This window comes from Nycticebus coucang, chromosome 3 (assembly GCF_027406575.1).
Source record: "Nycticebus coucang isolate mNycCou1 chromosome 3, mNycCou1.pri, whole genome shotgun sequence".
NCBI lineage: Eukaryota > Metazoa > Chordata > Mammalia > Primates > Lorisidae > Nycticebus > Nycticebus coucang.
In genome coordinates, this window is record NC_069782.1 from 105,176,045 (window position 1) to 105,248,133 (window position 72,089).

Genomic DNA, 72,089 nt, shown 5'->3' on the forward strand with positions numbered 1-72,089 from the left:
AGCGGTCCTGTGTGATCTCATTCTCCCCACAATCTCATTCTCCCTGTGCAACAGGTGGGTAGACTCTCTCAGCTCTCCCTGGGGCGTGGCCGGGCAACCTAACTGCACTTCCCAGTAGGACTGGCTGGAGTATGGGAGAAGGTAAAGCATTTGGCTTAGTTAAGTTTTCTTTAGGCCAAGAGCTGGAAGAGCTTTCAGAGATTCTCAAACCCGGCTGCATTTTTAGAATCCCCTGGAAGCATTCTAAAAATACCGATGTTGGGGTTACTGTCCAGATCACTTATATTAGAATAGTTAAGGATGTGGCCAGGACTCTCTTTTTAGTTTGTTTTAAACTCTCTGATGATTTTAATGAGCAGCAATAGCTAAGAACCACTGCTTTGGACTCTACTTTTGACCTTTTCTATTGGGCAAGTCGTTTACCTGGACTTGCCTTAATGTAAAAGGGACCACATAGTGGTGGCAGCCCATCCCCCAGAAATGGGAGCAAGAACTCCAGAAGTATATCAGAGAAATCAGGTGTAAGAGTACCAACTCCATCAGTTACTAGACATTTGCCTGCGGGCAAGCTATCCAACCTTTCTTAATTTCAGGCAGCAACTCAACTTACATGACTTGTGGAATTAAATGAAGGTAAATCAAATAGAGCACTTATACCCACCATATGGTATAAAATGCTCAGCGCATGTTATTATTATGTAATATGACTCTTGTCGAAGAGTTCCTTGAGTTCTTTGGAAGAACCGTCCACCCAAGATCGCGGTTGTCTTGTAATGATCTGGCACTGTTACAGTGAATTGTGGTTCTCAAGTTCTCAGAAATGGGAAATAGAGCCTAAGTTGGGGGAGGGAGGTGAAATGATGAACGGAGGGGGCCCCCAAACCAAGAGGTATTTTCCAGTAGGAGAGAAAGCATGGTCTGATTGATTTTTTTTAGAGAAGACGAGAGCTTCCTTCAGAAAGCTGTCTAGTGAGGGGCTAAGTTTCCTTAGCAGTTAAGTGGGCTAAGATGCTCTCCCTACTCGCAACTGGCCTCAACTGGAGGCCACCGGCTGGAATGGACAGGGCACCTTGGGCTTTCTTTTTACTTTTTAACAACTTGGGCTTTTGTGTAGGCTGCAAGGCAAGGAAGGTCCAGCAGCTCGGGAATGAAGACTGAAATCACTCTGTGCTCCCCATGCGTGCGAAGCATCTTCTTTAGCTGCCAGCGCATTACTAAGACTCTGTAAGGGGAAAGCTAACCCTTTGCCCTGGCTGCTTAGAGTCCTGGCAATGCAATGATCTGGCTCCATAGTAGAGACCGCCAGACCCTGCCTACTTGGAAAATGAAGTCTATTTAAATAACTCCTAGAAGGAATTAAAAAAAAAAAACCTTTTACAAGTTGGAACACAGGAAAGATATACTCAGAGATCTCATCCCGTTGTCTCTGTGTGGCTGACACTCCATTTTTTCCAGCACAGAACTTTATTTAGCCATGCTGGGAAAGCTGAGTGTCTTTCCCAGGGGGTTATTCTCCTTACTGCAGGGTTATCTCATGCAGAAGCATTTGCAGCATGGCAGCCAAGCACCGCCAGCTCAGGGTCTGCTCAGCCTGGGAAAACTACTCAGTGCATTGCAGATAAGGACACGCCACGCTCACAGGAACCAGTGAAAGCTGAGGCCATGTGTGTGTCTGTGTGTGTGTATACAGGAATAGTAGAACCTATAGTCCAGATTATCTATTAATTCAGTATTTGCTTCTTTTTAAATCAAACTTGAACTAGTCCACTCAGTAATGGACTGCTTCGGGGTGCACAGACATACTTCAGGGTACACTGATGGATCTTTAGGTGTCCTTTCCAACAGGTTTGGAAGGCCCACCTTCTTATTGGGCCTAGACTGGTTAACTCCCCTAGGACTTTGCTGCAAAACATACACTTTTAGGGCTTTAAGAGGGAAGAGTTACCATGGCCTATGATGGGAATTCAGGTTCCAAGTGGACCCCAATCAAGAAGGGACTTTTTGTGCCAAAACGGGATGCTACAATGATCCAGTCATTGTAGGATGCAGGCCACAGCCAGCAAGAAAATACAGGGTGCTCATCTTAGAGAGAAGCCATGTTTAAGATGAGTAATAGACTAGCAGCCAGAATCTTTCAAAATACACAGAGGGTGCCAAAAAATGTATATGCATTTTAAGAAAGGAAAAAATTGTATTAAAATTGTGATACTCAATATATACCAATAAAAGAGACGAATACTTAGTACAAGCCACATTTAAGCACCTCTTGTAATTGCAGGAGTCAAACATGACTTGAGTATTTCAATTTTAATACAGTTGTTTCCTTTCTTAAGGTTGCAAAGCAAAGTGTGTGTGTGGGGGGGTCAGGAACATGTAAAAACAAACCGTCCCTGATGCCCCCCATCAGCATGTGACTATTTAAATGTATATACTTTTTTTTTTTTGGTACCTTCTATATTTGAGAACCACCTAAGCTTTAAATCCAATTGATGAACACTTGGCACCTGAGAGCAATCACATTAGCAGAGGCTGAATCTAATGACTTCAAATAGGACTAAAGCAAGGACGACACCACGCTGGTCCAACAGTACCAGTCAAGAGCAGAGTGGGACACAGGGAGGAATTTGCAAGGAGGGTCACATTGCACTGTGGCAGGGTCTTTCCATAAACAATGCCTGGTGGTCCCTGGCAGGCCTTGGGAGAGTGCCCATGGGTTTATATCAGAACCTACAAGCTTTCAGCTGCCTGCCATCCTCTCTGAGCTCTGCCTTCCACCAATTAAGACTCACCTTGCCCAAAAGTATTAAGGAATAGTTAGGAGTTATCAATGGTCTTAGAGTTGAATGAGGAAGTTCATACACATAATACTTGAAAATGTGGTCAAATCTGTTAGACACATTCTTCTTAGGAGCTCCTCGAATGCCCTCAGTAAGGCCTTCTTATCCTGGGATCCTTCCCCAAAGTAGTTCTGAGCCTCACTTTCACCTTTTCCTGTCTTCTTCCTTCCTCCTGGATGAGTTCTTCCTGTGACATCCAAATCCTCCCCCTCTTCATCGGAATGGTCATTTCCTACCCTACTGTGGAACTGGGGCATCAGCCTGGCACACAGCCCCAAGGCTCCCTCCTGCCCCAGCAGCAGGACCAACGAAACGTCTCAGTCCAAGCAGCTTTTTGCCTGTGAAGGGCTAATTTGGGCCCTCAAGATTCATTCATTCAGGGCATGCTCGTCAAGGGCCTGCTTTGTGCTAAGATCCTCTTCTGATGAACAAAACACATAAAAATCTCTACTCTTTGTGCTTCCATTCTAATGGGAGGAAATAGAAGTTTTGTCTAATACACACAGGCATACACACATTGGTGACTGTGTGTGTGTGTAAATCAATTGGCAAGTGCGTTGACTCATTCTCAATCAATCCTTCTGGCATTTTCTTGATCAAATTGCTCTTCCGCTGTGAAGTAATGGGTGGGTAACTCTCACTAGGGTTCTAGGGAACACACCATCTCAGGGCCTCAATTACAGATGCATTTCTTAGAACAAGAGTATGGCCTGGGAGGGATGGCAGACTGGAGCTGAGATGGATAGATAAGGGGCTGGGGTGGGGTTGGGGGACAGGGCAAAGGGAGCCAAGAAATCAGAACAAAGAATGTAAGAAGTGTGTGTGGGGGGCGGAAGGGAAGCCTGTGGGACATGGTTCAAGACAACACTGCAGGCAGAAAGACCATGACTTTGCAGGTGCTTGAAGTCGAGCCAGATTCCCTTAAGGGAATGAGCCCAGGTAAGCACTTCACATCTGGAATGCCATTTCCCTTCTTCCTCTCCACTAAGCTCTTGAAATCCTCCTCTACAAGTTCCACAAAGACAGATTTCTTGTCTGTCTTGATCAGAACAATTCTTTGCAAAGAGTAGGTGCTTAATAATGATTGGTGGAGTCAGAGATGGGTTCAGATGAAGTACCATTGCCTCCTGTGACGCTTCCCAGCCCACCTCAGCATCCTGGTTTCTCCCTTTTCTGAACAGAAGCCCTCCCGGCAGGCAGCTACTGCAGTATGAAAAGCATGCAGAATCAGATCCTGGCTCTGCCTCTTACTAAATGTTTCCAAATGTCTAAATTAAATGTTTCCACGTAAACTCTCCATCCTCAGTTTTCTTATCTGCAGATTGGGTTATTCCTCACAGGTTTATACTGAGAACTACAGGAAAGACACGTAGGCAGGGAAGTCCCTGACACTTTAAACCACAAATTCAACAAGTATCTTGCACTGCCATTCAATATTTAATGCCTCTTTTATAATTGCTTTGAATTCTTTTCTTATTTTTATTTTTTGAAGTAGGTTTCTGCTGTGTTGCCTGGGCAGTGGCATGATCAAAACTCTTTGCAACCTTAAACTCTCTGGCTCAAGCAATCTGTCAGCCTTAGCTTCCCAAGTAGCTGGGACTATAGGCATGTGCCACCAGGCTTGGCTCATTTTTTTTTGTTTTTTTTGTAGATACTGGGTCTCATTATGTTGTCCGGGCTCGTCTTAAACTCCTGTTCTCAAGCAATTCTTCCACTTTGGCCTTCCAAAGTGCTGAGATTATAGGCATGAGGAAACACTCCCCACCTTGCTTTGAATTCTTTATCTTTCTTACTTAACAATAAGATAGGCTTCATTTATTGAACAATTACCATACACTGTAGCTGTTGCTTACATATGTTATCTCTAAGTCCCACATCCTCCATGGAAGGCAGATGCTATTACTGGCTATTTTGTGGATAAGTGCACTAAAATGGAAAAAGATTAAGGGAATTAATCCATGTTGTAGCTCTTGTCAGTGCCAGAGCCTGGGTTCAAATCTTGGTCTGTCTGCCAAGTGGTTTTGCTGACCGCCTAAGGTCAGGCTAAGCTCAAGGCCAACAATCACCTCTGTGTTATCGGTATCTTCTATAGCATCTAGCCCTTCACTTCCTTGTAGCTAACATATCTATATATTTGTTGGTCTTTTTCTGTGAAAAAAATGGTATTGAGGCTGGTGATCTAAATTAGAAGCTCATTTATGACTCTAAAACGTTATGATATTCTCTATAGATACTGTCTTTTGGCTCTAAGAGGTTAAGTAAACTATAAGTATGCATAATCTCAAGAATGTGTCATGTTCCTGGATGAAAGAAATAAGGGACACTGGTGCGATATGTCCACACCAGTGGGCACTGTCCAGAGAGGAAAACACTTTCCCTGGCTCAGATAGACAGTGGGTCTGAATGGGACTGCATGTGATGCCCTTCCTGGCAAGACAGAATAAGAAATGAATCAAGGGCCCAGCGCGATGATATGTGCTATTTCCAAGCTGCCTAGCTCATGAGTACTGCACAATCCAGCAGCCCACTCTAATTTGTCACACCAAAGGCTGCCTTCTTAGTAAACAGTTGTCCACACTTCTGTTGGTTCTGAGTCACCACTTAGCGTTCAAACTGAAATGCCAGCACAGTCCTTGGAATACACCAGGCAGTGTGAAACTAAGGGAGGTGGGCTGGGTAGAACTGTACTTCCTGTGGAAACTTCCGTGTCCTGTAAAGGAGCTAGATCCTCTGGCCAGGGTTCCACAAGGGATCACTGCAGGGAGGCCCTCTGTTCTTACCTGCCCTCTCCTCTTGGTGAATCCTCTCTCCTTACAGCTGAGGTATTTGGAGAAGAACTGGCTTGGAGACTTGCCCAAGATCTTATAAGCCTTTTATGACCTGACTCCTCCCGTCTCCTGTGTCCTCCCCCACCTCACCTTCATCCTCTTCCCATCAAATGAAGCCACTTCAGGCCCTTGAAGTGTGCCACATTATTTCACTCCTCTTGTCTCTGCACATGTGTCCTGCCAACCTGATGCCATTTCTGTTCGTCCATGGTTGGTGAATGATTCATCCTCCCAGACCCAACTCAAGCCTTCTTTCCTTTCAGAAATCCTCCCCCCTACCCCACCAAAGCAGCACTGTCCACTCTGTTCTCTCTGCTACATGTGCTATGTTCACATAGTGGTCCATCACCCTGGATGATGCTATTGGTTAGAAATCTGGTTTCTCTCCTGGGCCATGGAGTCAAGTGGCAGGATTGTGTTCAGCTGCAAGTAAAGAAAGCCCAGTTAATTAATATCCCAGACAAATTAGAGGACTAATTTTTTTTTTTTTTTTTTTAGGTAGCCAGGCTTACCAGGATAACTCTATGATTAATCTTTTGGGCCCAGTTTCTGACTACATCTCTACTCAGCTATCTTTACCATGTGGTTTGATCTTCATGCTTATCACTCAGTATCACAAAACGGCTGCTTCATCACCACATCCAACCTCCAGGGTGGAAAGAAGGTAGGAGCAGTGAGGTATTCACTAACTGTGTCTGTTCTTTTATAGAGCTTTCCTTGAAGCTGTACTTAGTGACTCCGGCTTGCCTCTCCTTGGTCAGAATGGGTCTATTCGGATATTCCTAGTAGCAAAGAGATGGGAGATAACATTGGTTCAACTGGACACATTAAACTTTCAAAAACAATCAGGCTTTGATTAATAAGGCAGAGGGGGTAGAATTGATATTGGGTAGGCAAGTATCCATGCCCGCCTTATGCAGGAATTATGTCTCATTTCTCATTCTCCCTCTGGGGCTTAGCATAGGACATGGCACATAGTTGGTACTCAATAAATAGAATTCCAAGAAAGAAAGGAACTGGGGTTTTGTGACTCTTTATCTCACTGCTATTGTGCAGTGTGACTCAGTACATATTTGAGTTTTCAGACCTGAAGCAAAGCCTTCTTGAGGTGGGAGAGAACACAGGAAGGGGAGATGTCTGAAAGAGTATCCAGCTAGAGCTGACTTGCTGAAGCTGGGAACACTCAGTTTAGCAATGCCTGGAAGCTAGGAGAAAGGGGAAAGTCCGTCCTTTCTGGAGGTACATGGCTGCAGGGGTTGCCCCAATTCCAAGTTCAAAAAGAACATGTTGGCCCCTACAAGACCTCGGGAGCCTCACATCTCTTTCCCATCTGCCATCTCTGTTGTAGAGCCAGGCCCAGCCTTGGGTTGAAGGCTAGGCACAACTTCTGTGTGTCATGGTTATTTCCAGCTTTTCACAATTATAAACAACTTTGCAATGAGCATGTCTGAAATAAATCTTTAGGTTCATCCTTGTACATCTTAATTTTTTTTTCCTTACTTTAAATTCCAAAGAGGAGAAATTCTGGGCAAAAGTATATGCTCACTGCTGAGGCTTCTGGGGAGCATTGTTTAGCTGCCAGAACGTCTTAATGCTTTATCCTCCCATCTGTCATGAATGATAAAACCTGCCATCATCCTGCCAGTAGTGGTCACCCTCCTGTGCTGAAGCCTCCAGTTGTCAAGCAGTCATTCCAAAGTGTAGTCATTGCTCTCATTTGAAATGATAGAGGAATGATTATAAGTCAGAAGCAAAGAAGAAAGACCCACAATGGCAACAAATCTTGATTCCTCTAGTTGATTGTAAGTTTCACTCTGAAAAGAATGAGGATTGTAGATTCTGTATGCATAAAGGACGTGTTTATTAGATACTTGGTGAGGGGGCTCTGAGATAGTCCCAGGGGGCCAGTTAGGATCCTGGGGACTATTGTTAACTTCTTTCTATTGTTCCCCATTAAGTCACCAAGTCCAGTTGATTCTACCTCTTAACCCACTTTTGCAGGTGTCCTCCTCTTCTAAATCACCTTTCTAGTCACCTCTGACCCTGAATTAGTCACATCTTTACTCTGCTGACTGCCTTACCAGCCATTTTGTTGCTTCTACCCCTTAAATCCATACTCCACATAGCTCCAGGACTTGAAAATACCCATGACCACGTCACAATTGAGCCTTAACCCTCGTTTTAGATCCTGTCCATATAACATAGCAACTCACCCAAGTGCTCGTGCATGTCTACAGTGGGGGTTCCACAAGCAAGATTTCTTCCAGGAGGCCCCTTATCTCTCCTCCCCACTCCTCTCTCTCTCTAGAAAACCACCTTAGAAGCCATCTAGTCGAACTCTCTCCTTTTATACCGGAGAAACTTGGAGAACTCATGCCAAAAATATCCTTCTTACATTCCCTGGAAAACTTTATTTCCACAAATTCAGCTCATCATCTCTTCTAGAAAGGCTTGGAACACCCCCTCCTTACAGCCCAAGTTAGGGGTCCCTTCTGTGTATTCTCATGGCCCCCTGTGCTTACCCTCTCTCTCTATTTATTTATTACTTTGTTTTTCAATCTCTTAAACTAGACTGTTAACCCTTGAGGGCAGGGATTGGGCTCAATTCATCTTTCTATATAGACTATAATGTCACACAAATTACTCATTGCTTCCTGACTGTTCGTTGAATGAATAAATAAATAATTAGTTACAGACTGGAGGCAGGATTAGTGCTGGCCTCCTTGATAGTGACCCTCTCCAAGATGTATAGTTTATGGACTGGGTATAAGCTTCTCCCTTTCAAATCCACATGGCCTGGGTGGGTGCTTATGTTCAATGAAGCAGGTTATGTCTAAGCAATATGTTTTCATTTGGATAGGAAACACAAGTCTTCCCTAATGGAAGATGCTTTCACTTTTGTGGAAGAACCAACCCAGGAAACAGATAAAGCATGTCCTTTGTGTATAAATGACAGGGTTTGAAAACATTTTTGCTGTAATAACTATATACATAAAAAGGCTACCATGAGCAGTGCCTGTGGCTCAAGGAGTAGGGTGCCAGCCCCATATACCGGGGGTGGTGGGTTTAAGCCTGGCCCCAGCCAAAACTGCAAAACAAACAAGCAAACGACAAACAAACAAACAAAAAAACCCTACTATTTATTAACCATTTACTAGCCCTATTTAAAACCTACTGCATGCTTTTTTCATCTATTTCTTACGATTCTACAGGTAAAGTGCAATTCCTTTTCCAAAACTATAAACAAAAACCTAAGAGATGGAGAGGCGAGGAATGTGGCCAAGGCCATGTGATGAACAATCAGCTCAAAACTGATCCTCCAGTGACTAGACTGGTCTCTAGAGCTCACACCCTTGATTAGGACATGAATCCCTGGCCAACCACAATCTTCTTAACCACCCAGTGAAACAGAATGGACTTGTGTCCCTGTCTTCACTGTACAGATAAGGACGACGAGCCGGAGTAGTAACAGAACTGGCCAAAAGACAACTGGTCAGGAGCATTAGGCAACTGGGCAAGAATCCAGGTCTCCTTTTAGCGATCTACTAGATCTGCTGGAAGTCAAATCACTTTAGTGAACACATTTTTTTTTTTTAGAAGATGAGAAAACTGCAATTCAGGTTTGTTCTGAAGTTTATGTACAGCCAGGTGCACAAGCCCGCAGTGCTGCAATCCCGTCCCCAGGCTGGCTGGGCAGCACCTCTCACTCAGACAGTCTAAGGAAACAGCTCCCTCTTTAGGCCGATTGGAGGAAGAGCAGGGACTCCGGGCACGGAGTGCTGCACTGAGCACCTGTCGGCTTGTTAGACCTCTCCCAGGTGCCCTGCAGGTGACTTCAAACAGCTTGATTCACGGTGTCATCGTTGTGGTCGTGTGTCCTCCAAGAAGTCATATTTTATCCAGGTCTGTGCAACTGAAAAATGATTGTGGTAGCTAGCATCAAGATACACATTATTTCAGCTCTTCGACTTTGTAATTTCCATGCATGAGGGAATCTAATTTCCACTTGCTGTCTCCAACATAATGGAGAATAACAGAGAGGACTGTAAGTTGGAGGTGACAGCAGAGCTTGCAGAGGGAGAAGAGGTGGTCTGTCTGGGTCCCATCCTGCAAGTGTTGCGTCCCTTCACCCATGGACTGGCTGAAGGTGGAAGAGAAGGAGCTGGGGGGGGGGCTCAGTGGTGCCCACCCTCCACTGAGGAAGGAGCAGGACAGGAAGAGGAGGGGTTGGAGGGTGGCAGAACAAACAGGGTGTGACCTGAGCAAATATGGAAGTCCAAGGGGAAAAGCACAGGTTGAGATTCCCTTGCCTTACTTAGCACTGATTAATGTCATTGGCTGGATGCTCATAAAATCTAGCGTTACCATATCCAGCTCCAAATTCAGCTCCTAAATTCTCATCCACTGGCCTGAGACAAGTGGTCCCCAAAGGCTCCATATTCATTTTCTTTTAAAGACAATTTTAAGATTTCTAAATGGAGAAACAATTTTCTGTATAGACAACTGGAAGGTCACAAAGTTATAGCCAAAACATAGAGACTTGCTGTCAGAGAGCCCTCAGTGACACAGCTTGAAGCCCTTAATTACACCATAGAATGTGTTGCATTTCTAAAAATCAGATAAGCAGTTGATACCAGCTCCACTCTGGGGCCACCTGGATGGCTCCAGGGCATACACATGGTATCCTGGTGATGCAAACAGCTGGTGGAATGTGCCCTTTTACCAAATGGCAATGGGACTGTCAAGGTCAAGAGTGAAATTTTATGCCCCACTATGTGGCATTGAGCAAGTCCTGTTCCCTTCTGGGCCTTACTGTTCCCATCTCTGCAATGAGAGTGTTGAAAGATTGGGGGTTTCCAGGTGCTGCGCTCTGCAGAATCTAGGGGACCCTGGGATGCAGGCCTCTCAGTCTCATCTGAACCGCGTAAGTTTCCATGCCATATTGGGTGTCTACTGGACATTTTGTTTGAGCAAAGACCTCACCGGGGTTTTTGTTTGTTTGTGACACAGTCTCCCTCTGTTGCCCTGGGTACAGTGCTGTGGCATCATAGCTCACAGCAACTTCAAACTCTTGGACTCAAATGATTCTCTTGTCTCAGCCTCCCAAGTAGCTGGGACTACAGGTGTGCATCACTACGCCTGGCTAGTTTTCTACTTTTTTAGGGGATATGGGGTCTTGCTCTTGCTCAGACTGGTCTTGAACTCTTGAGCTCAGGCAAGTCCACCTGCCTCAACCTCCCAGAGTGCTAGGATTACAGGTATGAGCCACCACACCCAGTTTTGAGCCCACAGTTTTAAAAAGTTTGAAAACTACTGGACCAGATCATACCAGATCTGAATCAGATCACTCATTTGTTCATTCATTCAACAAGTATTCATTGAGAACTTACTGTGTTCCAGGTACTGTTATAATGTCAACAAAAGAATTGTGAACTAAATCCAGATTTCTTGTGCAATATAGACTATAATTTCAAATCAGGGGCATTTGGCCTTCCATTTTAGACTTGACCTTGGACACAAAGACCACATCCTCATCCTCAGATGGGCAACCAGGATACATTCTTTTGCACATAATTAAGTTCCTATTTTCTGGTTGTCTCTTAAGTAATGAGACCCTGAAGCTTGATTGTTGAATATATGGTATTCACAGAGTCATGAAGTGTTAAAGGAATGTGATTTTCCTAACCAGGAATCAAGACAATTCAGCTGATAAAAGAGGGTATTTTTTTAATGATCTGTTTATTTATAGGAACATTATTCTGAAAGATAAAACATCATCATGTTTAGTGAATCTTATTTGATGAATATTCTTTATTAAAGCCAATAAGATTTCATGGAAAGAAATGTCAAATTTATCATAATAATTCAGTTAACATATTTGTGTGGTCTTTTTCATCATTTGTCTACTTGTAGGTATTGGAGGAAAATGTACTGAGATTGATGGAGGCCCTACTCTGTTTCAGCCATTTTTCTAGGCATGTTCATATGCATCTCTTGGGTCACCTAATCACTTAATCTTCAGAGTGATCCTGCAAGAGCTATTTACCAATTTCTAGAGATAACAAAACTGACACTTAATATCTGTCTGAAGTTCAGAAATCCAGTAAGAAGTCCGTGTTTAAAATTCATGGCCATCTGATTGTAAAATCTATCTGTATTCTTCCTAGCAGGTAGTACAGCCTCCCAGCTTGCTTAATATTATTTGTTCCAAGTTGTTTGCAATCACTTTTTGGCACATCTCTGAGGAATCATTAGGAAAATCAAGTGATATTTCACCATTTCAAAGGTCACCTGTGGCTTCTCTCAGCCTCTATTCAGCCACAAAAGCATGTGCAATCTCTGATTAAGCACTTGAGAGTTTAGAAATACCAGTATTCTAGGATATTCTAGGAAGCAGTATTTTCTGCTCTATAGATATTTCACCTCATTCCAATTGACTATCAAGTTGACCTTTTATTAAGGACAAAAGCTCTTCTAAAAGGATTTTGTAACAAAAAAGTTAAAGGTTTGCAAAGAGAAAAATAAATTTTCCTTGGATTACCCCCACTCAGGGCTTTTTCTCTCCAAATACTTTAGAGTACTGATGAAGACTATTGAGTTTTGTATCTCAAAGTTTTCATCATTATAACTACTCATATATAAGTTTCTTTAAAATGCTATAAATTTCGTACTATGGTGATTATTATTGATAACAATTTCTTCGAGAATTTTTACCCTATAAAGCAAAAGTAAGTTTGTCCCTTCAAAATTCTTATATCAGTACACATAGTCATATTTGGCTTTAACTTCATACCATATAAAAATTATCTCCAAATGGATCACATACCTACATGTAAAAGGAAAATGATAAAACTTTTAGAAAACAGTCTTTATGAGCTTGGGTTAGCCAAAAAGATTTTAAATACAACACCAAAAGCATGCGCCATACAAGAAAAAAACTGGTAGATGAGACTTCATTGAAATTAAAAGATTTTGTACTTTAAAAGACACCATTAAGAAAATGGGAAAGACTGGAATATTATGCAGCCTTAAAGAAAGATGGAGACTTACCTCTTTCATGCTTACATGGATAGAGCTGGAACATATTCTTCTTAGCAAAGTATCTCAAGAATGGAAGAAAAAGTATACAATGTACTCAGCCCTACTATGAAAATCCTTGAAAATGCCAAGTGCTGTTGAGGACACAGAACAATTAAACTCTCAACTATTACTGGTACACCCAATTTGGAAAAGAGTTTAGCAGATTTTTAAACAAGGTTAAATCTATGCTTATGATTAGCCCAAATAATCCTGTTTTGAGAAATTCACTCAAAAGAACTGAAAACTTATGTTTGAACAAAATCTGTATATAATGATTTATATCACTCAAAACTGGAAATAACCCCCAATGCCCTCGAGATCTAATCAACTCCAAAAGCCTCACCTCTTACTTAACATCAACATAATGGGAATTGAATTTCAACTTGAGTTTTAGAGGGGACATATTCAAGCCATAGCAACGGTTGAGTTGTAAAACTACTTGACAGAATCTAGATAATAGTCTCTTATTAAGTCTCTTGATTTGTCAACATTTTCTTCTGTTCTTTGGTTGTTTTAATTTTGACGAATTTCTATTTATTGATTTATGTACTTATTTATTTATCTCTGTATCCCTTGGGATTTTAGAGACCACTATGTAATACAAGATTACAATAACTTCCTCTTATGTTTTCTTAAAAGATTTCTATCATTTTAGCTGTTACATTTAGGTCTATGATACATTTTGAGTTAATTTTTATATATCGTACAAGGTAGGGGTTCCAACTCCATTTATTTGCATGTGGGTATTTCAGTACTTTGCTAAGAAGAATATGTTCCAGCTCCATCCACGTAAACACGAAAGAGGTAAAGTCTCCATATTTCTTTAAGGCTGCATAATATTCCAGTCTTTCCCATTTTCTTAATGGTGTCTTTTAAAGTACAAAAGCTTTTAATTTCAATGAAGTCTCATCTACCAGGTTTTTTCTTGTATGGCGCGTGCTTTTGGTGTTGTATTTAAAACCTTCTGGGCTAACCCAAGCTCATAAAGATCATTTTCCTTTTACATGTAGGTATGTGATCCATTTGGAGATAATTTTTATATGGTATGAAGTTAAAGTCTAAAATCATCCTTGTGCATGAAGATACCCAGTTGTCCTCCACCATTTGTTGATAAGACAATTTTCCCTATTAAATGAGGTTGGCACCTTCTTTGAAAATATATTGATCATAAATAGAAAGATCTGTCACTTGGTTCCCAATTCTATTCTATTGATCTATGTGCCCATCCCTATGCCAGTGCTTGAGTGGTAACTTTTAGGACATAACTTACCTTTTTATATTAACAGTAAGTTAAATCTAATGTAATTGTGAAGTCTAAATATTTTGCCCAATACCTTGAGCTTCTAGAATAGTTTTTTTTTTATTATTCATACCGATAAAAAATTAAGTTTGAGCAAGGTGGAAATGAGAGGTACAGTTGGAGCTATAACTGAGTCTTATAGAATGACATGTAATTTCCTACAAACTATTTTTAAAAACATATTCATAATAAATTTCTCCAATTTCACCCTGGAAGCTATAGGGCTGACAGCCAGCTTATGTTTATCTAATACAATAAGTATTATCACATTTTCCACTTTAAGCAACATTTACTTCCCTATTACTGTATATTATTGAATCTAAGGTGCCATTAATTATAAAATACGCCCTTCACTTATATATTACTGAGGAAGAAAAAAAGCTTTCAATTAGAATATCCAATGTGACCAGTCGAAAAGATGCTTCTTCATTTCAGAGATGTAAAATTCTAAATAACTGTGCTTCTGAAATGTAGCAGGCCCAAAATGTTACTTATATGTTTCTCATAAAAGGGATATTTCTATTGAAGGACCTCGCTAAGACTATATTTTTTTCTCTTGTGCTTTTTATTCCCCTAGTAAAATAAAATTCTATATTAATTTCACTGATTTTGAATGTGTTTCAAATTATTTTAAGTGGAAGATTACATTTAGACAGTTTTAGACACATGTCTCTGTCTCAATGAATCATTAACATTTCTTCAGCCAGTGGGAATCCCATTTTTCTATTTCATTATCATTGGAATGCCCACTATTTTGAATTATTTGGAAACTGTTTACCAAACATTGGAACTTCTGGGATAAACGAATGATTTATAATAACCTTGGGATGGCATATTTGAAATCTGGACAATCCCAGGAAATTCAGGATGTAGACTCCCTATACCATGGGCGTTAGTCACTGGCGAGACTGCTGAGAAGCCACAAACTCAGCCCTCTGTGGAATGTACATTCCAAAGTAGAAGTGCCAGATGTGAAGAGATCCCTGTCATTGTGTCCGGGATGTAATTCCTACTATTGAGCTGGACATGCACACAGGTCGACTGCACAGCTGGGTTGTCCAAGGGGAACTGAAACCATCCTTACTACCCCAAATCTCTTACTTGTTGGCCCGCCCCAGCTCCCTGGTTTCAGCCACTTTGAGGTGAGGTATTGATTCCAGAGGAGTGACACCTGTCAGCATGTCACTGCTTATTACGGGTCTGGAGGAAAACAGGGTCTTGAGGTGAGAAGATAGGGGATTTGGGCACCAAGGCCTCCAGCTTTTTCTGGTTATAAGCAAGCTCAGAGACCCACTTAGTCCACATTAAAAAGGAAGAAGGGCTTTGGGGAACAGTTATTCTAAGGACACCTGGACTGAACTAGGATTTTCAAAGCTGTTCAGAGCCTGCTGTTGTCTGGAGAACACCTCTCAGGTCTACGCTCCTGGCCTCCCGCTCACATTGAATCTGCTGCTTTCTGTGTATCTGCTCTGCCCCACTCTCACCATTTACTAACCAATCTCTAATATATGTTCAAGTCCAACTTCTGAATACACCAGAGTGCTGACTAGAGCTAACAATATCAACCCAGCTGGGTAAAGCCTTTCTCACCTGGCCACCTGACAGGTCACCTGATGGCCTGTAACCAGTCTATGTGTGGGCTACACTTGTGCCAGACAATGCCTTGGCCTGATCAGCAGCCATAAGAAGATTGTAAAGTGTGGGCTCAGAACCACCTGCATGGGGAACAAATGGAAGAAGCATTTATCCATTTTATCCCAACCTGTCTTGGTCAAAGGAGGCTCCACACTTCCACCTGTGTATGAGCGCAGGAGTGGACCTCCCACCTATAGGACAATGAGAAATATCACGACAGAGCTGTATGATTGTGCCTCGGGAAGCTCCTCCAAGCCTTCTTCAAGAAACTGGTTTCTACTGCAGTGTCTGGAGTGAGAGGTGGGGCCTCTCACCTCAACAGAGATGTTGAAGTACAAAAGCGGCCTCCAACACACCAAGGCATGATCACCTGTGTACATAAACCTCTGTCTTGGGAAGGAAACTATTTTTATCTGGTCCCGTGTGTTTGATTGCATTTGTCAGCTTATTCCTCAGGGAAATTGATCGTTTTCTTAGGAAGTGACACACACACACACACTTCAGAGAACCCTCTCCCTGGGTTACCACTGTGTTGCTCAACTCCAAAAAGTGCCACTTACATCCTCACAGAGCCACAGGGCTATCCACTGTGGCCCTACTCATACAGTAGACCCTCCATAGTTGACCGCCTCCCTGCATTGACCACCTCCTTAAGTTGACCTAATTTTCATAGACTGGACATGCACCACACGTACATACCAGTACAGCAGGCCTAGTTCCTTATGTTGACCACCTCCGGTGTTGACAGCTTGCTGGTACAGTCACCTGGAGGGTCAACTTACAGAGGTTCCACTGTATGTCCTGGATTTTCCTACTGACTATGGTTAAAGTAGAATCTACCTTCAGGTAAAACATTACCACAAGGAGGTGTAATACCCCCTTATTATTTCTGTCTCTCTTTCTTAAAAATTTCCCAATATGTGAAAATGTGAATATCCCTCAACAGGAAGGATTTTAATCTATCTTTAGTCATTTTCATTGTGGTAAAGTGAAAAACCAAGTTCTCAGTGGGAATGAGAATAGGGAAGGGCTGAGGGCACACTATCCTCCACCCAGGGCATGCCGGAGGAGGTCATCAGGGGAGGGGTGGCTGGAACAGTCTAAAGACTAAGTTCAGTCATATCACGATTTGAGCTGGGTCTGACCTCAAGTTGGCTGGGATCTGGCTCACCGTAGCCAGATAATTCCCCCTGGACTTCATTCTGTGACTTGGCCTCACATTGCTTTGTCTAAGCCTTTGTGGAATCTTCAGATGCTACAGTGTCATGAGACCTTCAAAGCTAAGGGCCTTCTCTGTGAATACTCCCTAGAAGGTCCCTGAAGTTGATCAGATAGGAATATTTATGGTGCTGGAAGCATTCTAAAGGCTCTTAGATTTCCCCCAAAAGTTTATAGAGTGAGATCATATGGTCAATATAGATTCAGAGAGATAGTCATGTACCAACAGAATGGTATTGGATCAAAGAGGAGGCAGGAAAAAGCAAGGCTGGAGAAGTCAGAAAGATTATCTTGGAACTCAAACCGTAGAGTGTTAGCAAACTATGGGCCAAATCTGACCTGCTGTCTGTTTTTGAAAATAAAGTTTTATTGGTGCAGGGCCCAGCCACCATTTACATATTGTCACTGGATGCTTTTGCATTGCAGTGACAGGATGAAGTGGTTGTAACAGAGACTGTGTGGTCTGCTAAGCCTAAAATCCTTTTAGCCCTTTACATAATGAATTTGTTGTTTTCTGGATAACCTTACCTCTGTGTGCACTGATATTTCTGCCTTCCTTCTTGGCCAGGAAAGGATTTCCCATTGACTGGGAATCCTACTGAGGCAACACTTTGTGAATTTTCAGCTAAGTTATCCCAGAACAACAGGATGGAACATTCAGACACACACTACCTCAGCCTCCCGACTTGAGGACAGCTCCCAGAGGGGCAGCAGCATGCATCCCACCATCGAGACACCCAGAGCCTCAGCCTGGCACCAGGCACCGCCCTAGGTGCTGGGAACACAGATGAGTAAGATGGCTGGACTGCTGGGAAGTACTAAGTTAGGCTGTTGTTCTGTGTCAGGGGTAACCAGAGAGGCTGTTGCTGGTGGCCTAGGCTTCCTTTTCTCACTCTCTTTCCCTCTTCTCTCTCCCTCTTTTTCTCCCTCCCTTGTCTATCTCCCCTTCCTCCTTGACTCCCTCCTTCTTTTCTTCCTACTCTTGCCCACATCTCAGGCCTGCCAGTGCCACCCAGTGGCTCTGGTGGACATTACTCTGACTTGCTGATTGCCCTCAAGGCTGGGAAGGACCAGGGGAAGTCAGTGTGTCCCTGTCATCTGGGCTGCCAAAACAACCAGAAGCTCCAATGACCCTTGGAATCCCCCCACCCCTCCCATTCAAGATTGCTCAAAGCATTGATGATAATAACTTTTGAAGTCATTTACACCTAAGTATAAATGAAGGCAGAGAGGGTTTAAGGGGTTAAAGGGAAAGAGATCAGGATGGCCCTATATAGTTTCAAAAGGTTACTGCATATCTTGCTGAGCAGAAATTGCACTTGATACGTGTATAGTTAGCAATATTGTATTGTAACCATAAACATTTTTTAAGAGGATAGATCTCATGTTAGGTGGGTTTTTTAAAAAATCATAATAAAAAATAAGAAATTGCATTTGAATTATTTCAAGGTTGTTATTTAGATGGTATATGATATGGATATACGTGAAGTATAATAAAATGTGAAATGATGGATTTATGACTGTAATAAATTTATTAGGTCATCTTAATCTTACAATGAATTAACATAAAACAATAATATTTTCTCCCGTTGCTGTAATTAATTGTGCTCTCTTTAATTCCATTTCCTGTCTGTTAATGACACTTCCAGTGAATTCAGTGTAGTCAAGGGAATTGCCTCTCACACATGCTGCCCTGGCAATGCCAGGGTAGCAAATCCCTCAGATTTTTGCAAAGCTGAGTTGAGAACCTTGTTGATTCTTTTCTCTGTCCCCAGAATTCCTCTTAAATGAATGGACTGCAGATCTGAGATGTGCATGACTACAGTTGATGGTGGGAGGCCTAGTTCTATGAACATTTAATAACCGTGTATGTGTTGGAGGTGAGCATGTTCTGGCTTCCATTTCTGGCCACTGTTTCTAAAAGGAGAAGTCTGGGTGCTTGCTGCATAGGACAATTCTGGGACAACAGGACAATCCCATCCTAGCCTTGCATTGAACCCAGGGGAATTTGGATGAGTGTGAGGGACGCTGAGCATCAAGCTGCTGCCTATTCAAGTCATCCCAGGATCTACTCTGGATACTGGCCATTGTGAAGGGATGCTCAACCTGTAGCTATAATTTTCTCACCTATCAAGATTATTTTCTCTAGAAGGAATCTAGGTCTCAGATTCTGTTTCAGGTCAGGAGCGGTGGCTCATCCCTGTAATCCTAGCACTCTGAGAGGCTGAGGTGGGAGGATCCCTGGAGCTCAGAAGTTCAAGACCAGCCCAAGCAAGAGCGAGACCCCCATCTCTACTAAAAATAGAAAAATTATCCCAACATTATGGTAATCCCAGTTACTCAGAAGACTGAGGCAGGAGGATCACTTGAGCCCAGGAGGTGCAAGGTTGCTGTGAGCTAGGCTGATGTCATAGCACTCGCCTGGGCAACAGAGTGAGATTCTGTCTCAAAAAAAAAAAAGAAAGAAAGAAAGAAAGAACTCTATTTTATTGGGCCATCAAATCTGTCCAAGGTCTAGTGGAGGTTCTGAACAGCACCATCCATCTAAATGTGACAAGGCAGGAGAAGAGGACACTGTTATTGTCACTGGTGAGGTCAACATTACTTCTAGGCAGAAAAGCAGTTATTCTGACTGCAGTGGTAATTGAAAGACTCCTAAACTCTCTCTAGTAATTAGGTGTTCCAGGGCCTAACATTCTACCACAGGAAATTGTCTTTTGGTAGGGCATTGTCCTCGCCTCCTTTGGAACTGGAACATATTCTTCTTAGTAAAGTATCTCAAGAATGGAAGAAAAAGTATCCAATGTACTCAGCCCTACTATGAAACTAATTTTTGGCTTTCGTATGAAAGCTATAACTCAGTTATAACCTAAGAATAGGGGGAAGGAGGAGAGGGAGGAGAGGGAGGGGGGAGGATGGGCAGAGGGAGGGGGATTGGTGGGATTACACCTGCGGTGCATCTTACAAGGGTACATGTGAATCTTAGTAAATATAGAATATAAATGTCTTAACATAATAACTAAGAAAATGCCAGGAAGGCTATATTAACCAGTGTGATGAAAATGTGTCAAACTGTTTATAAAACCAATGTATGGTGCCCCATACATCGCATGTACATCGCATTAATGTACACAGCTATGATTTAATATTAATAAAAAAAATTTAAATGCAAAAAAAAAAAGATAAAAATATCCTTGCGGGCCTTCTCCACAAAGTCACCAACCACCAAGGGCTACCACCGCTTCTGAGTTGAACAGCGAAGTGATAAGGGGGCTTAGTCCTTTGGAGCCTTCTCTGAAATTATCAGTAGCTTGCATTTAAAAGCTTACTATTCAATTTGGTAAATTGTTTAAATTAAATTGACAGTTAAATTTAAAACTCTTAGCTGTTAAAAGTTAAACTCACCCTTGCATTTATCAATTATGAATGCAGCCTTTAAAATGCTTAAAAATCTAGTATTTTTAAAAGGTGATAGAACCAAGAAAGTTGGTTGCGGCTTCTGCTTTTCAACTTGGAATTACTGACAGAAATATTGAGGTGATGTAAATTAAATACCAACCACCCAGCCCCAGCTGCAAGAGAGAGTGAGGAGGTGAGAGCAGAGGATGTCAGAAGAGAGGGGGAAAGGAAGATTTGCTATCCTCTGCATTTGTGGCTTTTTATATTGATTAACAATAGAGGTGCCCATTCTTTACATTTGCCTCCCTCATGATAGAGTGAACCTGACTGCTGCGTAATCCTTAATAGACGCAGTTACTCACGAGTTCCACAGACTACCCTGGCACCACATAGTTGATCTTGATCTTGTAGTTTCTCACATAGGCTGTCTTGTCTCTGGTTTCCTCCTCTCTAAATGCTACTCTTTTTCAAATCCTGCTTAAATTCTAGACTTCTCTAGTCCCGGAACTAAATTCCTACATTCAAAGCACTATCTGCACAAATCTCTTGGCATTGGAGCCTTTACGACACTGTGACTTCTCAAATGCATTGCTTTTCTCCTGAAGTTTCAACTCATGTAAGTTTAGCATATAAACATGTGTATCTTGTTTGTCCACCTGCAAGAAAATCAAATAGTTTTGCAACCCCTGCAGGGCTGGGTACAGTGCTGGGCCATGATAGCTTGTCAATTATATATTAAATTAATCAGTTAAAGTGAATGCATAGATTTCTTGCTTAGATAGAAGGTCACATATGCTTCGGCTGCCTCTAAAGGATATATCTTAATGAACAAACTGAAAATACTTAAGCAACTAAAAAAGCATACTTTGGTCTCTTTAAAGAAGATCAGTTTAGATGAGTTGCTAATTCCAAGTGTCATTCAGGCTGTTCTTTTGCTGTCAGTAGTGGAAGTGGATGATGAGGATGGTTGAGAGGAGAGGCAGCCAGTGTAGCAGGAAGGGGTCACTTATAATTGGGACCACCAGGAAGGGCTCAAGTCAGGAATATGAGTACCTCAGTATATTATAGCAAGAAACTGATCACTAGGATTGAACCATATAAAATGGTAATTGTAAAACTAAAAAATAGTTTCTATATGATTTATTACAATATTAACCCCTACAATGTTGAGTGCATAGTTCTCATTTTCTTCCTGGGTGTCTTAACATTATGGTTTTAGTTCTGTGTGATCTGAAAATTCACTTTCACATGGCAAACCATAATAATTTTAATGATGATAGAATATCAGCTATGCCCTACCTTCAGTTTAATCTTCTTAGGCGTCTGTTTAGAAAGTCTTTACTCTTACAAGAGTATATCTTTTTAGCAATCCCTTCTGAGTAACCCCTTCCTCTCTAAAGGATTTTAAAGCCATACTCCGTCATTGATGAATTAAAAGGCCATTTTAGATGGGAAAAAACATTTATAATAAATTTTCTTCCCAACTCAGCCTTTCTCCATGTTATAATTGCTTTTTTACATGCAGGAGTTTGCTATATTTTCTCCTTCCTACTTTATTGTCTTGGCATATTATGCTTCTTGAGAGGCTTATTTGTCTCTGACACTGCCCCTCCCCTCATTATTAATCTGTTTGCCCTCTGTCTTCTCTCTGTAAGTGGAAACAAGGATAATATTTACTCACTTTTTCTTTGCTGAGTAAGATAACAACTCAGCAGTACCAAAAGAGTGTAGTGTTAGAACTCACTTCCTCAGCAATTGCATCATGGAGGGATTTGTCAGCCCTAGAGCAGACATCCATGTCATCAGGCCTAGGAAAGGGAGTTTGGAGTTTTAATCCAAGTTATGACAGTGACTCATGGAATACTTTTAGGACAATTTTACTGAACTTCCAGTTTGGCCATTTATTCTCATAATACTTACATGGAAATTCTTATTTACCTCCATTTCATTTCCACCAGGTTTAGCCAATTTGTCAGATTCCTCACAAGTTGTGTTGTGTTTCTTCCCAGTGTTTCAAATTCCTCAAGTTCCTTGTAACTCTGTTTTGTTCATTTGTTGCTGTGAAGAATAGGTCAACTGAGAGCAAGCGACTGGTGAGTGCTTAACATCATCTGGAATACACTCGCTCTTTAGGTAGTGGCTCCCGTCCAAAGTGTTAGAGCAGCTGCCCAGTCAAGACCCTGACCTAGCTGAAGGAGTGATTTGCTGTCTGGATTAGCAGAATGAGAAGAGCCCAGAATATCCCTTGGAGACAGTGAACAAAGCCTGTTGCATTGTTGCATCCAATTGGCTGTCTCCTGTGGAGCCAACCCTGTTGGGCATGGCCATCATCACAGAATCTGGTCCTGCTCTCAAGACATTCACTTCAGTTGTCAAGGAAAAAACAGCGAAGTTCAAAGAAAAATTAACTTCTAAATGGCATAGCCCCATCTCAACCACATTGTAGTTATTTTTTTAATTCCTTCCTCTATGAAACTAACTTTTTATAACCAGGATGTGGTGAAATAGAATAATGGGCAAAGGCACATCAGAGAATCTGATTTTTAAGACTAGTTTCAATAGGAACCAGCTTTAGGCTTTTAGGAGAAAAGTATTTGTAATTTATGTTAGACAAAGATTTCTCAAATATAGTATCAAAAGCCCAATTCATAAAAGAAAAAAGAAACAAATTGGACATCGTCAAAATTAAAAGCTTCTGTTCTATAACAGACAATTAACAGAACGAAAACACAAACCCACAGACTGGGAGAAATATCTGAAAAACATATGTCTGAAAAAGGACTTGTATTCAGATATATAAAGAACTCCTACAAGTCAGTAATAAGAAGACAACCCACTTTTAAAAAATGGGTTAAAAATGGAATAGATATTGTTCCACCATTTTTTCTCTGTCCACCAAACAAGTCATTCATGTGGCACACAAAAAGGTTCTCAACATCTTTAATCATTAAGGAGTGGAAATTAAAACCATAAGAAATACATACCTATTAGAACAGCTCAAAGAAAAACATCTGACAACATCGAGTGGCAGCAAAGGGGCAGCACAATCAGAACAGTAGTACATTGCAGGTGGTGGGAATGAAGAATGGTGCAGTCAGTTTGGGAAAACACTCTGACAGTTTTTTATAAAGATAAGAATGTCCTTACCATTTGACCCAGAAACCCTCTCCTAGGTATTTACCCAGAAGAAATGAAAATATAAGTGTTTATGTAACTTTGTTCATAATCACCAAAATTTGGACATAATCAAACGCCCTTCAACTGGTGAATGGTTAAAAAAAGTCTGGGACATGCACACAATGGACTACAAATAATAAACAACTAGATGAAGAAATACTTTTTAGCAATAGAAAGGAATTAACTACTGTCGCATGCTACAACATAGATGAATCTCAAATGCATCAAGCTAAGTAAAACAACACGGATAGAAAAGGCTACATTTTGTATGAGTCCGTTTAGAGGTGAAAGTTGAAAACAGAAAAAGAAAGAGAGGCATCACTGTAGGAAGGAAAATAAATTAGTGGTTATATATGGCTGGGGAGGGGGCTTAAGAACAAAGGGGGGATCTAGGACCCTTTTTGACAGGATGGATCTGTTCTATATCTCAATTGTGATGGCTCTTATATCAATAGATGTTTGTTAAAACTGATAGAACTATAACACAAAAAAGTGTGAACATTATGTAATGTGTTAATTATACCTTAGTTCCTTTTGTTTTTTTTTTTAACGGCGAGCAAAACATGATTTTATTATTATTTTTATTTCAGAATATTATGGGGGGTATAATATAAATGTTTTGGTTATATGAATTGCTTTTGTACAGTTTGAGTCAAAGTTATAAGTCTGCCCATCACCCAGACAGTGTACATTGTACCCATCCTGGTACCCAACAGGAACCAGCTTTGAACTCACCCCATCATCAGGTTTGAACTTACCCCCTTCTCTCCTATCCCTTCCCACCTGCTTGATTTCTTTTGATTTCCAAATGTGCACTTGTATGTTGATAGATTAGTTCCAATTTCATAGTGGGAACATGTGGTGTTTGTCTTTCCATTCTTATAATACTTCACTTAAAGAATGGTCTCTTGTGCCATCCACATTGTAACAAAAGGTATTAGTTTGCCATTTTTATGGCTGAGTAGTACTCCATGGTATATATATAGTACACGTTATTAATCCATTCATGTATTGGTGGACACTTGGGTTGATTCCACATCTTGAAATTGTGAATTGTGCTGCAATAAACATTCAAGTGCATGTATCTTCTTAATAAAATGATTTTTTTCCCCTTTGGGTAAATACTTAATAGTTATATTGCTGGATCAAATGGTAGGTCTATTTTTAGTTCTTTGAGGTTCTGATTTCTATAGAGGTTGTACTAGTTTGCAGCCCCACCAGCAGTGCATAAGTCTTTTTTTCTCTGTATGTATGCTCGCATCTGTTGTTTGGGGATTTTTTTGATACCTCAGTTTTTGTTTTTGTTTGAGACAGAGTCTCAAGCTGTCACCCTGGGTAGAGTGCCACGGTGTCACAGCTCACAGTAACCTCCAACTCTTGGGCTTAAGTGATTTTCGTGCCTCAGCCTCCCAAGTAGCTGGGACTGCAGGTGCCACCACAACGCCTGGCTATTTTTTGTTGTTGTTGCAGTTGTCATTGTTGTTTAGCAGGCCCAGGTCAGGTTCAAACCTGCCAGCCTAGGTGTGTGTGGCCAGCACCTTACCAACTGAGCTATGGGTGCCACCCAAGATACCTCAGTTTTTAAAAAGGGAAAAATGCAATTTTTCTGATTCAGTTACACATTTGTCAAATAAAAACTAAGCACTGCTGCTATTGATAATGATGATGATATATCAAACTCACAGAATATTGTGAGTTTTGTAACCTTTTGTGAAGGAGAAAATGTCTGGGAATGCTTTGAAAAGCATGAAGAGCCATACAATTGCCAGATATTATTAGTAAACTGTTCTGTTTTAATTTTGTATTCAGTTCCTTGCTAACCTCTTTTACTATTTGTACGTCTTCCATCAATTCATTTAACTTTTTAATGTAAATTATCAAATAGGCTCCAAATAATGACAGTTAACCTCTTCCTTTCCAATCTTGTAATTTCTTTCACAACTTTTAAAATTTTCTTTTGTTGGTTAAAGCTACCAAGTCAGTGTTGAGTAGCAGCTATTGTAGTAGGTGGTCTTTTCTAAATTTATTCCTAAATAAAGCCGTTTATAAAATTTAAAAGTAAATATGATTTTTGATGGGCTTGGTAGATACTCTTTATGAACCAAGTTTCTTTGCATTCTTGTTTCTTGAGTTATTTATTTTTGTTTTGTTTGAATATATATTAATTTTGTATTGACTATCTTTCTCGAATCTGTTAACATCATATCATTTAAAATGTAGTAGAAAGTATTGAATTTTAAGAAAAACTTAGAGCTGATCTTTTCATTTTTTACTCCCTTTTCTAATCAATTTGTAATTTTCTAAAGGGCATGACTTTGTCTTTTTGTCATTGTATCTTCATCACCTAGCCCAGGTCTGAGTTAAATACAGTAATCTTCCCATCATCACCTGTGGGGATTGGTGGATTCTGGATAAATGTAGCTTCTGGTTGCTTGAGAGTTACTATTAAAATAAGTCTAACCAATTCTATGCCTCATACTCCACCATACCATGCCATACGCTCTATATTGACTTGATATTAATAATGAAACACCTTAAGTAAAGAAAATTAAGACAAAGACAAACTAAACTTCACTTATCGTAACACAGTTTTACTGTATTATACCAATGTGTTTACAATGTATACATCAATGTATGTACAGAAATAAAATCTCACAGCATTAAGCAATCTCCCAGCATGAAGCAGACATAATTTACATAACTGGGCATAGGATACCAAGCCTGTGGGGCCACAAGTCCCTGTAAACCCATGTCATAGTAATATCTATACTCTCCACTAATACACTCCATCATCTAACCCCATGTCAACAGAAGTACACTAGCAATGCAGTAGGGTGTATGCAGTGCATGGCCAGTTAGGAATCTACTTATAGTCAGATGTGCTGTGTAATTGACGTGTCTCACAAAAAGTAATTATAATGGCAGCAGTAGAAAGAACTTGTGACTATCCAGAAAGTAGTAGAAGCCCCAAAGATGGACATTTGGGGGTGCTGAGAACTCATGGGAGCCTTGGGAGTGATGCACAGAGCTTCGGCTCAGCACCATATTTAAATTATAAATTTTAGTGGGGAAGGATCTGGGTCGTGTGCAGGCTGCTTGAGAGGGCTGGTTGTCTGAGTTCTGGATAATGGGGAGTTCACTGTAATGTATTTATCCCTACACCTTACCTCTCATCTCTAGAGAGAAGAGAGTAGTTAGAACACGCTGTTGAATACTAGAGGGCTAGAATGCTTCTGCCATAAGATTTTTAAATGCTTCATTTCAATATTAACCTCAGCCCATTTAGTCATCTATATCTCTATCAAAGTTTTGGTTTCATTCATTGTTTTCAAAACTGGACTTGAAGATAGTTTTTTGTTTTTTTTACAGAATTAATATGAGTACAGGTACTTTTTCAGGCTTTCCTGGGCCCTACTACTATTTTATATTTTAGTATCTTTCTTTACTTTTCAAGAGTGAGTTATAGGTTGGGCTTAGGAGCTTGAAGATTTATTCTTCAAAGACTAGGATGTGAGCAGAAGAGAGAATTTGAGTCTTGCAGGAAGTTTTCATTTGTAACACGGGAATGTCAGCCAGGTGAGTGGCAGGTGACCGGGCAGGTGACCAACTCCAGGCTTCCTTTGGTTGAGTCTCTTGAGAGTTGTGCTTGCAGGGAAGACTAGGGAGATGACACACACAGAGTGGGTAAGAACATGGACTCTGGACACAAGCAGCCCTAAGTTCAAGTCTTGACTCTAACAATTAGTAACTGGGCAACCGTGGATAAATCTGTACTTTTGATTTCCTCATCTCTAAAATAGGGGTAGAAGTAGGTGGTTTTGAGTGCCTGACACACAATAGACTCTCAAAAAATATTGACTATGATTTCAATAGCAGTTGCCAAGGCATAATCTGATGTAATAAAATAGGTTTCTCCATGAGAGGGTACTTAAAAGTTTTTTGTTTGGTTTGGTTTTAGATTTCTATTATGAGGGGGAAATATGTAATTTTTAAAATGCATTTATAAAGATACCAAACAAAAAGAATCATGATTCATGATTCACAATTTACATAGCTTATTTATTGTTTTCTGTTCTGCAGTACTTCAGATAGTTATATAACCCCCCCCTCCACCCTTTCTAGGATGCCAGGATATGACATCAGGAAAATGAAGAGGAAGAGATTTGGCACAATGTGTTAAATGTAGGAGATACCTGCTTCTCTGACATGAATATCTCACTATCCACATTGGGTAAAGCAATCTCAAATGCTGACTGATACCAGGAAATGGTTTTTTCCCTACTATGGTCATTTTAGTTGTAAACTTCTACGAGACCTTTAGCAATGTTATGAGCTGTTCTCAGTCTGGCCCAGTGTCAGACACTGGATTGGAGCCCTTGGTTAATTCCCAGTCATACTGGCTTCTAAATTGCTCCAATTCTTGAAGTCATGGCCTGGACTTCCTCATTTCTCTGGGAATAAGTTTTCTCAGACTTATTTCTCACTGGTTTTCCTATATCATTGCTCTTTCTAAAGGCTGCAGCTGTTTTATTGACTGGAGGACGGTTTCCATTCGGCAGACTCCATGTCTGGGCCTCTGGCCCATCGCCCCGAACCCCCTTGCCTTGTCTCCCAGTGGGCTTTCCTCTATGTAGTATCTTTATTTGTGGCAGTATCTTCCTATCTCCTGGCTTTGTGAAGGTGATTTCTCTAGCTTGCTATTCTCTCTTCCTTCTTTTCTGGAGTCACGAGATGGAGAAAATCTTAGTTTTTTAGCATCTTTGGAAGAAATGTGTCATTGCGTTTATTTGGGTTTATTTAGAGAAAGTACTTTGATATATGGGGGTTAGAATAAGATGCAAAGAGAAAGCACAAGAGAAAGAAGAGTAACTGCTACACTGTGCTCCAAGGAGAGTCCTGCTAAGGGAATGTCTGTCCAGCTCTATGCTGGGTAGGTCATGGTGGACCCAACGTCTAATGGCTGCTGAGCTGGCACTGGCCTGCTTCCATGTCAGGTGCCGCATAGAAAATTAACCCCCATGTCTCTGGGAGTTCTATGTTCTCACTAAATGCTCAACACCACTTGAAAAGAGTTTCAGGACTTAAGCTTTAAAAAACAGAGTTTGATGTCAGTGTGAATTATCAATGACAAATACTTTGTTTTGTGGCAATTTGCTTTGGTTCCTAAGTTGAAGGCTGCCAGTTTGGGGGATGGTCTACTTATTTTCTTTGCTGGAAGACAAACATATCTTTGGAAACAAGCTCTAGTCTGAACACCCCTTCAGGAAGGGACTATTAGTAAAGTCATGTGTGTCCCAGCATGGGAAATTATATATAGAGAGAAGCAAAAAACGTTTTAAGGTTCTCTAAGGCTGTAACCTGGGTGACAGGACAGGCTTTTCCCTCACATACTTGGTTTAATGGCCATGGAAAGTTCACATTCCATGGGGTCTGAGTACCAGGCGGGCCTAGAGCGCTTTCACAGTGCTCTGTGGTCTGTGGTCTGTCAGGATTCCGCCCCACCAATGCACTATCTCTCACTGCCCAAATGCATAGTCTCCATTCCAACCAGCTGTTTATCCCATGAACACACCAAATGTCTTCTTTGCCTGTGCACTCTCTCACGACCATCTGATCTGTTACTAAGCCCTCAGACTCTTCCCTTCAAGGACGATCTGGTTACTGTACCCCCAACTTCCCAAAACTCTCCGTGGCTTCATCATCTCTTCTGGAAGCTTTTCCTCCGTCCCTTCTTTCCGAATCCATCTGGTACTCGAAGACAATCTCCACTTGTAACCTATAACATTTCCCTCCCAGTGCACTTCCTGCCATTCCAGATGCTGACTAAGAGAATAATGGAAGTCACAATTCTCAACTCAAGCATTGTATCAGTACAGAGAAGTAATTGGTATTTTAAGGACACTTATAAGCCATCATTTCTTGAAGTGTGGTCGATTTGAGGTCAGCCTCATTTGTTGAGGACTGCAGGGCACATTAGCCCTTGCTAATTTCCGTGATCATCCCAGCACATGGAATAAGTTATTTGAGTTCATATGGGTAAATGTTTCATTCTCAGAGAGTAATTTTATTAGTGCCAACTTTAAAATAATACTACATTGCCTTTGGGGCAGACTTTTTCCCCAAATAACGCAAATCCCTTTTTTGCCAGCTTATTCAAACTCATAAAAGCTTTCTGAGGTAGGGATCACTCTTTCTTAAGGCAGGAAAAAGTTAGCACAAAGCAAAAGTTGGAGATAGAAGAGAGAAGACTTTTGAGTAAGGAAATCCAGGGAAACCTCATTTTCACAACAAGGTCCCCATGCAGTTAGGTGGATTACGCTCTGCATAACTTTAGCGTTTAGGAGAAGGGTGCCTCTTGGAGTTGAGAAGCACACAACCTCTTTGTCCAGATGTGGTGGCTCTGCTTAAATGAGCTAGTTTGAAGTAATTGGAAGCTAGCCTTGAGTACAGGCAGTCCCTGAGTTACAAACATCCAACTGGCATACCACCTACACTTACAAACGGAGGCTATTACAGGTAACAGGCAAATGTACCTGTTCCAACTTATGTACAAATTCAACTTAAGAACAAACCGACAGAACCTCTCTCATTCATAACCCAGGACTGTGTGGAGTGAGGAAAGGCTGAAGGGTGCTTCCTCTTAGTCCTCTTCTCGGGCATCCAATCTGGATGCTTCCCACTCTCTTTTTATTCTTACTCTGGCCACAGGCAGGGGAGAGTTTATCAGGCCTGTCTCCTCAATGTCTTCTCAGCAGCACTCTCTTTTCCATAGAAGCACCAAGCCAAGATTTTAAAGGGTCAGGCTTCCAAACACATATGGTCACGACGCAGCAGGCTGGGTCAGAACAGAAAGGACACGTCCCAAAAAGGCTGGGGCCGAGACCCAAGCATCATGGAGTTAACTCCTGACATATTTGGCACAAGTTGCAAAAAAAAGAAAAAACCGCCCACTGTCTCAAGAGGCCTTGGGCAAGAACATACAAGGCAAAACGTTTTAGTTGTAGGCAAGAAAATGCTGGAGAGCCAGCGAGGGATGAGCTGGTCAGGAAATATCTACTTCCTGTGGATACTCCCAAAATTCTCCCACTCTGGACAACTCCTGCTGCAGAGGATGCAGCCAACAAAACACTCCACCAAAGCAGAGCCGTGGGTCCAGGCAGCTCCAGGCAGCTGCACTTGCCCATGCGGAACTTCCGGGGTTCTTCTTCAGGCTGGGGATGTTCAAACTAACCAATAAGAAAGACTTGATAGGAAGTGTGGAGTTGCGGAGGGCTAAGAGTGGGCAGATGTAGGAGGTTGAAGCTGAAGGTGAATCCCCTGACTTTCTTAGGCACAAACAAGGAATTCAAGTTGGCTTGACTTGAAGAAATGGCTTCAAAGAAATGTTTTCTTATTTAATGATGGGTGTTTTTCAATACCATGACAGAAAACTGCTGTGACTCACCTCCAACTCAGATGAAAACCTATCCCCAAAGCCTGTTGCATTCAGTGGGAATTAGTATGGTAAGTCCATTAACTACAACCATGGTTTTCAGTGTAAATCAGACTTGTCTAGTAAAAAAAGAAAAAAAAGCAATTGCAGCCACAAGTTATGAGGAGATGCCTTGCCTTCAGTAAAAAGGGAAGTGTGTTTTCTCTGGCCAGCCCACACAAAATCAGATATTAATAGGATTACTGAGAAGATGGAAAGGTTTTCAGGAAAGACTCTTATTGCTCAGTGCCTTCCAGCCTGCCCAGGAATATGTAGGAAGTTGAGAGGACCAGCCCATTAAAATGAGGCTGAAAAACAGGATCTTTGATTCCCCCAGAGCAGCCCTGTGAAAGCAAAAGATAGGAATGGATGGGTTGGGCTGGCAAGAGATCCCAGCCAGCCAACTGAGCAACCAACCTGCTACGTGTGCCCACTCAAAGCAGTGGTGTGTTGTGCGCTGTTGGCTAACAAACAGGAAACCCCACACAGGTTTAGGGCAGGGATTGGTTACACAGGCAGCAGAGGTGCTGGGATACCAAGAGAGGACAATGCAATGACCGAGAGATTGGTGTCAGCATGGAAGCCCCTCAGCTCCCAGGTTGGGGGCAATGCTTCCAGAAGCCAGGCAGCAGGATGAGGACACGGCAGTGTAATCATGGTGGGTCTGACCTGTGGGAGCTGGAGCCGTGCAGGAGGTCCAGATATTGCTAGACAGTGAGTCTGAGACCGACATCACCCTCATTCCCTCCTGCCAGTAAGTCAGTGCTACCTGCCACTGACTGCCCCAGGCATAGAGGCCACCTGCAAGGGGCAGGGCAGGGCAGTGGAAGGGCAAGAAATAGAGCTGAAGACAAACAGACCTAGACCTGGCACGGTGAATGCATTTGGATCATTTTTACCTTCACCACAATGACCTCACTTTACCCTGGGCCAGACCATGACAAATCAACTGCAAGCCACAAAAGCTGACTGGGATGGACTCCAGGGTGAACCTCCGCCTCATCCTTTCCAGCCATTTAACCTCAAGTACGCCAATCTCAAGGCCATTTTCAAGAAGCACCTTAATTCTTCTAGGAGTTAAGGAGCTATAAGACACATAGCCCGAAATACATATTGTCTTCTCACAGAGCCTTGGAATGGACTGTCCTCACTCTTGTTTCTTGTGAAGAATCCCAAAATCTAACTAGCCCGATGACTAAGTGAGCAACATCCTGCCTGGCTCTAATTTCATCTGTAGTCAGCTCTGCCAAGACAGCTCAATAAAGACTCTGAAGCTTCAGGGTGCTCATACTGATGCTCTCAATCCCCTGGTTTGCTGGTACTCTAGTTAATGGCAGTCTCCAGTTTGAATATTTCTCTTAGTTGATGTCTCAGGCCCATGTAGCTAAATTAAACCTTATCAATAGTAGCAGTGCACAGGGTTTGGAATACCTTTGGAGTGAGATGACCTCAGAGTTACTTGACTTCTTCAAATCTCTGTTCTTCATCTACACAATGAGAGAAAATGCAGGTCTATCGTGTGGATTAAATCAGACGACATTATTCTGGCATCTGACACACAAGCATTGCTACCTCTGTCCTGATGATGCATCCTCTAGCTGCAAGTGTTAGAGGCTCAGTTCAGCTTAGCCTAAGCATAAAGATCTGATTTCAGGAGCATCTGGGTCTAAGACTTCATCCATGGTCCTCACTGTGGGTTTGTTCTAAGTCATCACCTTTGAAGTTCTCTGTTTGGGTCCATTGTCCGGCAGATTGTTCCCATGAGATGATAGGATGGATGCTGAGACATCTTCCCAGCTGAGCAAATTCCAAGCGTTTCCTGAAGATCCTGGAATGGAGTTTCCTTGGCCTGCTTACATCACACTTCCAAAACTGTGTTAGTCACTGCGACCAGGGTGGGGGTGGGAGGCTCTAGTTGGCTAGGCCTGGGCCCTGGGTCCCCATAGGCTGACAGTAAGAAAGTATCAAGTCTTCAAAAGGAAATGAAGAGGCTATAACCAGGGGCAGGAATGGATGTCAGGAAGGCCAAAACAAGCTATTTCCACTATAATAGCGATTGTTGCTATTATTAGTATTACAATTTATTTGTCATGTACAACTACTATCACCATCATCCCCACTACTCTACACTGTGTAACTAGGACAAAACCCTGCAGGATTATTCCAGTAACAAACTAAGCTAACAGGAAGGTAAAAGGGAAAATCATAGAAAGCTATAATAGGAAAAAAAGAAAAGTATTCTGGACCTAAGGAAATACAAGAGCTCTTAGTAGTAGATGAGAAAGAAAGTAAAGCAAAGACTAAGTGATAAATAAGTTCTAGAAGACGCCCGTCTCTCAAAAACAAAAGCTATCTAAGCGCCAATAGGGAATACATACCCTGTTTCCCCAAAAATAAGACATCCTCCGAAAATAAGACCTACTTACAGGAACGATAAGGCGTCCCCTGAAAATAAGACCTAGCGCATCTTTGGGAGCACACCTTAAAATAAGACACTGTCTTATTTTCGGGGAAACAGGGTATTACAGTTGCTACATTGAAAACACCTCACTATGATTGTTCAAATAAAGCTTAAATGACCCCACAAACCATGCATGCTGTATGCTTTTCTCTTTCAGCACTGACACAAGGGTCTAGAAATAAGTCAACAAAATTCCCTGCCAAGGAAGGCCAAGTCTACAAATCTCTAATACTGCAGGCACACTCAGCAATACGTTCTCCACAGTAGGAATTGTAGGAAGTTGAAACATTCTAATTTTTCCTTCCCATTGTCAGGTATGTAATGTATACATTGAATTTCTGGCAGAAAGTTCAGTTGCCATCACCTGTAGAGAAACACTGTTTGCCTATTTGGCAATGCTATGGTATCCACGAACAAGTGGTTTACTCTAGGATTAGTGCCATATGCAATAGTATATACCAAATAGAATAATCTGTGAAACCAATGACTCTGAACTTCAGCTTGAACCTGTCTCCATTTCACATGCCATATACCTGATCAACAGAATCTGTATTAAGCTGTTACATAGAACTTTGGGAAGACTTTGCACATTGGCCTTTTATAAAAACTAAAAATGTGTTTTCAAATATTTATTTTTCTGTTAAAAATCAACAAACTATTACAGTTAATGTGCCTTAGGATTTAAGGGTAAGCCTCTCTGTACAAAACAATCAGAAAGCTGTGGACGAAGCTGGTAATTTGAGTCTTCTAGGTGTTTCAGCTGGAGAGCGTACAGATCAAGTTGGCTAAAGCCCATCCGACTGGAGTGTGGGACTCCGACTAACGGCAGGAAGCAAATTATTCAGCTTCAATGGCAACAATTCACATATATGTTATCTGTGTTTTCTTTTTTAAAAAAGAATATGCAATAGTTACACCACATAGTTTTATGTAACAGTTTTTTGAAGAGAACAAGCACATATCTAAGATGAGCCAGGCTTCTTGACAGGATTAGGATAGTGTACTTTCTTAACTGTAGAGTAGTGTCCTTGCGAAATTAATTGTGTAACATCATGAGGTCCGATAGGCTCACTAAGTACAGAAAGAATAACATGACCTTACCATTCTAGACCTCATTACACTTCTCAAGCCACCCCACCAACAGGTGGCCCTGACCCCTAATTTACTGCCCATTCTGCCCCTGCACACTCTTTCTCATGACACATACAAAATGAATGAAAACATTCTTCACCCATGTTGAGAAAAACAGTCATTTCGTTTAGTAAGACTTCTTTTTCTCTTTCATATTTTCATATTTTTCTCTTTCATATTTTAAACTGGGTGTGTAGACCAGATTAAAAAACATGGCTCAGGGAAGCAAGAAATCATTCCCCCAAGTGTTTATTAAGTGAATCACAAATTCATTCGCCATGACTTGTTTACCCAGATAAATAAAGGCAGGATGGTAACAGGCTGTGAGCCTCCGACTACCTTCTTCCACATTGGGATCTCCCTGGGAAAGGGTCACAAGTGTAATCATTTTCAGCTGGCCCTGCCTTGCTTCCTCTGTCAGTGGAAATATCCAGGCAGGATGAACACACTTTCTGACTAGACTCTGGACTGACCTAGACAGCTTTTGGAAATTCAGGATATACTTTTCCTAAAGCTTCTTAATTTTTCCCATCCCTCCCAGATTGAAAACATTATTTATCCCATTACAGCATTTGGAAAGAGAGGGGAGGAAGAAGCAAACAGAATCTGAATTCAAGATAAAAATGATGTTGTGAAGTTATTATTCTCATCCAGAACAGATGACAATTTTCATGTCATTTATCTGATTCAAGAATAGAATCACCCAAAGAGATACAAAGTGGTATTTTCATATTATTTTTCGCCAAGGCCCCAATGAAACATGTACCACCACATTTAATAGCTAGCGATCCATAGCTTGCATGCTTCCTAGAAATGTTTGGATATTTTGTCAAGTCCAGTTAGTGATTATTTCACTGGCCACACACGAGAGAATTCCCCTCCTTCATTGATATTATGTTGGATTCTAAAGTCTTAGACTTCCTCCAATGTCTGAGAACTGTCTGGAGATCTTACTTCTGAAGAAATTTGTGGATTTGTAATTTCTGAAGTAATTCTATTCCTCATTTGTTGGGTGATGGCTGCTTCTCCAATCGCATGACTCCCCCATGAGCTTCTAAATGCTCTGATTTGGAATTTTCTTTGAAATTTTAAGATGTGTTACTTCAAGGGCACAAAAGCAAACTTGTTATAAATATGAGTAGAGGCTAGAGTCCCGAAGACTTTCAACAGGCTGTGGCTTCCCAGCTGCTGACATCAGCAATGCAGTTCCTATTAGACAGCTGGAGTTCAGACGGTGGTACTTTCCAAGTATCCTTTCACATTTGTAAAGAACATGGATTCAGCACAGTTTCTGTTGAGCTAATGGATACGATTTGGAACTGATCTCTCTCTCTCTCAGCCATTCCTGCAAATTAATGAGATGACTCTGGTCCACTAACCCATTTCTAGGAACTAAGATAAAGTGAAAGAATCTGATTCTGTCACTCATCCCAACAGAAACTGTTGATCAGTGGTGAAAACATCCAATTAGCTCCAAATATACTAGATAAATTAGACTTTCTAAGACAGTAGCAAAAGGAGGGAAGAAACATTAGCAACCAAAAAGAAATTAACAACCTGCTCTTGGTCTGAACTTGTAAGGGACTAGATTGTTACTGGCATGGGGTAAGAATACAGCCTTGTTCTTCTACTAAAAGCAGAACTATTTGTAGAAGATCAGTAAATACTAACCTACCAGGTCAAGTCCTTGGCTAGGCTCTTTATAAGCACCATCTCCCATAACCTTGATAGTAGTCCTGGGAGATAGGTACTCTATTGCTCCCATTTTACAGATGAGGAGACTGAGGCATAGAGAGGCTAGATAACTTGCCCAAGGTCACACAGAAAGTAAGTGGCAGAGCTGAGTCATGTAAACAGTCTTGATTAACTATAAACCTGTTACCCATTCTGATATTCTGCCTTGGTGATAATACGAAGTCCCTGCTTCAGTGGTTTTAACATGGAAGAAGCAGTCACAGTTGCTACTGAATGTTTCACTCCGTGTGTCATCTGTGGCTATTTCCCCCTTCTCTGGGCTCCTACTTGCTAGCCTTTTATTTAGTGACACTTTCATTTTTTCTTTGGCAAATTTGTTTTTGTATAGAATGATTATTTTCTTCACTTTTGCAGGATGCACATTTTATATCAGCAGTGAAACACCCAGGAGTCATGGAGGTCCCTGCACACCTGTACCGTGGTAAGGTTGAAAGGAGCCCATCTGAGAACTTGACACATACTGCCCATTCTGATAGGGGCCTCCCGCCCTGTAGGAAACTGGTTTGCCAACGCTGAGACCTCTAGGTCTTCCATCAGAGTATTTCTTGCCTTTGTTCATATGTGGAAGTTGAGGAAATAGAATCTAATTTTGTGACTTTTATACCACTTAGAATGATGAAAAATAATTTTTGTTTTTGAAAAACGTATACTATAAGCTAATATTGCTATAAAAGAGGATGTATGCTGTGTGTGTGTGTGTCCATCAGCATGAACATGCCTAAACATTGTCTGGAAGGTTTAACAAGAAATTAAAAGCAGCTGTGACTTCTGGTGATATTGGTGAGGAGAAATGGGAACTGAGTACATAGGGTAGGTGGGAGGTTCTTCCTCAATGCCTTTTCTTATATTTTGACATGTGAGACTTGAAAATTTATAAATAAATTAATCTGAATGAAAAAAGAAATGCTGGCCAGGCACTGTGGCTCACTCCTGTGATCCCAGCCCTCCGGGAGGCTGAGAAGGGTGGATTGCCTGAGCTCAGGAGTTCAAGACCATCCTGAGCAAGAGCAAGAGCCTAAAAAATAGCCAGGCATTGTGGCTATGATGTCATGGCACTCTACTGAGGGCAACAAAGTAAAACCCTCTCTCAAAAAAAAAAATAAAAATAAAAAAGAAAGAAAAAACAATGCTTTTAACTTTTGCCTTATGGGCAATCAGAGGCCACGATATCACAAGTCAGTCAGGAATTAGGTTAGTTTAGAGACAAATTTGTCATAGACAATGAGTAGCAATTAAAAGCCTAAAAAGGGATGGTTCCTTACAGGACACACAGCCTGTGCCAGCCGGCAATGGCGTAGGAAGCTGAGGTACCGGGAGAGCAAAATGGACCTGTTGTGTCGCGTATTATCAAGTTTTCAAACCCGGAAGACATTGTGTTAAGTGAAATAAGGCAGGCGCAGCAAGACAAATCCGTGTGAGCTCACTTTTATGGGGAACCCCAAAAAGTCAAACCATAGAAGCAGAGAGTATTATGGGGCTACCAGGGGCTGGCAGAGATGGAGATGTTGGTCATAGGATACAAAATTTCAGAGGGACAAGAGGAACACAGTGCAAGAGTTCTATTGTACGTTGTGTGACTATCATGAAGGACGATATATGTTTTAAAAAGAGAGTAAATTTTAAACGTCCTCTCCACAAAAAGATAAGTATGTGAGGTGATGTATATGTTCATTAGGTTGATTTAGCTATTCCATCATGCATGTGTATTTCAAAATATATGTTACACATAACAAATACATATAATTTTTATTCATCAATTAAAAATAAATTAATGTAGAAAACCAAACTCTGAAAAGATAAAATAAAATAACAGGGCTGCTATAGGACTTCTCAGAGCCCTTACTATGCTTCCTGGCATTGAGACCTCACAAGAAGAGGTGGGCAGTGTTTCTTGAAGGTGTTTGTCAATGGAACCCTCCTTCTCGAGGAGTGTTTCATAGGATTAGTGCTCCATGGAACACATTTTGGGAAATGCTGTATTGTCAAAGACTGATCCAAATAAGAGAGTCTATCTAAGCTATCTATATATTTGTATGTGCATGTGTTTATATACATATGCATATACACACACACATATGTAAAATAGAATTTTGAATTCTATAGGAAAGTATTAAGGTATAACTACCACATTCACCAGTGCAACATGTCTTAGATTAAGATCTTCTTTGGGTTAAAAAGTAAACATTCAATTTAGCAAATAATGAGTATATGTGCTAGGTGCAAACATGGAGCCCTGGGGCTACAAAAAGGAGTAACAAAGGTGAGTGAAAAGTGGGGTAAAGCATTCCTTGCACAGCACAGGGAGGGTAAAGTGTTCCCTGCACAGCCATCACAAATGGCCAGTTCTAATTCAACAGACAGGATGGCCTCCTCTAATTTTGAGCCATACAGCTCTCTACATACAGTACAATACTTACTTCTGAATCAAATGGAGCATTAGCCCAGGCATTTCACAAAAGCAGAGCCCCAGCATCCTTCAAAACAGGGCAATGTCAGCAACAGGTGAGTGATGCTTGGTTATCCACGGATTGCATAGAACATTTTCATATGTAAATAGGCAGCTTAACTCTCATTGTATGGCTGAAAACCTGAGAGACAAAGCAGTTACAGCTAATGTGTTCCCTGATTAGTAGCAGAGTGTCTCCCCACATACATCACGGACATCATTTGTGTCAGTAGTGAAGCTGCCGCTCAGGATCCTCCTTATCACCCCTGAGAAGCTGGGAGATGTGAAAGGTGTGATCTAGGAGTGAACCTTTTACATTGACAGTAATAATAAACAGAGACTACTTCTGACATTTAATTAAGTATTTTTACAAAGTCTTTCACAAAGTTCTCACCACAGTCTTGTGAGCAAAAGAGAATCTCCTATCTCCATTTTACAGAAAGCCTTATTAACCTGCTCTGGTCACACAGCCTGTGGTTATGGTGAGGATGGAATCAAGTCTACCTACCATGGTGCCAATTCCCACATCTATTTCAGTGTCCCTCAGTTATATACACAGAACAACTGTTCTGCTAGTGGTTTATTCTAGAATATCCTTAGTCATAGGAGAGCCTATTAGGAATTCAAAGGACTTCCTCCCGGCCTTTGTCATATGCACACTGGTTCCCATCCAAGGAAAGGTACCTAGTGTAGCATCAGAGACAGCTAATCACGCTACCCACCTAATCATGCTGCTATCATTTGTAGCCCACATGTGTGCCCACATTGGTGGGCACAATCGTCTCCTGAGCAAATGCCAAAAATGCAGTTTGTCTGCTTAATCATCAGAGATTCCTATTCACTGGGTCTGGGGTAGAATCCAATATCTGCAAAAATATTCTAATATTTTTATATTTTGAATATTTAATAACATACATTTTGTAATACACATGCATGGTGGAATAGCTAAATCAACCTAATTAACACTAAAGTATTAAATATTAAAAATATGTAAAAATATTTTTACAGATACCAGATTCTACCCCAGACCTAGTGAATGGGAATCTCTGATGATTTAGGTCATTGCCAAGGTCTGATTTTTCACACATCTACTTCCTGAGGGGACATGTTACCACGTGTGCACAGAGTTAGTCACTGCTGCAAATGCTGGCATGCTGGGAGCTTGTCAAAATTATTCTGTCCCAGAGTTTAAGAAACATACACTTTGATTCTAGGAGCCTGCGATGACATCAGAGTAAGTTCATCCTCCCCATCAATAATTTTTTGGGGTGTGCTTAATTGCGTACTACTATCAGTGTGTGATTTAACCAAGCAGCATTAGTCTAGTAAACATCTCTTGTTTACTTCACGCAAGATACTATAAATGTATTAGGCTCTTGATAGATAAAGATAAAGCATGCTCTCTGCAAACTTACCTTATTAGGAGAGATAGATGTTTACATAAATACGCTGCACAATGTGATGATTTAAAAAGCAGATTCATTGGGGTAGCTTTTGAAGCAAAAAAGGGTCTCATCCTGCCTGTAAACCTAAGATTGCTCCCAAAGGAGGCAGCATTTCAGCTGATACCAATGGAGAAAGAGCATTTTGGTAGGAAGGTGTATTGTGAGCCTGGATAAGGGAATGGAAAAAATATAAGTGTTCCCTAGGAACCTCAGTAAGAGCGAGTACAAGGGGAATGTAGTAGGTAATAAAAATCATTTTTATTTTCATGGCCTTTCATGTATTTCTTTTAATCTTTTCAACTACTTGTTGCATTACAGAATCATTCCTATTTTAAAGATGAAAATACCAAGTCAGAGACAACTTGTTCAAGAACAAAAGCCTGCGGGGCCTACAACAAAATATTCATTTTTGGTGGTGATGAAGATAATAGTATCACAGACTGTTGTTGCTATTGTTATTGTCACTATAGAAAGGAATATTAGTGGTTGATAAAGTCACATACTGTAAGTAGCAGATGACAGTAAAGTGCAAACTTCTATGTAAATTCGTTTTTACTTTTTTCACTCCTTTGGAAGATAGGTGAGTCCATATTTTAGGTGTCAGGGAAAAGTTAGGATGGATCTGACACAGTCTGTGCTTCCAGACAGTGCACATACTTTTATAAAATGCCAGAAGCAACATTCTAAGAATAAAATAGGTGATGTTAGAGCTTATTCCAAGTGTTCCATTACTGGAACAATAATAACATGAGCGTTATATCCTACTGCTCAAGGTCATTGCCAAGGTCTGATTTTTCACACATCTCCTTCTTGAGGGTACATGTTACCATGTGTACACAGAGTTAATCACTGCTGCAGATGCTGCCATGCTGGGAGCTTGTCAAAAAGTGATGGGAATTTAATGGAGATTTTTGAAGAACCGTTCAAAGAAAAGTAAATACAACTTTACTGAAATACATCTTATGCTAGTAATTTTTTCCTATTACTTCCCTACTAGTTATGCTATTGTGCTGTAAAAAGAAAAATACCAAAGTTATTAGTGTTGTATTAATTATAGGTTTGAGATTTTGTCGTTCCATTTTTGGAGCACTAGGCAAAATTATATAACTACCATTAGGACTAATAATGTCTTTCCCTTCTTTCTTTTTTTTTTTTTGCAGTTTTTGGTCAGGGTTCGAACCCGCCACCTCCAGTGTAGGGGGCCGGTGCCCTCCTCCTTGAGCCACAGGTGCCACCCCTTTCCCTCCTTTTTTAGTTGCAATCCTTTTACAAGTATCAAGATGCCTGGAACTCTAAGTTTACGTGAAATATCAGACCTGTTAGAAATGAATGATGGCATAGAAGCAAGGGCGACAGTGATATCATCACCTGAAAATGCTGTAGAATCTGTTTCTGATAAGAACTCAGGAGGAAGGTGGAACAGTAAATAATCTGCCAGGTGTTATGCACACTCACATGGCTTATTCAAGATGGCTATGATGCTGAGTCTGACTCAGATGATCCCTCATATGCACCTATAGATGACTTTCTTAACGATGAAATTCTTTCTCCTGCACAGCAACCTCCACCAAAGAAAAAGAAAATGACAAAAATTGTTCTCCATCAAAGAAAAAGAAAATGTTTCTCCATCAAAGAAAAAGAAAGTGGTTCTCCATCAAAGAAAAAGAAAGTAACAAAAATTGTTCTCAAGTGGATAAAAGCTGACCTAACTGCCCAGCCTATAGCAGGTAGAGTGATAGAACCACCAAATAATTTCTTCTCCAAAATGAGAACTCCCACAGAACTTCTTGAACGTTTTCTTGATGACAAGGTCATTGAGCTCAGTGTTGCATACTCCAGCTTAGACACTGTAAGTAAGATGAAATCTTGGCTTGATTAGCTCCAAATTCAAATGTTTTCTGGGAATTATTTTTCTGAGTGGTTACATCTCTGTTCCTAGAAGGTGTATGTTCTGGAAATAAAGAACAGATGTGCATAATGGACTCATTAGTGCTGCCATGAGATGTGACTGCTTTGAAAGTATATTTCCTAATTTGCATGTTGCTGACAATACAAATTTGGACCCAATGGACAAGTTTTCCAAGTTGTGACCTCCTAGAAGCACGCTCAATGAGAAATGTATGAAATTTGTTCCAAATGAAACTTATTTTAGCTTTAAAGAATGCATGGCTCCTTAGTTTGGTCATCACAGGTGCAAATAATTTATTAGAGGAAAGCCCATTCAGTTTGGCTATAAGTTTTGGTGTAGTGCAACACATCTGGCTACATTAGCTGGTTTCAGCCATATCAGGATAAAAACACAAATAATAAACATAAGAGATGTGGTGTTGATTCGTCACTTGTCTTTAAGTGCCTTAAAGAGGCACTTAAACAGTGGCACACCCTGGACACTACCATTTTGTATTTGATAACTTTTTTTACCAGTATTGCACTTCTCTATAAGCTAAGTTTAATGAGACATCAGACGACAGGTACAGTGAGCAAGAATTGCATTGACAAAGCTCTCTTGGAATCAGATGTAACTCTGAAGAAAAAGAATGAGGCACATTTGATCATCAAATTGATGGCAAAGGCAATATCGTCTGCAGATGGAATGATGACAGTGTTGTCATTGTTCCCTCATCTGGTGCTGGTCTTTATCTGCTGTGTTTTGTCAATTGTTATTCCCAGAAACTGAAAAAGAAGATCCAAGTTCAACAGTCAAACATGATTAAGGTGTATCACTATTTCATGGGAAGCATAGACAGAGCTGATGACAATGTTGGTAAGTATTGGGCGTCAATACAATACAAAAAAATTGTATTCAAGCCCTCTTTTTTTCCATTTCAAATTGGTCTTATAGAATTCTTGGCAACTAAATAATACATATAATGAGAAGCCAGTGGATTTTTTTGTTTTGTCAAGTGTGGTATGCTATTATTTGGAGACCCCTGGTAATCCTCCAGAACCTGGCCAAAGAGGAAGACCTTGTTAGAAGCATAACATTGGCTCGTGTGATAATGGCATGAATCACATGATAGTCAAACAAGGAAAGCAAATGCAGTGTGCTGAATGTCATAAGAACATCACTTTTTGATGTGAAAAATGTGATGTTGCCACACATGTGAACTGTTCTGTTGAATATCACACTGAATAGCAGGTGTCGCCACCTCCTGAGATAAGAAACATGATTTTATACATTGTGTGCAATGTAACTACATTTTTGCCTACTGCTCCATTTATGGAACACCACATTAATTAAACAATGAACTATAATAAAATTTTTTTCTCTGCAAATTTTTATTCCTTGAACTTTTCTAGGTAACATACATGAATTTCATGTATGCAAAAATTAAAAATTGCAACTTCCAGCATAAATGGGTTAAAGAAGCTTCCTCTAGTCAGGTTAAGTTCAAAGAAATAAATAAAACAGCATAGCATTTCATCAAAGTAGGCTGCAAATGTCTAGGGAAACTCAGTAGTTCCTAATGATGCACAAAAGGAAAAGTTGATGCAGAATGTATAAAAAATTAGTTGTAATACAAAACATCTTAACATGACAAGCCATACTTAATTTCTCATTGATTTTACAAAAGGATATATATACATATATACATAAATACTTTGTTTCCTCTTTTAAAAAAGTCCATAATTCGGGTGGCGCCTGTGGCTCAGTCGGTAAGGCGCCGGCCCCATATACCGAGGGTGGCGGGTTCAAACCCGGCCCCGGCTGAATTGCAACCAAAAAATAGCTGGGCGTTGTGGCGGGCACCTGTAGTCCCAGCTACTTGGGAGGCTGAGGCAAGAGAATCGCTTAGGCCCAGGAGTTGGAGGTTGCTGTGAGCTGTGTGATGCCATGGCACTCTACCGAGGGCCATAAAGTGAGACTCTGTCTCTACAAAAAAAAAAAAAAAAAAAGTCCATAATTTATAGTTCAGTTATGTGCCTTTTATTTTCTGTTTCAGCAGGAAAGAATAAACAGAGGAGGTTGTGGGAAATTCCAAGGAGCAGAGGTACTATAATATAAGAAGCCCAAGAACAACCAGTCAGGAACAACAGGGTCCCACAGTTCATCAGATCCAGTGTTCACACAAAATTACCAAGTAGAAGGGGCGTGCCACAATGTATTCTGAAAGGATAAATTAGCCTCATGTCCTAGAAAAGAGAAATGACCACATAGACTCAATCCATCCCCTTTGGAGATAAATCATGTTGACCTGCTCTGCCCAAACTTTTCATTTCATGACACAGGTAGAAAGTGGTAACATTTATCTCACAAGGCATTAATTTATGACACACTAGAAGGCTGTGTTGTATTTGATGTCTCCCTCCTTCTTCCCCTCCTCCCAGGACTCCTGAACACTCCAGGTTCCACACAGCTCAGGGCAGCAGGGATCTGCCCCTATATCTTGTCACCCCAGTCACTCTCATGTAGCAACAGGAGATCATATAGTATGCTCGCTGCAGAGTTCTGCTCTAGTTATCCCTCGTAAGTATAATAAAATATCAATAAGGTTCATATTAATAAAATGCCACTAAGATTTATATTAGCTTTTCATAATGCTAATAATAAGAAGAAATATGTCAAAAATAGTGAGATAACATGTTAGCTATCTCACTAGCTGTGCCCAACTAAAGAATCATTTTCAGAAAAGCCCTGGATTTGAAAAATTTAAGTCTATATGGAAGACAGAAAGTTGAAACTCCCATGATTCCATAAATGAGTTTTTATTATAAAAAGGAACTTGGCGAAATAACCAGAAAATGAGAACCACCTTATATATAGGTCAAAAGTCAATCTGCTCGTTATCCAACTATCACAACCATCACTTCTCTGAGACCGGTCCTCTTCTTTCTGTTTAATGAGTTATAAAAATCCTAGAAGTATTGAAACCTTAAGAAGACAAACCTGAGAAGAAGGGCAAATGGAGTGATGTTACCTGGATCTATGATATTAACATTTGGGGGAACTAGTTTTAGTTTCAGGGTATAAATCAGCTTTTCATTATTTTAATAGTGTGTGTCTTCTTTTTAAGTGTTTAAATGCTACAGACATATTATGGTAGAATTGTGGCCTTCATCAAATGTTTAGAAGTATTTTTATTAGCAATCAATATGTAAATGTTTGGGAAATTTTAATTTGAGAGGTCCACATGTTCTAATTGTCTAGTTGTCAGGTATGTGCAGATATTTAAAGAAATGTTGATTGTTTAATGATAAAAAATATTATTTGTTTGATGAATTCATAAGACTATTAAACTGAACATTAAACAAAGCACAAATAGTAATGAGTTCTGAAGGATGCTCAGACATCAGAGAAGCCTTTACGGTAGTAGATAAAAACACAGAACATCAACAAGGCAATGGGCCCTGTGTTATGCTTCTTCATAACTCTAACTCTTAGCTCTTCAAATAGCATTTGAAATACCCTGAGAGCTAAGAGCTAAACCTAAGCTTGTTGAAAGATTCTCTTACAGTCTCCATCTGCCTTATGGAAAGGATAGAATAGAATTAAAGTTGCCACCAACAGCAACCAGTGGGACCACACAACCAGACCGTGTGTGTGGTGGCTGGGGTGGAGTAAAGGGATTGGAAACCAGAGGCACAAATTCTTATTTAGTTTAGGATTTCACTAACTGGGAAAGAGGCAAGAGTTATTTCATCTTGTAAATGGGGCTCATGCCTAAAAAGTATAAGGTAGTCAAAACGAGCTGGAGAGTAACTTATGGAATCTAATGGCCACGGGTATTTTTTTGACTGGTATTTCTTAGTTTTGCTTAAAATTACTTCTGAGCTCGTTATAATAAATAGGTCTGAGCTCATATTTTATTACAATTCGATTAACTGGGAATTAACTATCACAATCTGATCCAAATACATGTAAGGCAGCAATGAAACTCTTTTAATCCTGAAATAGATTGCTACTTAGAAATAGAAAAGTACTTTATGGTTGGAAGACCCTGTGAGATCCTCCAAGAAGAACAGTATCAAGTAGTAATTAAGTATGTGGCCTGTGTATTTGATCTAACCCAGTTTGAATCTTTACTCTGGCTCCTACTACCTGAGTGGTCTCGGTAAAGTTTCTTTGTCTCTCTGAGCCTCACTTTCCTTCTGTTTACAGAATAAAACTTTGCAAGTATTATCTACTAATATAAGCAATGGGAGAAATAAGTGGTGTTATGATAATGTGCAGGAAGCTCCTAGTACAAGGCCTTACATATAGTAATTGCTCAATAAATAGAGGTTTTTATGTAGTCCCACTCTATCATTTTATAGATGCAGAAACCAAGACTCAGAGTAATTGAAGTAATTTAAGAACAGAGCTAGAGCAGTGTCTCAGGTTACAAAATCAACATTCATAAATCAGTAGCCTTTATATATACCAACAACAGTCATGTTGAAAAAACAGTTAAGGACTCTATCCCATTCACAGTAGTGCTAAAGAAGATGAAATATTTCGGAGTTTATCTAACAAAGAACATGAAAGATCTCTATAAAGAGAACTATGAAACTCTAAGAAAAGAAATAGCTGAAAATGTTAACAAATGGAAAAACATACCATGCTCTGGCTGGGAAGAATCAACATTGTTAAAATGTCCATACTACCCAAAGCAATATATAATTTTAACGCAATCCCTATTAAAGCTCCACTGTCACACTTTAAAGATCTGGAAAAAACAATACTTCATTTTATATGGAATCAGAAAAAACCTCGAATAACCAAGACATTACTCAAATAAAAACAAAGCAGGAGGAATCATGCTACCAGACCTCAGACTATACTACAAATTGATAGTGATCAAAACAGCATGGTACTGGCACAAAAGCAGAGAAGTAGATGTCTGGAACAGAATAGAGAACCAAGAGATGAACCCAGCTACTTACCGTTATTTGATCTTTGACAAGTCAATTAAAAACATTCAGTGGGGAAAAGATTCCCTATTTAACAAATGGTGCTGGGTGAACTGGCTGGCGACCTGTAAATGACTGAAACTGGACCCACACCTTTCACCATTAACTAAGATAGACTCTCACTGGATTAAAGATTTAAACTTAAGACATGAAACTATAAAAATATTAGAAGAGAGTGTAGGGAAAACCCTTGAAGAAATCGGCCTGGGTGAGTATCTTATGAGGACAACCCCCCAGGCAATTGAAGCAGCTTCAAAAATACACTACTAGGGCCTGATCAAACTAAAAAGCTTCTGCACAGCCAAGAACACAGTAAGTAAAGCAAGCAAACAGCCCTCAGAATGGGAGAAGATATTTGCAGGTTATGTCTCCAACAAAGGTTTAATAACCTGAATCTACAGAGAACTCAAACGTATTAGCAAGAATAGAACAAGGGATCCCATCGCAGGCTGGGCAAGGGATTTGAAGAGAAACTTCTCTGAAGAAGACAGGCATGCGGCCTTCAGACATATGAAAAAATGCTCATCATCTTTAATCATCAGAGAAATGCAAATCAAAACTACTTTGAGTTATCATCTAACTCCAGTAAGATTAGCCTATATCACAAAATCCCAAGACCAGAGATGTTGGCGTGGGTGTGGAGAAAAGGGAACACTTCTACACTGCTGGTGGGAATGCAAATTAATACATTCCTTTTGGAAAGATGTATGGAGAACACTTAGAGATCTAAAAATAGATCTGCCATTCAATCCTATAATTCCTCTACTAAGCATATACCCAGAAGACCAAAAATCACATCACAACAAAGATATTTGTACCAGAATGTTTATTGCGCCCTATTCATAATTACTAAGTCATGGAAAAAGCCCAAGTGCCCATCGATCCATGAATGGATTAATAAATTGTGGTATATGTACACCATGGAATATTATGCAGTCTTAAAGAAAGATGGAGACTTTACCTCTTTCATGTTTACATGGATGGAGCTGGAACATATTCTTTTTAGTAAAGTATCCCAAGAATGGAAGAAAAAGTATCCAATGTACTCAGCCCTACTATGAAACTAATTTATGGCTTTCCCATGAAAGCTATAACCCAGTTACAACCTAAGAATAGGGGGAAGGGGGAAAGGGAGGAGAGGGAGGGGGGAGGTGGGCAGAGAGAGGAGGATTGGTGGGATTACACCAGTGGTGCATCTTACAAGGGTATACGCGAAACTTAATAAATGTGGACTGTAAATGTCTTAGCACAATAACTAAGAAAATGCCTGGAAGGCTATGTTAACCAGTGTGATGAAAACTTGTCAAATGGTCTATGAAACTAGTGTATGGTGCCCCATGATCACATTAATGTACACAGCTATGATTTAATAATAATAATAATAAAAAAAGAACAGAGCTAAGACAATAGCTTAGGAATTCTGATCTCCACCCCAGTAGAGATTCAGGGTAACCTAGCCTTTGCCTTTAACTACTTAATTTGGATTTTTCTAGTAAATTTCTGCAAACTTGGATAGTGAACTGCCTGTGAAAATTGAGTTTCAAGTTGAATATTGCTGGGTTATTCAATATATAACTCACTCACGAAAAGGATTTTTTTCAAGCTCTTTAAGCATATTATTTAATACATCAACCATAAATATTCCTAAAGTAGTTATAAGACATTCTTAACAGTCTAATTGAAAGGTCTTATTTTTGGTAACACTGATTCAAGTATCGACTAAATCAATTTAAGTTGTAATATACAATTACGTGTTGTAAAAACTGCATTTTATTGGGTCAGAATTAAAAACCTCAGGTTTTAAGAGGCCCTCTGGTCACACAGTGCTATCTATATAGGAAATGACAATGTGTCCTTGATAGGAAGAGTTGTCTTCTCCTTAATAATTTCAGTGAGATCAAAGTCATTATTCAACACGGCCAGTTCCATGTTTTAACTCTTGTGATGATCAAAATGCTTTAAGCTCTCAAATAATTTTATATCCCACATCTGATATATAGCACCTGATATCTAATATTTCAGACATTCAGGGCATCCTGGGTCAACCTGAGAGTTCCTCAGACTTTTCAGCAATAGAGCATAAGGGAGTTATGCTTTGTTCACTTTGCAGTAGAAGCACGGTTATAATCCAGGGAGGTTACCTCATCCAGATGGGAATCAGTCGCTTTGGACCTGAAAGGTGCTCAATCTATAGTAGTTGATTTGAAAAAGCCAAATATGTATAGCAATTTTTTGGTGTCAGGTGTGTTGATAAAAGTGGTTAAAATTTCATTTTGGGGGATGATTCTGCAGAGTATGTTCAACAGTAAACCTCGGTCTAATAAAGGAAAAAGGGGGAGCTGAGAGAACTTTTACCCTGACAGTGTGACTCCAAGTAAAAGATGCTGGAGGATGATTTGGGTTGCAAGAGAAGCAACATTCTTCAGAAGAAAGGAGAATTGGATTGCCTAAACCCACAGGAAGGTGGGATGGGTTGCTGAAATCAGGTACTGGAAAGCTTTTGGCTTTTTCTTATCATTCATTCTCACACCAGCTTCTCCGAAGGCAAGAGCCCTGTTGGCTACCAGCCACAAGTTCTTATCACCTTAAGCCTTGTAGAGAGAAAAGAGGTTATTTCCCCCCTGCTCCAAATGAAATAACCCAGGGAAGGACTCTGAAAAGCCTAACTTGTTGAGCCACACATCCATGGACAGTTGTCATGGCCAGGGATGTGAGGTCCTCTGTAACTTCCAGAAGAAACCCCTTTCTGAGCTATTCTGAGCACACAAAATCTGTCCCCCACACCTATCCTTTATCGAGTGCTTCTTTATGCTAGGCACATGCACTCTCTCATTTACTCCTCCAAAGATAAGAGGTACAATCATAGAAGTTATCTGTAGGGGTGCAATGAGTCGTTCTGAGGGGACACAAAGAAGCCTGGCCTAGAAAGGGAAGGGGGAGCCCTAAGTCACCAGTGAGAATGAGAAGCCAGACCCTTAGCAGGGAACATCTTTCTCTGAGTCAGCAAGAGCGGAAGTGAATCCCAAAAGCAATCCCCTTCAGTCACCCAGCCCCAAATAGCTTTGTCAATCAATACAGATTCAGGTCTCAAGGGATCTGAAGCTTCTAAAAGTTGCAATCCCTCATTAAGAGTAAAGGTATCAGCTTGGAGCCAGCCACATACACTGAGGCTGGAAGGTTTAAACCTGGCCTGGGCCTGCTAAACAACAATGACAATTGCAACAAAAAAAATAGCTGGGTGTTGTGGCAGGTGCCTGTAGTCCAAGCTACTTGGGAGGCTGAGGCAAAGAGAATCACTTAAGCCCAAGACTTTGAGGTTGCTGTGAGCTGTGATGCCACAGGACTCTACTGAGGGTGACACAGTGAGACTCTGTCTCAAAAAAAAAGAAAGAAAGAAAAAAATAGAAAGAAAAGAAAAGAAAAAATATATCATCCCTGACAACTCAAAACATAAAGAAATAGAGAGAGAAAAAAGAAAAAGAACACCAAAACATCTTACTTTTGCAAATTTTACAACATATGAGCTTCTTAGTGCCCTCACCTCTTCCCCTTTAAGAGAGGGGTCTTGAAATAGAAGCTTCACTAGCTTCATGATAAATCCAGTTGGAACCAGGATTTAAATGGAATCTGTGGACTCAAATACCCATTTTTTCCCCACTAGGACAAGGTACTGTTAGACCCCCTCCCCACTGGCTCTTGTCTTTTGGGAACTTCTCCCATCTATCCTACAGATACCTTTTCTTTCTTTAGCAAAATTATGTTTGCTGGCTAAGGAGAAAAGGACTGAGAGCCCCACTTATTCCAAGCAAACTCTTTGGCCCCAGTGTCATGGACTTGAACCTGACATTCCCAGCCACGGCACTGCTGAAACTGATAGTCTAGTCATGTAGGGGATTTTCCTGACTCCGTGTCTGTCTCCCCGTGGATGTTTATTTGTACTTCTGTCTGCTGGAGTTTGGGACACTGACCTTATAAGTTGCTTCTCCAGCCCAAGCCTGCAGCCAGAGAACTAAGAGTTTCTCTCTGGCACTGCTTACAGCCAATTGGAAGGATCTGACTATTGATTCACTGTGGAACTGGTCTGGGACAGGGAGAGGAGGAGGGGATCTTGGAGTGGAGAGAGGGAAGGAGAGAGAACAAGAAGAAAGAGAGACAGGGAGAGAGAGGGAGAGAGACCTTTAAAATTAATGCCAAGCCAGCTGAGGCTCTCTGGAAGCTGAGTCATAGACGAAGGCCATTCAGTTGGAAGAAAGTCTGTGCACAATAACTCGTGGGCTCCAACCTCTGCTGGAACAGGGGATAGTTAAATAAAAAACTCAGAGAAAAGAAAGCCACAATTTAATCTCAGATAGCACTTCATGCTGAGACGCCCTGTGATCAGAGGTGAAGGACAGAAGCCGATTCCCCTCCACATGAGACTTAGTCCTCATGTGGTCAGTTGAGAATCTCTGAGAGCAATCTGAGCACTGCTATTTCATCCTTTAAAATGTAAATTACAGTAATTGCTAGAAGATGCTGTCTGTCGGCTCCTTATTGGAACTGGCTAAAGATCATCTTAAAATGTCTGCCACTGAGTCACAAGTTTGTAATCAGCTGTGTTGTGGCCAGATTTGGCAGTCCTGCTAGGCACAGGAAGGTCATTATTACAGAAATAATTGGAGGGATGATTACATGTCTAAAATTTTCCCAAAATGAAAAAATTATCTCCAAGGGGTGGTAAGAGAGATGTGAAAGGGATGTGAGAGACACAGATATGAGCTGAGTGGCTCACCACTGTCCCGGGCAGAGAATTTGCTCAAGGTGGAATAAGATGTGGCCACAGCAGTGGGGTCTACTCATTAATTACAGTCATCTCCAGTTCACTGAGTTTATGAAACACTGACAGTTTGCACCGCATCTGGGCCAGCAAGAGGCCTTTGTGTCCACCTCATCTGCCCAGAGCTCTACCCCCTGGCCTGCTTCTTCTGCTTCCATGCACAGAGCATGGAGTGTTTCAGAGGAAAGTCACATGTTGATATGGTGTCCCAGAAAGCCACACGGGCAGGATTTGGCAGGGCACAAGGCTGGCTAGTGATCTTTTCATTCATTTCTTCTGACTGTTGATCTTGTTCCCACCAAGCTGTTTTTCCCCTCCTAGCCACAGACAAGACAGATGAAGGGCCGAGTGTGTGTGTGTGTATGTGTGTGTGTGTGCGCAATACAGAGTTAAACCCACTTCTTCCTCTGCCATTTCCCTTTCTCTTCTCTCCAACGCCAGGTCCTATTTTTCTCTACTCTGGCAGTACTGCAATCACCCAGGGAATTCTATAAAGCACAGGCCAAAAAGACACCTGCACTCACATGTTTACTGAAGCAAAATTCACAACTGCGAAAATGTGGAGTCAACCCAAGTGCACATCAATCCATGAGTAAATTAACAAAATGTGGTATAGGTATATTATGGACTACTACCCAGCCATAAAAGGATGAATTAATGCCTTTTGAAACAATTGGATGGATTGGAGACCATTCTCCTGAATGAAGTATTGCAAGAATAGAAAAACAAACATCACATGTACCCTCCATTGAACTGGAACTAATTGATGAGCACATGTGTGCAGAGAGGAATATAAAATTCAGTGGAGGGCAGCGCCTGTGCTCAAAGGAGTAGGGTGGGTTCAATATGCTGGAGGTGGTGGGTTCAAACCCAGCCCCAGCCAAAAGCTGCAACTCCCCCCCCCCAATTCAGTGGAAATCAATAAGTGGGGGAAGAAAATAAATTGCATCCATTAGGTAGGGCCAAAACCTACCTAATGGATGCAATGAACACTATTAGGATGCTGGGCACACTTATAACCCTGACTTAAGTGTAACAGAAGCGATCCACGTAACCGAAAACATTTTTACCCTCTTAATACTTTGAATTAAAAAGTAATAATAAAATACAAGTACCAGGGTCCCATCTCACCTCCAAATTCTCAGTAGATTTAATTTCTATGGAGCGCACTCCAGATAAGGGTCATCAGCAGTATTGCTACAGCTCCCAGGTAGTGCTAATGTGAGGTCACCAGCCACCTCTTAGTGGCTTCCTTACTAAGGCTATGGCAGCCTCTCAGTGTATGTCATGCAAATGTCCTACAGCATTTAGCAGAAGCTCTTACACAGTACTCAGGGAACACTGGTGAACAGTCACTTCTGGCTAGCATAATTAAATTCATTTTTACTTTGTTCCCTTCCAAGGAGAAGGCAAAAATTCCAGACTGTCGTGCAGACTTTGTCTGTATAGGTTTGGGAAAGTGACTTACTGTCTTTGGAGCTGTATTTCCTCTTCTAACAAAGTGAATTGCTTAAATTAGGTATTCCTTAGACCACTTGCACTTCTAAGGTGTCTTAGTTATCAAATCCAATGGCCTGTTATCGGTACTATTATTCACTCAGCCTATTATTTATCAGCTGTGTGACCTTGGCTGGCCCATTTATCCTGTCCAAGCTCTTGAGATTCCTCATGTGTGAATATTAGGTGGAAAGGTCAGGCCACATTTCACAAATCTGTTCTGTAGAACATTCCTAGTCCAGGAGAGGCTCCAAGAAAAAAAAAAAATGGTTCTCAGGGAATAGCATAGTAAAGGGTACAATGAGTTGTAAAGATATCAAAACTAGATGCAATCTTTTTAAACCCAGAAGTTCCCAAAGTTATTTGGCTATGAAGATACTGGTTCTTCTTAATGTCTTTATGAGACTCTACGACAGAACTGTTACACTCGATGTTCAGATCTGTTCCACTCCTTAAATTCTACTGTTTTGTGGTCAGGGCATAAGTTTGTTAGATGAAAGGGTGAATAACACACTTGATTGGCTGCTTTGCAGGGACAGATATAATCTGATGCTAATATCTTCTGGGAATTACCTACTTTTTAGAAGTTTTTTTTTTAAATGAGATGAAATGTTAGAAGTCACCCTGGCTCAGATGTAAAATGGGTTCTGACTTTCTTCATGGTAACCTGTCCAAGGCATTGTGAAAGAGAAGTAAATAAAACTTACTCACTAACTCACTTTTATTAGTTTGATTAAATTTGACCAGTTACACATAAGTGAAAATTTGAAATCAAAGAATTCATCTATGTAGAGGCAGCACAGAATTTAAAAAGTGGGTCTAAAGTCACATTTCCCATATGGCCAGGTTACTTAGGCATCTTATAATACTTAACTCTTCCATGGTGCCTTGGCTGTCTAAGAGGGAGGTAGTTAATACTTGTCCCTATAAGAGTGCTTTAATTATCAGGTGGAGCAAGATGGCAGCCGAGTAACAGCTTCCTTGCATCTGGGCACCGTGAGTCTGGGGAGATAGGACTCCAGGCATCTCTGGCTGGTGGGAACTGCCTATCATCACTCCTATGAAGATACAGGGAGTCAGTGAGAGACTTCTGGACCCCAAGAGGAGGACTAAAACAGTGGAAAACCGGCAAGTGGTCGCGTGTGTTCAATCCGTCTAAACCCGCCCACAACTGTAAGTTCAGTAGCAGCGAGACTGCAAACCAGAAAGGCCTTACCTGTGAACTGTTTTGATGTCCTTGGACTTGGCACTGAGTTGAACTGCCTTGGGGAAGGCCTGAGCGGGAGTGCAGAGAACTTTGGCCGTTGTCTAGGGCCACAGTCTGAGCCGCTGAGCCAGACGGAGCTAATAGTGTTTGGCGGTGGGTCACACGGATCCATTGTCAGTGATCTGCCCCGGCAAGTTCCGCCCTCAGGGTCGCGGAGCTAGAAACGGGTGGGAGCTGGTAACCCAGCAACCAAGTAGCCTAAGAGTGGGGTTTGAGCCGCCTTGCAGCCCTAACCCTCAGGGGCAGAGTGAGACCGGTTTTGGCACACTGGGTAAGTGGATAGCCACTTCAGCAGCGATTCCAGCGAGAAAGCTGGGAAAGCTTCCGCTCAGCAAGTTTACAAGTTCAAAGTGCCTTTTAAGTGGGCTGAAGAGAGATTTAGGGTGTCTACCTGCTGGGGTTTGAGAAATCAGCAGCCTCCAGTCGTATCAGAATTGTGACTAACATCTCATACCCCAGAAGACCACGTGTTGCCCAGACAATATTCAATAACATATACAAACCGCTTTGTTTTTGGTTCTGTATTTTTTTCTTTTTTTTTTTTGTTTGGTTGTTTTTTTTGTTTGTATATTTTGACGTTGCTGATGTTCTTTTGTTTTTTTAATTTCAATCTTTTCCACACAGATCCCTTTTTCTTTCTCAATTTTCCTAGTTTAATTATAATTTCCCATTGCTGCCTTTTTTAATAACTTCAACGTCATTTTTGCTAGTGTTTCTACCGATACAATTTGGTTTTTCACCCAATTTTATCCCCGTAAAGTTTTCTGTTTGCTTCTTTTGGTTTGATTTATAGCATTTTTGTCTTTCCTCTCTACTTGGTGGAGGTGGGGTACTGTGTCTGATCAAGTTAGCAAAGAGCTGCTGACCTCAAGGGAACCACGCAACTGGGCACCCCCAGAAGGTGGGGTTTTTTAAGGTTGTGTCAAAGTACCCTACTGTACACCTATATTGCCCTGTCTCCCTCTTTCTGTGCCTCTCTTCTTTTTGTCAATAATCCTTATACCCACCCCCTCTCCTTTCTCTATCTTTCTTTTTTTCTTATCACTCGGTCCTCCTTTCTTTCATCCCCTTTTTTTGCTCTTCAACCTTCTCACCCTTCTGGTCCTGGAACCCTTAGTCCACAGGCACAAGAACTTAAAGAGCAAGAGGAAGTGAAAGGAAAATTAGGGCAAGGAAACAGATAAAAGAAATCACTCATGAGGAAGAATCAGCAGAAAACTCCAGGCAACATGAAGAACCAGTCTAGAACAACCCCACCAAGGGACCATGAGGTAGCTACTGCAAATGATTCCACCAGTATAGAAATGTTAGGAATGACAGAAAGGGAATTTAGAATACACATGTTGAAAACAATGAAAGAAATGCTGGAAACAATGAAGGAAATTGCTAATAAAGTGGAAAATAACCAAAAGGAAATCCAAAAACAGAATCAAATAAGAGATGAACGATATGAAGAATATAAAAAGGATATAGCAGATCTGAAGGAACTGAAACAGTCAATTAGGGAACTTAAAGATACAATGGAAAGTATCAGCAACAGGTTAGACCATGCAGAAGAAAGAATTTCAGAGGTAGAAGACAAAGTTCTTGAGATAACTCAGACAGTAAAAGAGGCAGAAAAGAAGAGAGAGAAAGCAGAACGTTCACTGTCAGAATTATGGGACTTTATGAAGCGTTCCAACATACGAGTTATAGGAATTCCAGAAGGGGAAGAAGAATGCCCCAGAGGAATGGAAGCCATACTAGAGAATATTATAAAAGAAAATTTCCCAAACATCACCAAAGAGTCTGACACACTGCTTTCAGAGGGCTATCGGATCCCGGGTCGCCTCAACTCTAACCGAGCTTCTCCAAGACACATTGTGATGAACCTGTCCAAAGTCAAGACAAAAGAAAAGATTCTGCAAGCTGCCAGGAGTAAGCGCCAGTTGACCTACAGGGGCAAATCCATCAGAGTGACCGCAGACTTCTCTAATGAAACTTTCCAAGCAAGAAGACAATGGTCATCTACCTTTAATCTACTTAAACAGAACAATTTCCAGCCCAGAATTCTGTACCCTGCTAAGCTAAGCTTCAAAATTGATGGAGAAATCAAATCATTTACGGATATACAAACATTGAGGAAATTTCCAACAACAAGACCAGCTCTACAGGAAATACTTCAACCTGTTCTGCACACTGACCACCACAATGGATCTGCAGCAAAGTAAGAACTCAGAAATCAAAGGACAGAACCTAACCTCCACACTGATGCAAAAGATAAAACTAAGCAATGGACTCTCACAAAATAAGATGAATAGAATACTACCACACTTATCAATTATCTCAATAAATGTTAATGGCTTGAATTCTCCACTGAAGAGACATAGATTGGCTGACTGGATTAAAAAACACAAGCCATCCATTTGCTGTCTGCAAGAAACACACCTGGCTTCAAAAGACAAATTAAAGCTCCAAGTCAAGGGTTGGAAGACAATTTTTCAGGTGAATGGAATTCAGAAGAAAAGAGGAGTTGCAATCTTATTTTCAGATACATGTGGATTTAAAGCAACTAAAGTCAAAAAAGACAAAGATGGTCACTTTATATTGGTCAAGGGAAAACTACAACAAGAAGACATTTCAATTCTAAATATTTATGCACCCAATTTAAATGCTCCCAGATTCTTGAAGCAGACCTTACTCAGTCTGAGCAATATGATATCTGATAATACCATCATAACAGGGGACTTTAACACTCCTCTTACAGAGCTGGACAGATCCTCTAAACAGAAATTAAACAAAGATGTAAGAGATTTGAATGAGACCCTAGAACATCTATGCTTGATAGACGCATATAGAACACTCCACCCCAAAGATAAAGAATATATATTCTTCTCATCACCCCATGGAACATTCTCCAAAATTGATCATATCCTGGGACACAAAACAAATATCAACAGAATCAAAAGAATTGAAATTTTACCTTGTATCTTTTCAGACCATAAGGCACTAAAGGTGGAACTCAACTCTAACAAAAATGCTCGACCCCACCCAAAGGCATGGAAACTAAACAATCTTCTGTTGAATAACAGATGGGTGAAGGAGGAAATAAAACAGGAAATCATTAACTTCCTTGAGCATAACAACAATGAAGACACAAGCTACCAAAACCTGTGGGATACTGCAAAAGCAGTTTTGAGAGGAAAATTCATCGCTTTAGATGCCTACATTCGAAAAACAGAAAGAGAGCACATCAACAATCTCACAAGAGATCTTATGGAATTGGAAAAAGAAGAACAATCTAAGCCTAAACTCAGTAGAAGAAAAGAAATATCCAAAATCAAATCAGAGATCAATGAAATTGAAAACAAAAGAATCATTCAGAAAATTAATGAAACAAGGAGTTGGTTTTTTGAAAAAATAAATAAAATAGATAAACGATTGGCCAGACTAACTAGAAAAAGAAAAGTAAAATCTCTAACAACCTCAATCAGAAACGATAAAGGGGAAATAACAACTGATCCCACAGAGATACAAGAGATCATCTCTGAATACTACCAGAAACTCTATGCCCAGAAATTTGACAATGTGAAAGAAATGGATCAATATTTGGAATCACACCCTCTCCCTAGACTTAGCCAGGATGAAATAGACCTCCTGAACAGACCAATTTCAAGCACTGAGATCAAAGAAACAATAAAAAATCTTCCAACTAAAAAATGCCCTGGTCCAGATGGCTTCACTCCAGAATTCTATCAAACCTTCAAGGAAGAGCTTATTCCTGTACTGCAGAAATTATTCCAAAAAACTGAGGAAGAAGGAATCCTCCCCAACACATTCTATGAAGCAAACATCATCCTGATACCAAAACCAGGAAAAGACCCAAACAAAAAGGAGAATTTCAGACCAATCTCACTCATGAATGTAGATGGAAAAATTCTCAACAAAATCCTAGCCAATAGATTACAGCTTATCATCAAAAAAGTCATTCATCATGATCAAGTAGGCTTCATCCCAGGGATGCAAGGCTGGTTTAACATTACGCAAGTCCATAAACGTTATCCACCATATTAACAGAGGCAAAAATAAAGATCACATGATCCTCTCAATAGATGCAGAAAAAGCATTTGCTAAAATCCAGCATCCTTTTCTAATTAGAACACTGAAGAGTATAGGCATAGGTGGCACATTTCTAAAACTGATTGAAGCTATCTATGACAAACCCACAGCCAATATTTTACTGAATGGAGTAAAACTGAAAGCTTTTCCTCTTAGAACTGGAACCAGACAAGGTTGTCCTCTGTCACCTTTACTATTCAACATAGTGCTGGAAGTTCTAGCCAATACAATTAGGCAAGACAAGGAAATAAAGGGAATCCAAATGGGAGCAGAGGAGGTCAAACTCTCCCTCTTTGCTGATGACATGATCTTATACTTAGAGAACCCCAAAGACTCAACCACAAGACTCCTAGAAGTCATCAAAAAATACAGTAATGTTTCAGGATATAAAATCAATGCCCACAAGTCAGTAGCCTTTGTATACACCAATAACAGTCAAGATGAGAAGCTAATTAAGGACTCAACTCCCTTCACCATAGTTTCAAAGAAAATGAAATACCTAGGAATATACCTAACGAACGAGGTGAAGGACCTCTATAAAGAAAACTATGAAATCCTCAGAAAGGAAATAGCAGAGGATATTAACAAATGGAAGAACATACCATGCTCATGGATGGGAAGAATTAACATTGTTAAAATGTCTATACTTCCCAAAGCTATCTACCTATTCAATGCCATTCCTATCAAAGTACCTACATCGTACTTTCAAGATTTGGAAAAAATGATTCTGCATTTTGTATGGAACCGGAAAAAACCCTGTATAGCTAAGGCAGTTCTTAGTAACAAAAATAAAGCTGGGGGCATCAGCATACCAGATTTTAGTCTGTACTACAAAGCCATAGTGGTCAAGACAGCATGGTACTGGCACAAAAACAGAGACCTAGACACTTGAAATTGAATTGAACACCAAGAAATGAAACTAACATCTTACAACCACCTAATCTTTGATAAACCAAACAAGAACTTACCTTGGGGGAAAGACTCCCTATTCAATGAATGGTGTTGGGAGAACTGGATGTCTACATGTAAAAGACTGAAACTGGACCCACACCTTTCCCCACTCACAAAAATTGATTCAAGATGGATAAAGGACTTAAATTTAAGGCATGAAACAATAAAAATCCTCCAAGAAAGCATAGGAAAAACACTGGAAGATATTGGCCTGGGGGAAGACTTCATGAAGAAGACTGCCATGGCAATTGCAACAACAACAAAAATAAACAAATGGGACTTCATTAAACTGAAAAGCTTCTGTACGGCTAAGGACACAATAACCAAAGCAAAGAGACAACCTACACAATGGGAAAGGATATTTGCATATTTTCAATCAGACAAAAGCTTGATAACCAGGATCTATAGAGAACTCAAATTAATCCACATGAAAAAAGCCAACAATCCCTTATATCAATGGGCAAGAGACATGAATAGAACTTTCTCTAAAGATGACAGACGAATGGCTAACAAACACATGAAAAAATGTTCATCATGTCTATATATTAGAGAAATGCAAATCAAAACAACCCTGAGATATCATCTAACCCCAGTGAGAATGGCCCACATCACAAAATCTCAAAACTGCAGATGCTGGCGTGGATGTGGAGAGAAGGGAACACTTTTACACTGCTGGTGGGACTGCAAACTAGTACAACCTTTCTGGAAGGAAGTATGGAGAAACCTCAAAGCACTCAAGCTAGACCTCCCATTTGATCCTGCAATCCCATTAGTGGGCATCTACCCAGAAGGAAAAAAATCCTTTTATCATAAGGACACTTGTACTAGACTGTTTATTGCAGCTCAATTTACCATTGCCAAAATGTGGAAACAGCCTAAATGCCCACCAACCCAGGAATGGATTAACAAGCTGTGGTATATGTATACCATGGAATATTATTCAGCTATTAAAAAAAATGGATACTTTACATCCTTCGTATTAACCTGGATGGAAGTGGAAGACATTATTCTTAGTAAAGCATCACAAGAATGGAGAAGCATGAATCCTATGTACTCAATCTTGATATGAGGACAATTAATGACAATTAAGTTTATGGGGGGGGAAGCAGAAAGAGGGATGGAGGGAGGAGGGTGGGGCCTTAGTGTGTGTCACACTTTATGGGGGCAAGACATGATTGCAAGAGGGACTTTACCTAACAATTGCAATCAGTGTAACTGGCTTATTGTACCCTCAATGAATCCCCAACAATAAAAAAAAAATAAAAAAAAAAAGAGTGCTTTAATTATAAGAGTAACTGATTTAACATATTTCAGGCACCTAGAACAGTGCTGACACATGGTGAACACACAATAAATCTTTACTATTATCTAAACCAGAGGTCACAACTTTGTGATCAATGTTAAATTCACCTTCCAGATTATTTTATCTGTCCGACAAAATGGATATAATTTTAACATTGAATGTTTTTAATTAGGGCGTACACTCCCTAGCTTGCCTCAGACTCCACCTCTCCTTAATGTATTACACCTGCCCACTGTGTACATGTGTTATTTGAGTCTAGAATGAAGACTTACTAAGGCAGAGATTACCAGTGTCATATTTTCAGTGGTGACTCATCAGTGCCTAGAAAATAGATGGGGGTTTCCAACTGTATGTTGAATGAAAGAATGAGTGTGCTACATGTGCACGTACATGTTTACACAACACACACACACACACACACACACACACACACATGCTTGCTATAATACCCTTTGCAAGGGATCATCCTGCCTCTGTATCAATACCCCCGTAGGAGGGAATTCACTACCTCCCATTCTGTATTTGGACATTTCTGCTTATTGGAAGTTTATTTGAACATGAGTCTAAGTCTACTTCTTAGTAGCTTTTTATTCTCATTAAACATGCTGATATTTTGAGGCTAGAGGGAACATCAGAGAAAACTGAGTTCAATCCTCTTACTTAACAGAGAAAGAAGTAATAACCTAGGAGGTCAAGTAACTCTCAGCAGGGCAAGATCCGTTGTGTGACCCCAGCTGATAGGGACATTTTCCCCTCTGGAATAAACACATACCTCTGTGGTGTGATTTGAGAGTCTCTATAGGGGTTTGAAATATATCCATTCATCAGAGCTTCATTCCTTTGAATCCTGGCTTGCTTACCAAGTCTATCAGACAGTCTTCTCTTGAAATGTGATCATGGTTTCCTTCATAAACATCTCAGTTATTTATCTTTTGGTGAAGATGAAGATGAACAAGAATAGGGGATGGGCTAGGCTCTGAGAGGGAAGACATATGTTTAGAGTCTAGACATTCAATGGGAGAACAGAAGAGGGCAGTGCTGGCATCACACCGCACTTAATTCTCAGGGAAGCAGAACAGCCCAGCTCCACACTTGGTCAACTTTCCCTGGGAGGAGGAAAGAGGAAAGGGACAGGCAATGGCTAGTTTCATATAATCAACGTGCCCTAAGCTCTTTTTCACCATTAAAGAAACATAAAAGACAATGATGAAGGAAAAAAGCATCATCCATTAGTATGACTTTGTAGAATCCTGGTCCTAGCTGGGAGTGGTGTTAGGGAACGTGAGATGATAGAAGTCTAGCTCAGCAGGATTCACCCTCATGCTTTGGCTCCCCTTCAGACAATGGGGATCTTTTATTAGAGGCTGCATCTCTTTCTCCTCTGTCTTTCTCTGGAGTGGTGGATCTTAAACCCTTATGATCATGATCTCTTTAGGGCACTATTAAAATCTATGATACCTCCCCTGGAAAGAGATGCAAAACACACAGAATTTTGCATACAACCTCAGGCAGCACTCTCACCCCTAAAACTAGTGCTCATGGACCTGTGTTGGGAAACTCTGTTGTTTATTGTCTGAAAGATATGTTAGAATCTTTATCCTACTACCCTTTCTGTGGAGGCTTTCTGTGAGGATCTGGAGAAGGCAAGTGTTTGTTGAGGGGCTTGTAATAATGAGAATGAACTCAGCCAATTATCTCTGTTTATGGCCAACAGAACACTTGGTGGAGGTTTAAAATGCAAGTTTGGCTCTGCTCCTTTCATCAGCATTATACAAGGTTCTGACAATTAAGTTCAAGAGCTTGCCACTGCATGCTTATGTAGGTAGGCAGCACCATACAAACAACTCAGTAAGGTTCCATAACTTTAGTATATCAGTGTTTTGCGTTTATGTTCATGTCAACATGTGATGGTGTCTTGTTGAGGGGCATTCATTATTGGTGTCATTTGTTTCTGTCTGTCATTGTGAGAATGTCAGAGCTTGAATTAAAGCAACAAACTAACATTCATAAATTTCTTGTTAAACTTGGCAAGAGTAGAGGTGAAATCAGGGACATGTTAGTACAAGTTTTCGGGGATAGTGCCATGAAGAAAATGGCAATATACAAATAAATGTATTAAACATTTTTTTGAGGGGAGATAAAGTGTCACTGATGAAGACAGGTCAGGGCAACCAGTAATGAGAAGAACTGATGAAAACATTGCAAAAATTCATCAAATTGTGTGTCACAATTGTCAGCTGACTGAGAAAAGCATAGTGGACCAAGTAAACATCAGTAGAGAAACAGGAAAATCTTACCTGAAAATTGTGGCCAACAACTCATGGCTCTAGCATCATGACAATACATTAGCTCACATGGCATTGTCTATGAGGATGCTTTTAGCCAGTAAACAAATAATTGCATTGGCACATCCTGCCTACTCACCTAATCTGGTCCCCAGTGACTTTTTTTTATTTACCCAAAGATACAGGAAATTTTGAAAGGTAGATGTTTTGATGACATTCAGGACATCAAGGGTAATATGATGACAGCTTTGATGGCCATTCCAGAAAAAGAGTTTCAAAATTGCTTTGAAGGTGGACTAGTGTCCACACCTTTGCTGCTGTCCATCCCTAGCTTCCCAAGGGGAGTACTTTGAAGGTGACCATAGTGATATTCATCAATAAGGTATGTAGCATTTTTTTCTAGGATGAGCTTGTGAACTTAATTGTCAGATCACATAAAACACCTACTTTATGGCAGCCATCATGCCAGACTCTGGGACATCTAGGAGGAATAAGACAAAGTTTTGCTATGAAGAAACTCAGAGTCTAGTTTGAGAGACAGAATTGCTGTATTAGTTATCTGTTGCTGCATAATGTTACCCTAAAAAATTAGTGCTTAAAGCAACATTTATTATCCCATAACTTTAGTGGACTAGAAATCTGGCAATATCTTAGCAGCTTGCCACTGGCTCAGGGTTTCTCAGGAGGTTATAGCCAAGCCTGCTGTCACCCCAGGACACAGCTGGAGCTGGGGAGTCTGCAGCCACACTCTCACTTACACTGTCTTGCTACACAGCTTCTTCGTAGGCTGCTACAGCGTCCTCATGACATGGCAGGTGGTGATCCAAGAGAGAAGAAGAAGCATAGAGTCTCCAAGAAAGAAGCTACTGCCTCTTTATAGCCAGATCTCCAAAGTGGCATCCCACCACTTTTGCAAGTCACTAGGTCCAGCTGATGCTCAAGGGGAAGGGCTTATACAAAGATGTGAGTACCAGGAGACTGAGATCACTGGGCTCATTCTAGAGGCTGCCTACCACACATACAGACAGAATTCAACCTGATAGACACACCATAGGAGGTCTGCCTTGGCTGCCATGGGAACATGGAAGAAGAACTTCTCAGTCAGCCTGTGGGACTTTGGAGGAAGGTTACTGGGAAAGGGGGGCATCGATCTCAAGTTCTGACAAAGAAAGAAGCTATCCAGGCCCAAAAGAGGAGAAGATGGCACAGCCTGAACAGCCAGAGAGGCAGGAAATGTCTCACATGGTTTCTGCCTGCTGGAGACTGTCCACCGGCTTAATTCATGTCTTGATAATTGTTAAAATGAAGCTTTCTCACTGATAATGTTAAGAGGCTAGGACAAACACTGAAAGTGAGGAAACAAGTCATTCATTTGAGCTGGTAGTACACACATCAGTTTGTCAAAGACATGGAACCCTCATCCTTTCTCTCTCTTTTGCCCCTGGTGCACTCACACCACTGTGGCCAAACTGAAGGGCTTATACCTGTCTGAATCCTCCATGACACCCAGTTCCCTCTACCCTGGACACTCTCCCTCTTCCCTTCTTATTGGGATGTTTCTTTGCCCAAATCCTTCTCATCTTCAAGAACTCAGCTAAATATAATGTAACTGGAGAGCCTCCTCTGACACTTCCAGTTTGAATTGAGGGCTCTTATCTTTATCACAAGTGCCCATGTCTACTCCTACACCCGTATTACACCCATACTACACGTGTACTACACCTACTTCTCTGTAGTGTAATTGATTATCTATGTCACCCTCTGTGAACAAAGTCAGGCACCAACCCCCGTGTTCTCATGGTGGTGTCCTCAAAGATTGGTCCACAGTAAGTTCTCAGTCTGCTTTTGAGGGAGGAAGAAAGCAAGGAAGGAAGGATTCCATGGGGTTGTCTAGAATCTTTCAAAGCTTAGAATTGAACAGTGAGGGAACTACATGAGATGGATTATCTGGATTTACAACATGGGTGATCCTTAAATGAACTAAGACAACAGGGGTGTCTTAGTTCATACAGGCTGCTGCCACAGAAATACTGTAGACTGCATAGCTTAAAAAATATATTTTCCACAGTCTAGAGGCTGAAAGTCCAACATCAAAGCATTAACAGGTTCAGCGTCTGATGAAGGCTCTCTTCCTAGCTAATGAACAGCTGTTTCCTTGCCATGTCCTCACATGGTATAAGGGGTGACAGAGCTTGCTGGGGTCTCTTTCATAGTTGCACTAATTCCATCCATGAGCCGACATGACCTAATCACCCCTCAAACATTCCACCTGCAAATAACATCACACTGGGGTGTACCTGTTGAGGGTTAGGCTTCAACATACAAATTTAGGGGGAATACAAATATTTAATCTATAGGATATGGTAAACTGTCAGAGCAACCTGGTGCTAGCCATTGAACTATATTTGATTGTTTTTTGTTTGTTTAACATTTAAGTCCTTGGAAAAATAGCCACAATATTGGACCTATTCAAGGCCTGCCAAAAGACAAAATTAGCTGAAATGATTGAAGGCCTGACTGATAGGATTCAAGATCTTGCAGAAATCAGAGATGCTTGGCTAAGAGAGATTTCAGCGGCAAACCTGCCTTCTCCTTCTTCTGTCCCTGACTCTGCTGAGGAGCACAGAGGGGTGAGAGGAGAACCTCTAAGATGAAGGTCCTAAGGTAGCTGGGCACCCAGTGGGAGGACATGGCTGCTGAGAGGCAGAATTACTCTGACCCCCAAAGGTGCTGGGAAGTCAGTGTCCAGTCTTGACTCCCTCATGCCCATTAGCTTCTTTAGCACAAATATGTTGGTTTTATCCTTCCAATATTCATTTATACTTAATCTGATAATAACACAATGGTTTTTGCTTTGGGGAACAACTATATTCAAACTCTGAATTCTAAGCCCATGTGGTCATGGTCGTCTGACCCATACCTCTGTCTCTGGAGGCAGCACCTAAAGCGGATCTGGGCAATTGTCCATTGTAGCCTTTCAGTCATAATAATTGACTTTCAGGACCTAAGCCCATCAAATGAGAGTTATTTCTTAGATTTCTGTAGAAATTATTGGAAAGAGAAGCTCTCCTTCCCATGTGACTAAAAGCTAGGAGGGTACCCTTCTAGATGTCTGAGTCCTAGACTAGGGAAGGCAGGTATATGAATGGAACAAAGACAGAGAAAAGCAGGGCAAGGGTGGAAGCAATCAGGTTCTGAAGGCTGTTTGAGCCCTCATCTTGACCTCTCCTGAAGTTGTACAGGCCTTTTCTGTTTGGTGAATTTTTGAGCTTAAACCAGTTTGCACTGGGTTTCCGTTCTTATGAATAAAGGAGTTCTGTCTGCTATTTCTCTTTTCTGGTCTCTCGTGTTTTGGTAAGAACTTAACCCCAGTGCTTCTGTCTTTTTTAGATCTCCCCTCCCTCTCTCTATCTTATTACATTTTGTTGTTTTATTATAAAATGTTATTTTTTGCATCTTTAAAAAACTGTTCTTCCTTTACGGAATGGAATATGGAAAGGAAGGAGGTGTTCAGAGAGTGACTGCTCTCAGAGTAGGGTCTCCTGTTAGACCATTGGGGTTTGGAATTTTCAGGAATGCAGAGGACCATGTGGAAGGCAGGAAGACAGCAAAGGTCTCCGTTCAAATCTATCAGTATGCAAAAGTTCGTGGAGGAGCTGGGTACCTTGTTAACCCACTCTGGGAAGCGTCCCAGTCTAGTATCCAGCATAAGATATGCCATGGATTAAAAATTTGACAAATAGAGAAGAGTAGAGTATGCTTAGGAAGAAAGGAGGGGCCAGGCATGGTGGCTTACACCTGTAATCCTAGCACTATAGAAGGCTGAGGTGGATGGATTGCCTGAGCTTGTGAGTTCAAGATCAGCTTGAACTATAGATCTCTGTCTCGAAAAATAGCCAGGTGTTGTGGCAGACACCTACAGTCCCAACTACTTGGGAAGCTAAGGCAAGAGCATCACTTTGAGCCCAAGAGTTTGAGGTTGCTGTGAGCTTTGACGCCATGGTACTCTACTGAGGGCAACAAAGTGAGACTCTGTCTCAAAAAAAAAAAAAAAAGAAAAAGAAAAGAAGAAAAAAAAGGAGAATGGTAAAGCATCTACCAATTTGTCTAGGCAAGAATATCAGATTATTCGATAGGTCCTTGAACAAATATACCAATATGAGTTATTACATAGCTAAATTAAATATGGCATATTGTGTTTAAGAAAGCACAGTATGATATTTTTCAGTACTATTTTTATCTACTTCAACCCTCCAAGAATTTTGAAAGATTTTGCATGAAAAGGAATGAGATTCGATCATCTGGGAAATTTGCTTATATCAGACACCTCTTTTTCTGATGAGGCTTGACTAATGGAATACTATTGTATTGGATATTGTCCCACCCAAACACGAGTTCTCTTAAAGGTCCTTCTCTGTAGTTATGTTATAAATGTGCTAAGGAGAGTATTTCTTACATTTTGAAAGTAAAAGTCATATCTAAGTTACAGATTCGTGAGAAAAAAGGAAAGCCCCAGGGTCACCAATAGTCCTGGGACCAAAGGCTAATGGCCAGGGTCCAGGGCAATAGCTGGGTGCCTAGTACTGGTCACCAAGACTGTATCTTTTCTTTCTCACCCAAACAGGCCCCTTCCCCTCCGAGTCTTATAAATCAGTGCCTATAAAGTCCAAACTCCGGGAAAATGTGCCTCTTTGAAGGAGGGATGGAGGCAGGGAGGTGGGAAGAGACAGAGAGACTGAAAGGGAGAAGGCCATCTCACATCCTCTGATACAGCTGGGTAAAGAGCCATCAAGCCCTGTTTTAAAACAAGGAAATTAAGAAGGGGCTTGTTCAGGCCCACACACCTAGTCAGAGGAAAAGACCCAAAAGGAGACTCAAATTCATGGCGTGGACAAATAGACCCGCTGCCTCTCATCAAATCCTACTGCCAACGAAATGGTGACAGATTGAGGCCTTTAAAACCCTCCAAGGCAGATGACATGCCAACCAGCACCACCTAGTGGAAGAGGAGGATTCATGGACTCACAGCATCTCTCAACCACGCCTGCAAAGGAGTTGTGAGAGCTGACTCTTCATTAGGGGCTGTGCAGGACAAGTTGGAATGTTAACAAGGAATAGAAATGGATATCCCAAGAGCTGAAAATATTATGGCCAATGGAATGTAACAGAAATGTGAAGAGGGAAATCTGAAGTGTTTTAACATCATCATTGGGACTAACATCATTATATATATATATAGTTAGAAAGTAGATATTCTAAAGGAGAGTATTTCCCACAGTGGAAATGCAATCTCATAGGCAGAGAAGGAGAGAAGGCAGACAGATTAAGAGGTACTCTCTGGGTTTGGATCTGTTCATTCCGCTCCATCCAGTGGCCATTTGTATTGTGTCACTGGAATAGAAGCCACAAGAATTTGTTGATGAGAAAGTGATTGACAGACACAGATGCTACTATGGAAACTTCCTGCGGAAAACTGTGTCCTCACCAGAGGCACAGAACCAGAAAACCTGTTATTCTTGCCTATAGCTGTCTTAGTTGTAGTAGGCCGATTAGGAAAAAGTATGTAACTGGGATAATTGCCAAACTACTCCTTTGTCTCAGATACAATTTGGATGTCCCAGATGTTGTTTCCTTTTGTACTCCCAAAAATATATGTGTAATTAAGACTCTTGAGGGCAAATGAGCAAAATCCCAACTAGAACTAGCTCAGTCTAGGAAAGGGGTACTTATTGGAAGTTTTCCAGAGGTATTTTATAGAACCAAAGAAATAGTTGAGAGGTGCCTCGGGACCTTAGGAACAAGTGGAACCAGGGCTTGAGTGGTGCTTGGACTTTCTTATCTCATCCATTTCTCTGGTCTCTGTGAGTTAGTTTCACCTTTTTCTCACAGTGAATCAGATTTTTATTTGTGGTAGGTAGCGTGACTACTGATCTTCTCCAAATCTCTCATTTCACAGCTTCTGCCACTTGGGATAGACTGGACCCCTTTCTTCAACTCTGATTTTTGAAATTCTACAGAGAAACTGGCCTGGCTGAAGTCAGATGTGTATAGGATGTCATTCTGATAATGCTGCAGATGCCCGTACATATTATGAAACAATGGCACTTTGGAATCACCCTCTCAGTCTCTTATGAGATCTCACACTAGCCAATTTCTCAAATGAGGAGTCCTATTCCATTTTGGGTCCCTCACCTAAATACTTTCTATCAATCCCCAACCATCGTGAATTCAACGGGAAAGATCACTTGCCAGTTATTACAAACTGCCTGCATAGACCATAGATCAGGAGCTAAAGGTTCAACTCACACCCAAATTCACATTGGAGAGCAAGAATGTTGACCTGGAACTGAACAGAAACTTCATGGTGCATATTTCCTGAGTTAAGAAGACAGAAAGTCTTTCTCTACCATAAGAGTATCAGAAGAAGTGGAATTACATCTATGCCCAGGCTCCTGGAGTGGTGAGAGGGGATAACTCAGGGTGGGGGGAATCACATATTAGATTTGAGAACAGCATATCTAGGCTTCTTTGTGGCTCTGTGCCCATCCATTATCATGTGTCCAGGTTTCAAAATCACCCTGTACACAACACAGTATTATTTTGAGCGTTTGTTCCTTTTGCTTGGAAGAGTTGGAACCCCTTTTTCCTCACACTGGGGGTCTGGGCATTTTTGGAGCCCAATTAAATCCAAGTTGGGTCAAACAGTTCTTGACAGTGATGACAAATAGAAACAATGGATTCAATCTTCAAATGGTTGAATTGGTATGTTCTTGTCCTAGTTTTCAGCTAGTGAAGGTAACTGGCCCTGAAAATCAATCTAATACAAGCTAGCATTCTAAATTGTGACTGTGATTTGTCAGGGTATAAAAGACTCTGAGGTAATATCAATTTTCTCCTTTTTATCCTATTCAGATCAGGATTTCTCAGTCAGTAATTGCAGTGAACACAGAGGAAAGGGTGATGGTGAGAGGAGATCAATTAAGGAATAATGTAGAAGGGCCCAAAGGATGAGTAACTAATTTCAAAATCATTGTGAATAGTTATTTTATTAAACGGCAGCTCCAAGATAAAGAGATTCTGTCTTTGGTGGAGAAGTTATTAAACCAATAAGATGATACAATTAAATACAACAGTGGCTTTTCAGCAGAAGGTATCTTCAAGGGAAGTGGGTCATATCACTGCGTATGTGCTAAAGCCAAGAGCCCACCTAAATGAAATTCTGTCTCGGAAGGAATCATGGTTAGGATAAAAGAGGTGGAGTCAAGGATTCAAGCATGAATTAGATCATCAAATAGGATGCTGTCTGTCATTGTTGTGATTAAATGTTTTGCTGCAAGTCCCAATTTTCTTTTATAAAATAACCACATTTTGATACTGAAGAGCAGAATTTACATTTCACTGGTTGGTGATAAAATCAGACTGCTGGTTCTACCATTAAAAAGATGAACAACCACAAAGTCAGCTGTTGGAAGAATAAAATTCATAGACTTACCCCACAAAGATAATGGATCGAGTCCCTTGGGGCAGTAGACATTCGAAATTTTGATGTAGAACACCTTGAAACTCTACTTCATTTTCTCTTCTTCAGCATGCGCTATGTGCCTGGTGTGGAGAGGATTTTGTTATTGAATAATCTTTTTATGTGTTCCAGGCAAGGATGCTGAGGAGAGTATTCAGTGAAGGCCTGAGAACAGCTGGATGATGGGAAAAACATATAAGAAAAGTAGAAAAAGGAACACAGCTTGAGGAAGGTAAACCAGGGATCATTGCATCTATGTTATTATTATTACATTCCAAGTTAAAACTTTTTATTTGTTAATTATTCATCCAATATGTACTAAAAATAATTGTGGTAGACGCTGAAGATAGAAATTTAAAAATTAAAATGCACACCAGCACCTCTTCTGCCCAAAAGCCCTTATTAACGATCAATTCACTTCATCCCTATATTAATCAGGAATTGTTTGGTTGTAAGAAACAGAAATCCACTCAAGCTTCTTAAGCAAAGAAAATCAGAAAGACTAAAGTACAGATGATGGGAGCATCCCGAGTCAATCTCTTTCTCTCTCTCTTTCTCTCTCTCTCCCTGAACTTATTGTTTTATTTATAAGGTGACCTGGAATTGATTTCTTTGGATTCTCAGCTTTTGAAAACTGTAAGACTTTATACTTTTGGCACCTGCTGCCAACTTAGTCTTATTGGGTCCAATTTCAAATCAGTGAAAAAGAAATTCTAATAGACACAATAGACACAATAGGTCTAATAGACACGAATTATGTCAAGTATCTATTTATGCATTCCACAAATATTTATTGAGCACCTCATATGTGTTAGGCACCATTCAAGGCCTTGGAGCTCCACAGTGGACAAAGTGATGTCCATAACCTTATTTTCTTACATTTAGAGTTGGGATGGGTGCGTGGGTGCAGCACAGATAAGGAAGAGCTAGATTTACAATGCAAGCTCGGGGATGAGGAAGAATAAAGATGGGTAGAAAATAGAGAGGGACAGAGAGATGCTACTTTAGGGAGATGGTACTTTAGAAATACGTTCTGACGCAGTATTGCTGAGGAGATGAGTTGAGCAGAGGTCTTAAGGAAGCAAGAGAACAGGCCATGAGAAAGAGTATATAGTCAAGGCCACTCTTGGTGAAGGACCAGCAAAGGCGCATGCCTTGTGATGGGCCAGACAAGAAAAACTGTGATACTGAAGCACAGAGCAAGAAAGTAGCCTTAAAGGAGGTCCAGGATGGGAACAGAGCACAACCATGTAAATCATGTTAATGATTTGGGGAGTCA